General features: G+C 32.5%; 5 protein-coding genes and 1 long non-coding RNA gene across 6 annotated transcripts in view; 1 reads left to right on the top strand and 5 right to left on the bottom strand.

Moving 5' to 3' along the window:
- Positions 1 to 1,325, bottom strand: part of LOC136981298 (patched domain-containing protein 3-like) — a 4,693-nt gene extending 3,368 nt beyond the window's left edge. The window contains exons 1-2 of the mRNA XM_067277599.1: positions 310 to 1,325; positions 1 to 231 (exon numbers count right to left, since the gene is read on the bottom strand). The exon at positions 1 to 231 is cut by the window's left edge and continues 81 nt beyond it. Of these exons, the coding sequence (XP_067133700.1) occupies positions 1 to 231; positions 310 to 1,312 (1,234 nt within the window). The 5' untranslated portion in view covers positions 1,313 to 1,325. The remainder of the gene's footprint in view (positions 232 to 309) is intronic.
- Positions 1,326 to 8,044: 6,719 nt separating this feature from the next.
- On the bottom strand, positions 8,045 to 12,506 carry LOC136981297 (patched domain-containing protein 3-like). Its single transcript, XM_067277598.1, has 3 exons — positions 11,834 to 12,506; positions 11,441 to 11,755; positions 8,045 to 9,264 (listed from the first exon to the last, which is right to left on the bottom strand). Exons 1-3 carry the CDS (start codon positions 12,369 to 12,371, stop codon positions 8,045 to 8,047), a joined length of 2,073 nt encoding a protein of 690 aa, XP_067133699.1. The 5' UTR covers positions 12,372 to 12,506.
- A 6,338-nt stretch (positions 12,507 to 18,844) lies between these two features.
- On the bottom strand, positions 18,845 to 19,440 carry LOC136981296 (uncharacterized). The gene is made up of 2 exons (XR_010881675.1): positions 19,345 to 19,440; positions 18,845 to 19,175 (listed from the first exon to the last, which is right to left on the bottom strand). It is a non-coding gene; the product is annotated as an uncharacterized lncRNA (long non-coding RNA).
- Positions 19,441 to 22,475: 3,035 nt separating this feature from the next.
- Positions 22,476 to 28,501, bottom strand: LOC136981295 (constitutive coactivator of peroxisome proliferator-activated receptor gamma-like). The gene is made up of 5 exons (XM_067277596.1): positions 28,411 to 28,501; positions 23,394 to 24,658; positions 23,071 to 23,321; positions 22,796 to 22,996; positions 22,476 to 22,725 (listed from the first exon to the last, which is right to left on the bottom strand). The coding sequence occupies exons 2-5, from the start codon at positions 24,619 to 24,621 to the stop codon at positions 22,651 to 22,653; spliced, it is 1,755 nt and encodes a 584-aa protein (XP_067133697.1). The 5' UTR covers positions 24,622 to 24,658; positions 28,411 to 28,501; the 3' UTR covers positions 22,476 to 22,650.
- Positions 28,502 to 32,992: 4,491 nt separating this feature from the next.
- On the top strand, positions 32,993 to 47,802 carry LOC136981301 (glutaminyl-peptide cyclotransferase-like). Its single transcript, XM_067277601.1, has 7 exons — positions 32,993 to 33,185; positions 36,668 to 36,811; positions 36,880 to 37,140; positions 41,123 to 41,287; positions 44,195 to 44,294; positions 44,377 to 44,499; positions 47,063 to 47,802. Exons 1-7 carry the CDS (start codon positions 33,111 to 33,113, stop codon positions 47,221 to 47,223), a joined length of 1,029 nt encoding a protein of 342 aa, XP_067133702.1. The 5' UTR covers positions 32,993 to 33,110; the 3' UTR covers positions 47,224 to 47,802.
- Positions 47,803 to 55,348: 7,546 nt separating this feature from the next.
- LOC136981294 (small ribosomal subunit protein uS10m-like) lies at positions 55,349 to 70,835 on the bottom strand. The gene is made up of 6 exons (XM_067277595.1): positions 70,719 to 70,835; positions 69,391 to 69,417; positions 69,173 to 69,312; positions 66,076 to 66,184; positions 61,684 to 61,773; positions 55,349 to 55,519 (listed from the first exon to the last, which is right to left on the bottom strand). The coding sequence occupies exons 1-6, from the start codon at positions 70,776 to 70,778 to the stop codon at positions 55,415 to 55,417; spliced, it is 531 nt and encodes a 176-aa protein (XP_067133696.1). The 5' UTR covers positions 70,779 to 70,835; the 3' UTR covers positions 55,349 to 55,414.
- Positions 70,836 to 72,089: the final 1,254 nt, after the last annotated feature.

The raw sequence follows: 72,089 nt of genomic DNA, 5'->3' as shown, positions 1-72,089 counted from the left end.
GATACAGAAAAGTGAATACGATGCAAGTGGCTGTGTAATAACAGAATACTCTAACAAAAGGAAACGGACCCATCATTCCGATGCAATAAGAAATGAAGTTGGTGAGTGAAGTCAACGTGATCGAAATTCCAGCTTCACAATACGTCACTTCCATGCGCTTTTCGACTTTCTCCTTGGGGTTGGTGACTCTCCAGCATCCTACCAGTACGAATGCATCATCTATCTCGGTCACTGAACAATAAATAAATAACCAAGCAGTTATTAGCATTATTACCAAAGAAATGAAAGTCAATTTAGGAAACAACTTACCAAGCACTAGATATGGAATGGTGGCATTCCACGAAATGTTTTCTATACCTAAAGCCGACATTAATCCGAAAGCAGAGACAACTGCTAATCCAGCCGATACGACGCTGGCTGCACCAAGAACGGGTTTACTTCTCACCCAACTATTGCTCATGCAGAACAATATTGAAAATATAATCATAAACGCTACTAAACCTCCTATTTTAGGCTGTATCTTACGAAATTCTTTCCTAAATTCTTTCTCTACAAATAGAGGCGAATCGGGATAAGTGTTAACGTAAGTAAAATCATATTTCTGAATTGTGTCGTAAACAAAAGTGGACCATTGTTCAAACGTTTTTTTCTTCTCTTTATTCTTATCGTCTGTTGAATAATATAACATCATTGCATTGACTTCATCTATAAAGTTATTGTCATCCAGAACCACACCTCCCAAATTCGCGAAGTAAGCCTTATAGGCGAAAGACAATAAATCTATATCAATGGGATATTTTAACTTTTTTCTTTTCTGCAGAATGGAGTTTATTCCCACTTCTGACATCACCTCGATAATCGGGTTTTGGAAACATTTATTGTTGTTCAAGGCGCAAATATCCAGATAATGAACTTTCTTCCCATTACTATCAAATGTCACGTTTTGTATGACTTCATCGATTAATCTTACATCCGAAAGAACATTTTTATCGAACATACTTCCACCGTCTCTTCTCAAGAGGTACATGAAGAGGGCATTGGGTACATCAGGGAATCTTATTTGGTCAGAAAACTCTGCCGAATTATACGTAAAGGTATTTTTTACGAATTTCTTAGTTTCGAAGATTTTCCCATTGTCAGCAAGTACCATATCATAAAAATCTTCCTTGGTTTCTAAGCTTATAATGAATGGAGACAGAGCAATAGAGAGAATTACAGGTAAAATGATGAAATAGTATGGATGTCTTCCAACTGTACTTCCGATCCTCTTGTAAATGAAACAAAGGAATTTTCTAATACAGTCGATTTTCATATTGTTGTCTTCAATTCAGAAATGTTGATAAAGCGTTTGCCTGAAAGAATTGATATTCATGATGAAATTTAATTTAAAACTATCATTGAAGTATTCCGGTGTAAATCAAACAAGAACAAACATAATTTAAAAAATGAAAACCACATTAAAGGTTTGCATACTGCAGCTTGCCATTGTTTCATATATTACAAAGGATGTGAGAATGTTAATTTGAAGAGAGTGAGCTTTCCAGGCGGTATGATAACCTACATTTACCGTAGGTTCCTATGGAATAAGTACAAAAAGTTTGATGCGGATTGATCAGAGAATATAAAAATTATACATGAGCGAAATCACAAATATTCTGGTGTATTTATTGTGGAGACCAATAAAATACCCCTGTACCCTTAGTCGAAAATTTCTAATTTTTCAGAGAGATTTGTGTATTAAGGGGATTGACACTATTAAATTTTGGTAGTTAAAGGTCGACGGAGCGTGGAGATAAAAAAGGTCGTATGTCATAGGGTTGGACTTAACGGCGATTTTACTCTTCATTACTATTTACAATATTTCATAAAAACCATCCCTACCCTAAAATTAAGCCTTTTGCCATTTTATAATAATTAAAAATATAAAACGTTTTTAAATAAACACGCAGTTTTAAATATTGCCGGAAAAGTTAAGCAACTCGTTGCTGGATTTTTTTGATATTCCTCACTAATTTATTGAATTAGTTACCATAATTGAAACAGTATATATTTATTTATTTACAACTTTATTTATTTATTCAATACAGTAATTATATCTTTTCTGCTTTAACTAATTCTGCCGATCTTGAAGTCGTAATCTACTAATGAAAGATTTCATTTATTCGCTAGTTAATTATAAAACAAAGCAATATAAAATCTAAAAACCAAGTTAAAGTGTTGCTTTTAAGTGTATTCAGAATATTTCTGAGGAAATTGCTTAATTTTTAATATTCTAAACATGTATTTGTGTCTAGTTTTTAAGCTGGTAATCTTTCATTGTAATTCACTGCACGATCCTGCTGTATAATCTACCTGAGTTTAATGGCACATTAGCGATATATTAACATAATAAAAAGATAAAAAGTGATACTCGGTGAATACTAAGATCAAAGATGAGAATATTTCAACCTAGAAAAATTAAGTTTATTTTAACTTGATGTATGCATTTTGAATGGATTTTTTTTTCCACCTCCTTGTTCGGGTGTTACAAATTACGGTTAATGTTACCCTTGGTGCCAAGATGGCGGTTCGTCTCTGATTCTAGCAAGGAAACAGTGGGACGCACGTTCTAACCTAACCTAACCTATTCTAATAAATTACCATAATTATTAGCAACCAAATTACTAGAATAGGTTAGGTTAGAACGTGAGTCCCACTGTTTCCTTGCTGGAATCAGAGACCAGCCGCCATTTTGGCACCAAGGGTAACATTAACTCAAATTACATATTCCTTTCAGAAATTTACAGTTTTTTTCGGTAATAATGGGTTGTTTTTATAAGCAATTACATAGGAAGATAAAATTGTATATCATGAAACTATTCTTAAATTTGCCAAGTGCCCTATCTGAAAATTTTAAACGTCAAACTGTTAAATTTGTCGATATTATGAATTCTTAACATTGCAATTCAGGCCGTGTCTCTCTGTAATTATTAAGGATTAGTAAATAATATGTAAGAATGAATTCACAATTTTTATTCAGTTTAAGAAAAAAAAAAAGGTATATTGTCAGGTTGTTTTTATAAGGAACAGAACTGAGGAAGTAACTTCAGGCAAATAATTTCCTCATTCCAAATCGTATACAGTAACGTTACTAAAACTGATATTATGGATGTGAAATTATGATACATATGGAATCCTACATTCACTTTCGTAACGGCCCACCAGTGGCCCAGCGGTTCCGTTCCCTGAACAGTGGAAGTTCGGTTGTGGGTTCACGCTTCGCCAGGATCGGTGGCTACGTGGAGTTTTCCGGGTTTTCTCTACGTCTATAACGCTTAAATAGTGGCCAGTTACCTGTTAAAAGACCTCCCGGAAGGTACCCCCTAGGCAGATCGTTCAAGTTTTCCGTTGCCGTAAATTAAGGAACAAACACTCTTGTAATACAGTGCATGTAGCCCAAAATACTGTGGATGTAGAGTAACTGGAACCTTCGGTTATGCTAAGATTTTTTAAATCAAGATTAATGATTCGTCCTGTGATAAATTTTGAATTCCCTACAAAATGACATGAATATATTTACAAAACGATACTTAAAATTCAAGAAAACGTTAAGGAAGTTTCTAAAACATAAATTATGACAGTGAAGCTGTATGATAAAGTATTTGTCGGTTTAAGTATCTCTTTAAGAGATGGTAAAACGTCAACAGAATATTATCTATTATAAATTTTCTTCTTTTATCAATCTTTTAAGTGTTTTTGTAAAGAAATAAATGAAATTTCAAGTGATTATTATCACGTAACAGCTAAACTTACCTTCTTACACCTGTAGGAAACGTGGAAACTTTTCATACTTTCTTGTTTGATACTTTAGCAGTTCTACTTGTAAATATGTTAGAACTTGTCTAATGCGGACTTGCAAAACAAATAAATCTAGTAATTGTTCAGAATAACCTTTATAAGCCAGAATCGTGTCTGAAGTAGAAGAGTGGAAACAATTGTATAACATAACTTGAGTAAATCGGAATATTTAGGCATAATTGTATCTAAATTCTGGGTTTGGTTGATGGCAACACGTGAACGATTTGCAAAGGGGATGCCTACCTTTATACGGAAAATTCGCTCCTAATTAGATGTTAGACAAGTGAAGGAAACCCGAAAAATTCTGTGATCAGTCTATTGATAAAGCACAAACCCGTGACTAATTGCAAGTGTTCGAGGTAAATTCTAATGCTATAATATTCTGGATTTACTTCTCGATGATGATAGTTGCAGTCTATCAGCTTTTACTTTCATTTTTACTGTGTAGCTCCACAATACAATACAGCTGTTTCGCTGAAACTGTCTAGAACAATTAATTAATGAAATGAAAACATAAATGTCTATTAAACGATGCCCTCGCTTCCCATCTTAGGTTTTAGTGTAAATATCACCTAAATGCTTAAAAATATTTTAGAAAAAAGTTTGTCGACTGGTTGTTCTCATTCTGTGGGCTTGTCCAAACCCATTAATGGTGTGATTAAATCTTTCTTAGAAGGAAAGAGACAAAAAATTGTAGATTTTAGATCAGCACCGCAACATAAATTAAGAGGTTTGTGCATATTTTTTCAGACGGAAAGACGTTATTAGATGGCGAAATCAACCTGAAGAATTAGGCAATTCAGGCAGGTCACTTTACGGTTTCATGTATGATTTAAATGAAATGTACAGTACGTGAAAGTAATTCTTACAACATGTAATCAAAAATATCACTTCTGCATTAACAAGGATTTTTGAAGGGGCACAATCTTCATAAAAATTTCATAATGGAGCCAACCTTTCGAAAAAAAAGGTCGTTGAGTAGGTCAAAATTTACGATTTTTTCTGTGTTCTCGTCAAAAGTCTTTTTTGAGAAGATAATAAATATTAATGTACTGTAAGACACGCTATCCATATTTAACAGCGATTTCTTTCAAAAATGTTTCATTTTTTACGTCGGTATAAAACATTACTTAATTTAGAATTGATATTATATATTCAAATGCTTTCACGTATGACATATTTAGTAAATAGAGACGTTTAACACCGTCGAAATACGAAATATTTTTAAACAGGATCGTTTCCATAATAATGTTGCATACCGCGTAGAATCTAGAGAGTTATTACACTCTTAAAAGAGATTTTTTTTCAAAAATACATGTTTATATTTAATTTTGACCTACTCTATAACATTGTTCGGTTGCTATATGAAATTTTTATGAGGTTTTTAGGAGTTCGTGAGAATGACCGACCTCGTAAAGTATGGATGAAGATATTTCTTGACTATTCAATGCTAAAAATCCGTTATACTGATATTCTGAGCTACCAACAGGCTGGTCACTTTGGATTTTCTAGGTTTACTTCTCGTGTCTGATACCTAAACAGATGTCAGAGTCCCACAGAGACACTTCGTGGAAGCCACTTCCTGTGGTAAATCACTCATGTGTTACGTTATCTTATTCCGCAAATCAAACCAAAACTCTCTCAGCCCTGTTGGCAATAAGAGGACATTTTTTTTCCATTCTCACCGATGCTCCTGTCAGACTCAGTTGGTGGTTGAGGTACGGGGCCCAACACATTGCTCGAGAGAGATTGCTCCCCTGTATTTAATCCTGGATCCTCCAGTAAAGACACTTAATTTTGCCTCTTAATTTTGATATTCTCTATGAATCATACTTCTAGAATTTCTGTTGATCAGCAAGTCGGAGATTTCATCAGAATAAAACCTACTCCAGAATAGTTAATTACGTTCATTATCAGGGCTGCAAGTGCAGATATACATCCGATAACAATACATTGATAAATATGCGTACCGCGAGGACGGCGAAATTCTCGAAATTATCGAGAGTACAACTCATTGCTAACATCTACATATTATAATTAGCTCCCTAATCCCAATTCAAAAGATAATTGTAAAAATTATAATATATTTTAATTATTCTCGAGCGCTTACAATACTTTTAGATTTCGAGTTCGGAAAATTGTTACATACCTGTAGAAGGAGAGAAATACGAAATGAACACTAGAAACACAACTAGCTAGGATAGGAGAGAGTAACAACCTCTCTTCATTCGTCATTCTCTATGATTTCGTTTCCTTTTCATCCAATGAAAAATTCGACTGGATAAAGCCGTTGAACACTGTTCATGGGTTCGTTCCTCTTCAACAGACTTGCTTAGTAGAATATTTTCGTTATCTGCGCGTGTATAATACATAAATAGTGGCTATTTTCACAGAAAGGTTTTTCTTTGTGGCACACCTTTAGCAGATTGACCACGTGTTGCGTTACCTTATTACATTGATCCAATTCAAAATTTCGAGGCAGAAATCCCAAATGCGTACATATTTGTCAATTTTTACAATTTATTGGTTACTGTCCCCTGAAAAGGGTTGGCTCAATGTTCGGATACGACATTGTTCAAGTTCTTTTTACATTACGTTACGTCTGGCCAGTCAACGAAGGAATTTTTTAAAACATAAAACAAAGAATGTCATCTTTGATCGGTCATACGTGACGTCTTGTCTGATCTTCTTCTTCTCTTCTTCTTCCTCACGTTTATATAGGAGATATTAGCCGTGGGTGGAGAGAATTGTGGGAGCGACTTATAAGTATAATAAAAACGAGTTTCAAAAACGATTCTTAGATGTGCTAGCTTTGATTTTGAGGAAATGTACACAGTCGTATGCGATTGTAAAGCAATTCTCGAAAACAGATATCTTACATCATGTCTGCCGATCCAGATTTAAAGTTTGTGACATCGTACTTTTTATCAATGAGGAAAAGAGAAGATTAGTGTAACCTTTCAGTCGAACAATCAAATTATCCGACTAAAAGACACCACTAATCTTCTCAGTCTGGTGCAGATAATACAAGTAGTTTAGCTATTTTTAAAATTAAATCCCAGCGCGAAGAGAAAAACAAAGCTCTTCAGTCTCTCTATCAATTAGAAATTTTTCAAATCAACAGGTTCCAGGAACCAAACCGGTTGAAAATTTATAAACAGAAAAAGAAGGTTTCCGAAAACCGATGTTTTCAAATTTTTGTAGGAGGATAAAACAATACGACAGACTGTAAAATGTGGCAGCTTTGATGGGCTAGCACTTAAAATTTAAACACCAGAAACATATTTTCTCATATAGTATTTATAAAGACATACGTTATTGTTGAAGATTTTTTTAACTCTTTCCGCCCTGTAGGCACTAGCATGGCCTGTTTTAGATTCCGACATGTCCGGACAGACCATCATCTAAAAATTTCCTCGGGTTTTTCTTCATCCGGTTCCCCAGAGCGGTAGGCTGCCATCTTGACAGATTGGTCATCCCGCCTACTATTGAATACTGTGAGCTGACTTAAACAGTCACGTCAACTTAGGTGACAGGATATCGCAAATCTTGACTGTTTGGACGATTTATCCTGTGTTATGACAACCAGTTTCAAATTTAAAAATTTTGTTGGGGTTCTAATTGAGAACGTTTAAAAGAGAACACATAAAAAAGATAGTAAATACAACAATGTGCTATACATTCCATTTAAATTGAATACAGTATATTTAATAAATTTATAAATTTATTACAAAGGTTTTGTATAATATATAATTAGCATAAAAATATACAATTATTGTTAATAATACATAAGAGAAATACAATACTTTTGCTAAACTCTGTGTTTTTCAGAACTTCCGAACTGTCATTGTTTAAAACTAGAGATCGTTTCCACTAGTGGCCGAGTACATAAAAGCACTAAACACTGATGTTTGGTCATGGGTTCGCGTCTATCCAATGATCTGGCCGCGGGAAATTTTCCGAGTTTTCTCGTCATGTTACTAACTCTTAAATAGGGCGAGTTTCCGTTAGAAGAACTCCTTGGAAGCATTCCCCCCTCGGCATATCATTCACGTGTCGCTTTGTCGTAACCAAATAAAACTAACCTAAACCTCAAACTACTGTGCTACAACATTCTGATTAAATATAACGGTTGTGTCACTTCGGATAATAAGAATTTTGGTAAACCTAAAAATATAACAGAAGTTACGTGGTTGATTGAAAAAGTTTAAATACTTTGTCTCTTCTGGAACACGGAAAAAATCGTAGACAGTACGACAGGTATGAAAATCAACGCATGAAACGCGGTTTCTATTGCAATAAGCACTACAATCTTCACAAATGTCGACAGAAAATATACATCAGAATGCAAAATCAATATTCCTAGTCCCGTAGACAGAGAACCTTGTATTACAGAAAACCCAATACGATACAAAGAATCACTCATTTTCTCATTCGCACTTTTCTTGGATGACGTTATATAAGCATAAGACATGTGACAAGGGTAATTCACGGTGAATCCAACACACAGAATAAGGTTCATCATAGAGAATATATCCACATTAACACCCCATAATGACATGTAACCCAATGTTTCTATTATCGAAGAAACAACAGAAATGGCCACAATAAGGGCAACTAACAAATTCGGTACGATTAGGAAGAAGATTATAGTTATTAAAACAGCCGTAATCCAAAACAATTGGTAAATTGTATGTTCTATGGTTATACCTTGGTTAATCATACTCGATTTTATGCAATGTACCAATACAGGAATTTCAGATTTTTCGGCAATTTCCCATAATTCTTTTAACGTGTCTCTCTCTGTTTGTGAAGAGTTCAAATTTTTCCCCATAACGAAGAATCTGCTGTATAAGATGTCGGTTCCATCGCTATTAAAGACGACGTCATTAGACAGTGACTTGGCTGCGTGCAGTTTGAAAAAGACGTTACGTAGACCATCGATGAAATCTTGTTTGTTCGACATGTTATAACCTCCTAACGAGAATTTCGCAACAGGATTATTCTGAAATTCTTTATAAAACTTTAACCATGATACAGTATATTGCTCTTCGGCCACATGGGGATGTTGCTCGAATCTTTTTAAGAGATTTTCTATGGATTCTTGGACTTTTATATCTGAGTAATCCAAGGTTTTGTTAATGATTATGTGAAAAGGAAAAGCGTAATCAGTGAAATATGTGAATCTAATACGAGAGCTTTCTCGAAGTACAGAGCCTTTGGAAAATAAATGTTCAAACTTGATGCCATGCGTAATGGAATGAGCACCCCAAATTCCAACAGATAAATTAATGACATAGATAAACAAAACAATTATTTTCACTATTGGATGTGAAAGTATTTTTGCTAATACATCACCGAAAAATGCCATCAATGCTTCTTTTTCTTCTATTTCTTTATTGTTCGGTCTGTTTTCTTCGAATTCTTCTGTAATAAAAAAATCAGGTGCGTAAATACTTAAAACAAAATTGTTCAACAACTAAAAATGATTAATGATTAAACCAATTATATGGTAAGATCTTTAGTAATGAAAACAATTTTAAAATTAGCAACCTGATTAAATTCTTGGTCAGGAGAGAACTCTACCTTAAACGTAATATTTTCAATATACCTGTCCATGTACAAGGATATTTTCCTGCATCCAGTCGTTTCTTTGTACATCGATAGGATGCAGCAATATAAACTAAAGTTTTTAATTTTACTGACTGAAATAATAGGGATGGAAGGAGTGACAAAACAGACATGCAGCTCACTAACAGTAATTTAGTATAGTTAAAATAAAAGACGAAGAATTTAATGTCAAATTCAGTCCGGTACGTAGTAATATTTCCCATCATTATTGAAACAAAGTGATGCGAGTGTAATGTTGAATAGCAGAAACTATAGTTTTACCAGAACTCGAGGACTGTGGAAAAATTGATGCATCGGGATGAAAGGGTTGAAATTTCAGAATTTCTGAATATTTCATCAATTCTAAAATGGCGCTGAAAAGTTTTAAAGAATCCATTCAAAAGTTCAACAATAACAATAGATGGTACAGTACGTTAGACAATAGATACAGACAAAAATCTATATCGTATTTGTGGAAAAAGTACATTTCAATACACAGTACAGCCTCCTTTGGCCTTTAAATCTTTCTTAATGCGATCAGACTTAGAATTAATAATATTTCTCAATCGTGCAATGTTATTTTTTTCCACTCGTCCTGTACACGTTTCTATAACTGATGGCTGCTTTCGGGCGGAGCTGCATAGTCAGACAAGCGATGTTTAAGAAGCAACCTGATGTGTTCAATCGGGTTGAAATCAGGCGATTGAATGCAATATTAAATTGTCTGAAAATATGTTCGATTTTCTGCATAAACGCAAAAAAACGCATCTAAAATAGTACAATAAAGCCGAGTTATTTAAGATAATCATTAAATAATAGGAGTTTCCTATTAATAAAGGAAGATTTTCGCCCTCGCATTATTTGAAAGTGTTGAGCAATGGTGAAGTCGTTGAGAGAAGTTGCTTGATTTACTCTGTTACAAACGATGCTGTTTTTTGCTATTGTTGTATTTTATTTGATAAGTCGTCTGCTATTATTGACTGGAAAAAAAGGCTATTCTGACTGGAAAAATCTTCCGAGAGCCCTCACAATGCTCAAAAAGTCTGTAAATCACAGAAATGCTTTCAGAGCATGAAAAGAATTGGACATTAGATTAAAACAGAAAAAAAACTATTACGCTGAATATCAACGAATTATGGATATAGAAAATCAGCATTGGAAAGGAGTTCTAAAAAGATTTATGTCAATAATTAGACTCTTGGCCTGACAATGCTTAGCTTTTAGTGGAACAACTTAACATTTGTTTCAGCCTAATAATAGAAACTTGCTAAAATTGGTAGAATTGCTTTCTGAGTTTGATCCAGTTATGGAAGAACATATCAGGAAATCCATAGCAAAAATTTTCAGTTTTTATATGACATTTTAAACCTTAAGGCTAGACAATTATTGTACTAGTCTCCAGTCAATATTTTGGGTCGAAAATGAATCAGATATAAATGCAAATAATCTTGAAGAAGAATTGCGTGATGTATCCGGAACGATACCATATTCTATGAAACCTTAAGATATTTTAAATAATTTGTGCCAAAATAACTTAATTACTTAGTATCCGAATACAGTTGTAGCTCTGAGAATTTAATTAACACTCCCTGTCTTTGTAGCTAGTGGAGAAAGAAGTTTTTCCAAATTGAGATTAATAAAACACTATTTAAGAAATTCAATAAGCTAAACAAAACTTAGAAATCTATCATTAATTTCTATTGAATTTACATTGGCTGCCACTCTAAACTACACATCTCTAATTAACGAATTTGCTAAAGTTAATGTTAGAAGAGTAAAACTGTAGTTGATAGCTGATATCAATGTTTTATAGTAGTTTATATTTTCAAAATAAAAATTGTATTCGTACATTTTGTGCAGTTAAAAAAAATCACAAACGAAGGTTATTTTAAAGAAAGTGTTCGCAGACTAGCACCAGTTACAGAAATAATGTTTCCATTTATATTAAAATTTGAAAAATTAATATTACCGATAAATATGAATTCTGACTCACCTCCCATAAAACATGCCACAGAACGAGTATTACGCACTTCTCTGTATCCACTTAACGCCAGGCAACCCCCGAAAAACATCAACTGATACAGAAAAGTGAATACGACGCAAGTGGCTGTATAATAACAGAATATTCTAACAACCGGAAAAGGACTCATCATTCCGATGCAATAAGAAATGAAGTTGGTGAGTGAAGTCAACGTGATCGAAATTCCAGCTTCACAATACGTCACTTCCATGCGTTTCTCGACTTTCTGCTTGAGATTGGTGACTCTCCAGCATCCTATCAGTACGAATGCATCATCTATCTCGGTCACTGAACAATAAATAAATAACCAAGCAGTTATTAGCATTATTACCAAAGAAATGAAAGTCAATTTAGGAAACAACTTACCAAGCACTAGATATGGAATGGTGGCATTCCACGAAATGTTTTCTATACCTAAAGCCGACATTAATCCGAAAGCAGAGACAACTGCTAATCCAGCCGATACGACGCTGGCTGCACCAAGAACGGGTTTACTTCTCACCCAACTATTGCTCATGCAGAACAATATTGAAAATATAATCATGAACGCTACTAAACCTCCTATTTTAGGCTTTGTTCCGTTTAGTTGATTCCCAAACTCTTTCTTAATAAAAAACGGCGAATTTGGAAAAACTTTTACGTAGGTAAAATTGCATTTTTGAATCCAATCGTAAACTACAAACGACCATTTATCAAACAATTCCTTGTTTTTTTCATTTTTTTCGTCTGTTGAATAATATAACATCACGGCATGAAAATTTTCTATGAAATTATCATTATCCACAATTACTCCACCCAAATTTACAAAGTAAACCTTATAGGTGAAAGACAATAAATCTATATCAATGGGATATTTCAACTTCTTTTTCTTCTGAAGTAAAGAGTTTACACCCACTTCTGACATCACCTCGATGATCGGGTTTTGGAAACATTTATTATTGTTTAAAGCGCAAATATCAAGATAATGAGTTTGCTTCCCGTTGCTGTCAAGTGTTACGTTTTGTATGACTTCATCGATTAATCTTACATCCGAAAGAACATTTTTATCGAACATATTTCCTCCGTCTTTTCTCATTATGTATATTAAAAGTGGAAAGTTAACATTAGGTGTTCTAATTTGATCAGAAAATTCTTCTGAATTATAGGAAAATGTATTTTCTACGAATATCTTAGTATCAAAAATCTTTCCCCTATCTGCAACTATGACGTCATAATAATCTTCGCTAGTCGATATCCTTGAAAGGAATGGAGAGAGACATGCGGAGAGAAGTAAAGGTATACTTATAAAACAATATGGATGCCGTCCAATTACATTTCCTAGTCTCTTGTAAACGAAACAAAGGTTTCCTCTAATACAGTCGATATTCATTTTATTGCTTACAATGGAGAGATGTTGTTAACTTGTTTACCTGAAAGAATTAATGCGTTTTAATTAACTCTAATTCGACTTTATTCAATTCACTTGGCGTTATCCGAGCGAAAATAAATATAATAGACATTAAAATGAAAACCGAAGTAAAAGTTACATTACTGTAACCTTACGTGTCCGTTGTTACTCTTATTGTGAAGGGAAATGAAACTAGAAGGTATAGTAGAGCATCGATTATCCGACTTAATTGGGGACTAAGGTTGGTCGGATAACCGAAAAGTATGAAAAAATACATTATTAGTATAGTGTATTAGGCCTGGTTTAAATACTAGTTTTTCTTTCATGGTCGAGCCGGTGCTGCCAGCTAAAACATGCAAAAATTTAACAAAAATAATACTAAAGTAGCAAGACATAACCAAATATTGTAGCGCCACATCACTAGCGGACATTTGAATTTGCCGACTAGAACGCGGTCGGTTAACCGATAAGTCGGTTAATCAGGGATCGGATAATCGATATTCTACTGTATTTAGGTTTTACAGTTATTTACATTTACTGCGAGATCGTATATATCGGATTGTTTTATGCGATTACCCCCAGTAATTCGGAAAAGAGTAGTTTTAATGCATTTACAGTATAAGATAACAATGAAAAGTATATGAGAACAGACGGTCATTATCTGTTTTCTTATCGTGTTCATACAGCTTCTATAAATCAATTTTCATGAATGACAATGATCCATTTCGTCTCATAAAACAATTAATTTTTACTTTATGTTTATGATCAAGCGTCATAAGTAAGATGTGTCTCAAATAATAGGTCTTTTGTTTTGAATAATATAAATGACGTACAATAATTAACACGAAAATATGCTAATAAAAATGAAGCAATCATTTTTATTACAGTTGTCTTACAATAGAAACTTAAACAAATTTAATTTATATTCAATTAGTCATTTCTCATGTTGTAAGATGTAGAATTGTTTATTACATAAATTACTTGTTAAACAAGTGAAATAAATTATAATTCGTTGATGGTGTTTTTTTAATTTTAATTTATTCATTAGAGCAGATGCAAAATCTACCAGCTGACATTGAGAATTCTGGATGTAATCCAATTCTCGTTGAAGCTAGACCTAACGACATTTAATATTATAATGATTTCTTCAAGGCTTTAAATAAAGGCTTTTTAAAGATCCCATTTAATTCTCATAAAAATAAAGTAATCGAATAAATAAAAACGTAATTAGGCTTGTTGCTTTTATAAAGTTTACAGTGGAAGTTCGTTAACCTTTTATTATTTCTGCAGATTAGACACCCGCTGTATTCGGCCTGACAAATATCAAATTTTCTAATAAACCTGAAAAAAATCTGCTATCCGGAAAGAAATACGTCAGACCAATTCAACTCCACGACACCCGAAAAATTTACTAAGTTTTCAATAATTGTCAATGCGTTGTTTTTAATATGTTTGCGAGTGTTTAAAGATTACACTTTCTCGTAAAAAAACAAAAAATCAGTGCTCACAACGGATAAAATTAAGCAGGTTACTCGCAGTTAGAAATTTGATACCTCGTATTACCATAATTTAAATATTAACCCTCTGCCTTTCGATTGTGGTTCTAACCCACACAATTAATTAAAAAGGCCTTATTACACAGAGAGAGCCAGACATACTTACAAGTTTCGTTGTGTTTAGGACCCACTTCTCAAGCGTTTCCGAAAAATGGGCTTCTGAAAAATTGAGTGTTTACCTTATAAGTGTTCAATGTAACGGCAATAGCCGATTAAATAAAATTTTTATTTCTTCGTGTTAAGTTTTAAATCCGTGGTATTGTCATTTAAAATGTGAGAAACACGAGCGAACGAGGATATTGTCCATAACATAATTAAAAACGCCCCGCGACTATGCTACCCTATTTTCATATCAAACTCATATATAGGCTGTATATAATCATTTATTTTCATTTAATAGTGTTTATTGGCGCAGCAGCTATGAGAAAATACCAATAAAGAGTTCACCAATCAATCGGATAAATCTGTATAATTAAATGTTCAGTTAATGAAAAACACCTAAAGATATCAATTGCTAGTAATTAAAATACAGTAGATATAAAAATTGAAATAAAAATTAATTTTACAATCGAATTTTCTTACCTGCATTAGTTTATAATCAGATATTTCCAAATAATTAAACATTCGTTTTGCAGTTGTAATCATAATTCCCAGAACTAACCAATCAGATTCAAGCGATGTTTTTTGTTGAATACGTTTTACTTGTTCATTTCACCCAATGAGTTGTATTTATTGAAGGAATTCGGCAAACAACAGTCGTACGAAGGCCATTATATTTTAATAAATGATCAATTACTTTATTTATAGCTTTCTTGAAACGTACGAGTAAAATTTTACCGTGATTCGTTCAGGACCGTTCAGAAATTGATGGGAAGTAAGGGCCGAAAAGAGTAGCCATCTTTTCTTTATTTCTAGATAAACAGTTTTAAAGATTTTAGTTTTTCTTTATAAAAATGACACTAATAAGAGTACGATCCAATAAAGACTCCTAATTATTAATTTACATAAAAAGTTGAGAGGTTTTCAAGAGCGGGTGCGGGGGGAATCATACACCCCGCATACTTTCATCAATAGTCAATTGATAAATTGCCAAATCGTATTTTTAAAATTAACGCTAATGGAACGAAACATTAAAATAACTTAAACTGGAAAATACAGCTGTAGGCTTGTATAAAACTGGTTTCGCTGTAAAATCATTCAAATTTGAAACATTTATTTCTTAATTTGCGTGCTATTCAGTTTGAGAGATACACACTACTGTCCCGACAATACGGCTATTTTTTGCAGAGATTAGCGAGAGTGCCACATTATTGATAGCATATAACTGAAAATTCCGTTTAAATCAGGTGACTCATCGCCCTTAGGTACTGATTCTGTTTAAAGATAGAAGGAAAGATAATACCACGTGCTTTCACGCCATAATTTAAACACAAACGAGACACGTGTAAAGAGGAAAACAGGACGTGTGACGTGACTTTCGTGGACCCTTTCTATAATTAACATTTTATTGTCTAAGAATTTATGTCGAATTTTTCGAAAATTGAATTTACTTTAATTCGTAATAAGAGCTTACAATTCCAATTTAAAACATGTGTTTATAATAAAGGTTGTCGAAAAGGCAAGGGGCAACTTTAGTTAGGTCAGCGGATTGTTTTATACAGTTATGGAGCTACTACGGATCTACACGATGCAATTGCAAAGAAGTTTGGTTAACGGACCCTCCTGACGTTAAAAAAAGTGACAAATAATTTAACGAACAATTTCGTATGCCATCAATACCACCGAAAAAGCCTACATAGACAATGTTTACAATGTTTCGAATCCCTCCCTCCTCATCCTGTGCAATGATGTACTTTAAGGAAGCAGCTTCCCTCCTTCAAAATCTACACGTAATTAATTCTTTATTTGTTCTAATTCTTTACAAGAACAAATAAAAAAAAATAATTTTAAATATTATAGGTTTGTTGCTTAGGGCACTGCTTAATCACATTATTATTATAATTAAAGAAATAATACAGTTTTTCTTCTGTAACTTCAGCAGCTTGTTTGACAAGTTTTTTCTGACTGCTGCTCGAGGGTACAATTGTCGTGACAACATCAGATGTATTTTTTTCCTTTGTAGAGAAAATTAAATAGAGTATTAGATGAAATTTTATAATGGATGAATTACCGGTTTGTAGTTTATATTTATAATAATATAAAATAATTAAAACGACTTTAATTAAGAACGGCTAACCTCAACGAAATCGTTTACATGAATGAAAGTAACATGTTTAGTACTTTGGGGGTCGATCTGTTAAGCCAACATCATTAATAATAGGAAAAGCTGTACGCGTTATTCTTTGTAAACATTAGGCAGTGTGTTATTGTTAGGAAATTTCCCCATCGACAGAAATTCGGCTCATGTTAAGATTAGTGCCGGTATTAAGTAATTGGTGAATATGTGCGGATATTTCCTGAAATAAAGGGAAAACTGATTTATTAACAACGTTATAAACTTCGATTCTTGGATACTTGTGCGCCAAATTATTATTATTATAAGACTTTCTTCCGTATAAATTTGTATTATATATATTAAAGCAATAAAATAAATTTTTATTTATATGATCCATTAAAAAGTCTTACTTGTGTCAGGTTCCAGAACGGGACGAAACAAAAATTTAATTTCATATTAATTGGAAGCGAAAGGCTATTGTCGAGTCGGTCAAAAGTTATGCTAGTTATGTAAGAGGGAGAAAAGAAAAAGAAACTGTAGTTGTTAAAACGAACACGTAGACGACTGACGTAACGGATCAGGTAAAGCCCCCCACCTATTCCACGGACTTTTAACCGCTAGTGTCCCGGAGCTACTTCGAACAACGCTCTAACATTACGTTCGACGTCGGGAACCTCCCCAACACCTGTCGTTCTAGAACTGTATTTTAATACTATGTAAGCTGTTTTAAGTCAAAATAAACGGTTTTCGTTAGACATTTGTCGTATTTGCCTCCAGCATTACCACCCAAATACGATCAGTCCCTAGGCTTTTCCCGACGCGCAATTAACTGATTGCCCCTAAAAGTCGGTTTCTTACACTTAAAAATAACGAGGTGTTATAAACAGTATTTATAACACCTCGTTATAAACAGGTGTTAATGTTATAAATACTGTTTATGTCGAGGAAAATATAATTTTATTAAATTGCAGATTATATATAGGTTCAGCTAGAATTGAATTGCTTCCAAAGTATTCGATACAAACTGATATATTTTACAATTTTTCTGATTGTATATTATTACGTTTGTTGTATGTTTACGTGTTTTAGTTCCCTGGCTGTTATAACAGAAGGAAGGTATGGTAATCCAGCTCTTTTTCTGGTTTAAAATCGGAAATTTTTCTCTAAATCAACTAAATTCTCATGAATTTAGTTGACTTTAGAGAAAAATTTTGTTCGTTTTAAACAGCAGGAAAAAACATGTTTCTAGTCAGACACAATTTTGTTTATGATAAAATGCTACGCAGAGTCGTAAATCTTAGAAGGAATGTTGTCTTATGATCGTTGGGAGATCGAATTCAGCTTCGCGGTTAAGAGGACCATCCACTCAGAAAGGCGCGGATGAGGGAGATCAATCAATCGGAATGGCCGATCGAAACACGGAGATTGATCCCTTCAAGAGCAAAATAACTTTCTGCAACCTGTGCACCTGCGCTCGGTTAGTCAAGACTCTCAGTCAGTCAACGCGCTAAGTGCAGATCCTCTGGAATTTATCTATCTATCTGGATCTTGTGCCGCTGGGTGAACAAAAGCGATACGGACATCCCTAGTCTTCGACTGCACCACCCTCTCCCGCGTAACGACTCTCGATTGTGAATTCCAGAGAAACACTTGCCTGTCACCTTCACGAATACTGCCCCGGGACTGTCGTCATCATCCATTCTCCTCGTTCTAAGGAGAAGACCACCATCTCCAACTGGACATTGCACCATTTGGATTATCAGCAGAATATTTAGACTATCTTCTGAAGAAATTCTTCGGTAGGATATGTAAGCATTCTTTTTGCCTTGTACACAAACCTTTTTGCCTAATACGCAAACCTCCCTACAAATTTAATTTGCAGGTAGGTTTGTGTAATTAAGGGGATTGATGCTATTTAATTTTGGTGATTAATGATCAAGGGGTGGGAAGGTAATAGGGGTCGTGTGTCATATCTCGAGTAGCATCGGATTTAATGACAATTTTACTAGTTATTAGGATTTATAATGTTTTATAAAAGTCGTCTCTACCCTCAGAATTAATCTTTTTGCCGTTTTATACGAAAAGTTTTTAATAAACTATCATAACAGATGGCGCCACGCGCAGTTTTAAATTTTGCCGGGAAGTTTAAACAATTCATTGCTGGATTTTTCTAATGGCTAATAATTAAAAGTCAACAATCAAGCTAAATCTTTCTGGTCTCTCATGCATAATTAACAATATTTATTAAGCATACACGTAAATTACATTGCATATCTCACAAATATAACATAAATATAACCTATCGTGAATTCCATACATGATTGAATAGCTTTTAAATTGTCAGATACTTATTTTAAACTAATAGATTACAGAGAATTAAAGAAAATAAAATAAATCAATTTTAACGTTAGTTATTCAATCGAATAGATTACTTTTCTTCATTACCTCCCTTCTTCTTCCCTTTTTTATGATGGCATTTCTTGCCTTTTTCTCCTCCACCCTCCTGAGCTTCACCTCCACCTCCTGCACCTTCTGATCCTTCTTCTGTTTCTGTTGAATAATCAACAACTTAATTTTCAGGTTAAACAAAAAAAAAATATTATTTAGTTATTAAAGAAAAAGCCGATTATTTCATGGCTCACATCGTCACTTCCATTTAAGGTAGTGATATTTTGATATTGCTCAGAACTTTCGTAAACTACTTAATTAATTAACTAACCTTTATCTCCTTCACAAGATACGAACAGCAGCATTGCAGCTAAAAGTAAGATAATGATTTGATACTTCATGATGTCTCTCGTTACTTCGTTGAGAGTCACCTTCTCTATCTTTTTATACTCTTTATACTTTACACAGATACCGGAATTACGTGCAACAAAATTTGTTCAGCTTTGCAGGTACAAAAGAAACTCTGCACCTGTATATCTGAAGAGAAAATTTTCCTTGTTACTAATTTAACGTTACACAGTTTCTTCTAAAGTGTTTTAATTCGTATTAATTTGAAAATTCTCTTCCTTCATTCTATTTAATTACACGTCGTTGAGAATACTAAGTAAGTGTTTAAAATTATTTATAAATTCAGATCTGACATTTTCTTTTCAATTTATATATATATTTTGTAATGTAATGTCAAATTATATATATTAATTATGTATAGAGTATTTTTATACACAAATACAATACTAGTCCTTATGTATGTACCATACCACGTGACTCCCTCAGCTCTCTCTCAAACCACTCAAAGTACTATTGCTCACACTTATGGATACAACACAATATATGAAAACCTTTAAACACCTTTTTTTCTCGTGAATACTTAAGGGTTACATCAAGTGACTTTACCATGGTAACCAATGCTTAAGAGCTGCCATGCTTGAGCTTTCATGATTGCCAATTTTTAAGAGTTGCATCAAGTGACTGGGAGTGTAGTAGTGATACAGTACACTGTATATTAAGATATATTTTGTTCTCAAATGAATTAATATATTGAAATTCAAATGAAAATTTTTAAGTATTTCACGCAAAGGATTTAAATAATTTAAAGTTAATTGCAAGTTGAACTTTTCTGTAGATCTTCATCTCTACATTGAAAGTTCCTTTCAAGCACCTCTGAAAGCTCAAGTTTATCTGGTCTGGAGGATGCAAAATCGAATGTATGTCCCATATACATCAGGCCTTGTCTATCATCACAGACTACCCCCAGTATAATATTGGTCGAACCCATGATATTTATGAAAAAGTTTCTGTTAATGCCCACAGGATGAATTTCAGCGAAACATCGTAATGTAAGAAATACATAATTGTAAAGAAAATAGTAAAGTCGTTATTACAGTTTATATTATATTTCAATTTGCATGACCCAATTTATTACTGAATATTTGACATGTCGATCGACTTTGGCTACACAATGTAAAAAAGTACAAAGACCGTAGGAATTTTTCTGTATCTCATAGATGTAATAACACTACATTTCTATTTGTACGATGTTAATATCTCATAATAGAAGCACATTTTAATAAAAATTTGAATTGTAATGTAAAACATTGTTAATTTGGGACTCAGTAATCCAAAAATTGCTTTATAAATTAGCGTATCGTCTGGTAATAATCCGACATTCTAATGTTATAATTAAGCAGCTTTCTTCCAAGGGCTCTAGCAGGTAAAGTGTTCAGTGTGTTGTAGAATCCAGATGGCACTTTAGAGTGCCATCTGGATTCTACAACACACTGAACACTATCTCTCGACTAAGGATGCAACGATGAGCGAAATGGCCGATTACCGATCAATCGGCCACACATTATGATCGATACCGATTAGTGTTAATAGTTATTGTGTTATATGAATCAGCAACTACAAACAATTCTCCTTTTTTAAGTGTAACAGCCCACTGGTTGAAGGATGATTTTCAACAAGAAAGAGCTCTTTTACGAATTGTTCTCTTTAAAAGTTTCCACGCAGCTACACGAATTAGTGAACAGAAAAACATTGTCTTGAACAGTGTAAGTTGACAAGTGATAAGTTATTCTTAGTACTGATTCTGGAGCAAATATGGTAGCTGGATCAGGAATTGTAACTTAGAGGCATTATCACGCTTCGTACATACACTGCGGCTGACACTAAACGAATGTATATTTTCTCAACATAATGTGAAAACTATAATCACAGTTAATGGAAATATTGTCACACATTTTAATATTCTGCTTAGCTGTCAGCAAATTGGAATGTTTGCCAGACAATTTAGATTTGCAGAAACACAAATTAATTCAAGATTTTTCTACTCGCTGGAATTCTACACACTACATGTTGCAAAGAAACTTGAAACAGCACGAAACCCTTGTCACATATGCTATAAATAATAAAATTTCTACCATAAGCACATATCAGTGGCCTCTGGTTGAAAAAATTGTTCTACTTTTAAAACCATTCGAAGAAATTCCGTGGAAGCCAGCAAACGAGAGACCACCTCATCTTCCATTCGACCAACCAGCATCTTCCATTGAAAGTAAAAGAATTTTCAGCACTGGAAGTAACATTTATGAACCGGCAAGAAATGGGCTATGCCCTGAAAATGGTGAAATTCTCATGTTTTTGCATTACAATTTAACGGTTTTAAAGTTTGAATATTAAATTTTGGTTTGTTTTATATATTTACAGTTTAAACTTTAAATAAAAGAGATTGTTTTGAATAGGTTGTATTATACCTTATAATATGTATTGATAAATGGAATAATTTGAGTTGAAAAACCGATTAATGGGGCATCCTTACTCTTCACATTGCGATGTAGTAGGTATCATATTATTGAACTATTTTATATTATAGAAACAAATTTGAGAACGTAAACGTCATCGTTTCCCATGATTGACCGAAGGGATAACACCACTAAACCCTGAAAATTTGGTCGTGGGTGTGTGCCTGATCGAAGAGATAACCGCGAGAATTTTTCCGTATTTTCCTCACATGTCGAACACCTAGATAGGAGACTTAAATAGCACTCATAATTTACAAATTAAATAAGGAATACTTATTTACGAAAAAAATATATTAAGACATATTTAAGAATTTCTGCAACCTACCATAAATGAAGAAAACCGAAAAAACTCTGTATGGCCAGCTTGTTGGCAGGGCGCGAACCCGCGATCAACTGCCAGTATCTAATGGTTTTATTCATTCGGCTACTGTTGGACAGCCGGGTCAGACCACCCGACTCTTGAAATGCTCTTGTAGGTTCGATATCGAGCCCCCAAAGTGATAGACGGTCATCCAGTTGTCATTACGTGACATTGATATTATCTTCTCGTTAATGACAATCTTAATGAATTTCTAGAGGTTATCATGTTAATAATATTTTTATTATATCCCACTGAATCATTAAGATACATTCTTGTATATTTATCAAAAAATCGCAATTACAATGTTACAAGTATTTAAACAATCAAAAAAACTTTCAATTTTCATGCAAAGTATTCAATTAACATTTCCTTTAACTTAAAAGGCAAAATAACATGCTTCATAGAAAAAATTCCTTCAACTTTCTTCATAATCTTCAATGTTTAAGTGAACAATTTCAAGCATTTCGTTAAAAGTCTTCAAAAGTTCTTTCTAAAACATCATAATTACAGCATTTTTAATATGCAAAAATAAATTTATCATTTAATTAATCAAAACTTACATTATAATTGAAAATTTCTTCTGTTCTCTCATTAAGAAATCGATTGTATAACCATGCGAAGATTTTTTTGTTGAAAGATCTCCAGGGCAATGCATTCACTAAAGGGTATGGATATCCACATGCTGTTATGACATACATCAAATTGTACATGCCCTTCTGCAATAACTCGCTTAAATGTATGATTCTAGGAGTGTATCTTATCTAGAAAAATGTATTTCTTAAATTACTTTAACTTTTACTTATAATATTGTAGTCAATAGGTATAGGCTACTTACCAAGAATTCATTTTTGTGATTGAAATCAACTAAAGCTTGAGCAACGAATGCTTTCATTTCCCAATGGTGTAACTTCGTTCCTTGTTTCAATAGATAATGCAAAATGAAGCATAAACTAAGAAGGGAGGGGCTCATGTTTTGTAGTTTCTCACAAGGCATATTTGTTCCTAAGCAGAATTGAAGTAAATCCCATCGAATTCTTTTCATTTCTTCATCTTCAGATATGAGATCTTCAAGGGATGGAATGTCATCTATAAAAATTCTTCGTTTTAATATAAAATAACTAATATTTAAAAAAATATTTAAATATTCAAAGAGTTTACCATCAAAAACGTCTTTGTGCACTTCCACTTCATCCGGTTCATCTAGATTCGCTCCTTTATAGTAACACCATTCCTTAACGGTTACATCTTTAGAGAAAAGAATTCGATACATTTTCTGTCGCATTTCTCTGTAAACAAGAGCACAGGACGGAAGCGAATCATCATCATAATCTTCAAAATTAGCTTTATCTACAAAGATCCTGTCCCTGAGGAGCGTGTAGAATCCTGGAGGAATTTCACAAGCATTCCATTTTTCTCGTATAATATCGATATTAGTCCATAGTTGTGATTGATCATCAACGTATTTCTCAGAATTCGATCCAATTTCATAGAAACTCATACTTCTTCGCAATTCCTTTTCATCGATACCAGCGGATTTCGCAATTTCACCAAATTGTAAATGATCTCCAGACCATTCTTTCTCTTTAATCACCTTCGCTACTGTATTTAACAGAAGCGAATCTCTCTCTCTTTCGTGTACGTATCCTATTTTTTCATGAAAATGCTTTAGATCATTCAAGGGAATAGTATCATTTCCTACCAAACAGCATAGCAACTTCATTTGCTGAAGATCCAAATTAATTACTTTCGCAAAATCGTGATGCAAATACATTTCGGTCGCCATTCTGTAGAATGAAAGTTTCTTCATGGAAAATAAGGGTTTGGTATCAAAAATAATGTAGTCAACATTCATGGACAGAATCCCTAGGCAGTTTTCATGATTCTTAGCAATATTCGCTAACTCTGCATAATGATTATCAGTAGTGTTGTAAACCTCGGAATTGCACTCATATTTAATAACGTAGCGTAAGTAACTTTGGCCAGGAGGTACGAACTGCTTGGAAGAGCAACTCCTCAACATTCGAATATCTGAAGATTCGTTCTTCAAAGAATCGAATACTTTACGAATACTTTGATTGTTTGCATCGATCCAATATTTCCAGTTTGCTTCCTTGAACTCTTTCTCTTGAAAATAAAAAATGGGCCTGATGGCTATATCAGATAGGTATGCTACGAATTTCTTGAATTGTCGAATCACTGTATGCCATTCCCATCCGTAACGAGAGTCAGGATTTAAGAACTTTACAAACTGTATACGTGAGCAATCAACGAGTAATATTGGCTTCTCTGAACTAGTTTTCTTGTGATATTCTACTAAATCATGGAAGTATATCTCATGGCATAAATCTCTGCTCTTTAGATATTTAAATCCTCCTGTGATTACCATTTCTTTCGAATTGAACTCCGAAGCAAATTGTTATGCTCTGTAACAAAAGGAAGTTTGTAGTAAATAACCAGCAATTATTTATTGTGACATGGTCACAATGCCGAGCTGCAATTTTTAATTATATTTTTAATTTGTTTAACTTAAAATATACGCTCTCCATCTCAAAACGGCCAGCAGTGGAAATTCATAGCTCTACAATGTTTTCAAATTGCAGCCCAATAAAAATAATTAAAATTCGTGTACATCAAACTAGCGATATTTCACTATAATGATCTGATTTGCTGACGCGATACATCAGTTGTGGATTATCAGATGAATGATTCTTAAATATACCCATCACAAAGCAGTCTAATCTGAATTAGTATGTCTGATCTGATATAATCTGATACAACAGGATGGCCGTAGTAGTGAAGGATTTACGATTGATGGAACAAGAGTTCTGAGGTTCTACCCGTATGTTGAGTTGCCTTGTTAACGTGTTGAGAATTTTATACGGAAAACTGGTCCCTATTTAGTTGTTAGACACGTGAAGAACTCCATGTTGACAGCCCGTTGTTCAGAGCAGTCAACAGTGCCACGAACTGTCAGCACTGTTGTGGAGAAAATAATAGCTCAGGGTGATTTTTGGATAAAATTTCCAACAACGGATCATTCTGTGCAAAACAGCTATGGCATAATAAAATACTGCTTTCCGACTGCAATGGGTGTGAATGATTGTACACACACAGGAATAGAAAAACCTAGAATTCATGGTGACGAGTACATTTTAATCGAAAAGGAAAACCTACATTAAACATATAAGCTAATTGCATTTCCAGATGCATGTTCACTAGCGTTGACACTAGTGAACATGCATCCTGCAAGGCAATTAACACTAATTAGTACTAATTAACAAAGGCCAACACGCTTGTGATTAATATGAATTGAATACAGCTAATAAAATAGAACATAGGTACGAGATTAAACGTGTCATAATCTGCACGTGGAGAAGCTTTTACTCTTTCACCAAAAACATTTGCTCGGAAATATAAGGTAATCATTACACTCAAACCTGTTTTTATGCGGTCTTTTTTGTGCGATTTTTTTATACGTGCAATGTGTTTTGTGCAATTATTTTTGTGCGGTATACCAATTTGATTGAAATTCATATACCGCACACAAAAAATCACACAAAACAAATCTCACAAATAAAATATCGCACGAAAATAGACCGCATAAAAACAGGTTTGAGTGTATTCATATCAAACAGAGGAAATGCTTTTACTTCTACCTTATGCTTATTAGCATTTCCTTCCTTTTTAATTCATACGGGCTAATATCTATCAAATAAGGGTATACTCTTCATCCACATCGCTAGTGTGAATGATCCATCTATAGAGGTAAAGGGCAAATGCAAATTCACACGTTCTAATTCTGGCCACCTCTAATATCGGTTCTTGTTACATTACAGGTGTACCTCGAGTTACGTCGTTTGTCAAAAAAGTAGATGGAAAAATAAAAATCAAGTTTAAGTCATTTTATTGGACTTTACATCCGTCCGCCACAAATATTTAAGTCGTAATATCACTAGAAAAGCGTTAAAAGCACATAAAATCATATTAAAATATGTACATTTACAGTAAATGTTAATATAATCATCATAAATCCTAGAGAACGAAACACGAAAGCATCTGTGTTTCTGTGTTGTCCTCTTATTTAGCGGTCTTTAAGCGCTCATTATTGGCGTTTTCCACCGTAGTTTCGACTTACGTCGTAACTACACAAGTAAATTCGACTTATGTCACCTCTCCTGGAACCAATTACCGACGTAAGGCGAGCTACACCTGTACTAGTTCAGTGATTTTATTCGCTCGTTCACCAAATGAACATTTTGGAAGTGTGGGCATAAATATAAGTATAGGAAAAATCTATGTTTAATATGATTTTGTGAGGGCTTTTTGTTTCTTATTTCGTTTCCAATTTCCTAAAATAAATTAGAAAAAATAGGTAAGGACAGAGAATTAAACAAATCTGAATGTAAGCCATAACTGCATATAAAACCAGAATGAAAAATTAAATTAATATATATCGAAATTGTATTCTTCGTATGATTCAACTTAATGCCTTTAGAATGTGTCATTATTGAACAGTTCAAGTTATTTAAATCTGTGCTGCCTTCCTTATTTATGACGTAAAAATGCCTTCATCCTGTTGCTCTGCGAGACCACCTCTTAGAAATTTTATGGACATTTGGTTCTGATTTACCAAATCTGTACCGTTTGCCATCCATTATGGACTTTGCCAAATCTATAATGGGCATGGAAAAAACTCCTTAGGGAAGGAGTGTAAAACATTCCTTCCCTAAGGAGTTTTTTCCATTCCACCCTTTATGCTCGCGCCGAGCGGTCGCGTTTAAGGGAACATGGAGAGTAAGCGGATGGAGGAGGGATGAGAGACGTAATACTCGAAATACTTTACTACGAAGTTAATAGTAAAATAACAAAGATTTATTTTAAGCAAGAGCAAACTGTACATTATAAACAGTGGAACTACATCTAATAGGGATTTCTATACGATCTGGCGTAACCTACCCGCGCCTAATTCCAGGAGAGTCTACAAACTGATTGAGTGTCGGTAATTACCTCTGAACAATAGGGTTCCCCGTTCCTTTTCGGAATAGAAGAATACAGGAATTTAAGTTCGTGACAATTAAAGTCTTAGGATATTAATCTTTGGAGAAGCGTTAACAACAATTCCACTTGGAAAGCTGAGCGACTGAGGCGGTGGGGTCTTCCTAAGGACTTTTGGTACACGTGCAATAGATCTTTACTGTCTTACGCAGATCTTAATATGAAAATATCAGATACATTCTAGAAAACGTTATTAAACAGTTTTAATAGCTTTAATAAACCCATAAACAGTTTTAGTAGCTTCACCCTCTCCCAGATTCAAGTTGCCAAAACCAAAATATTCATCTTTTCAGACCTCTTAAACATAAGCAAATAGGCTACTAATTAAAGGAATCTGAATGCAATGAATGCATTTAAAAGATCACCAAGAAAATATGGGAAACTAAACTGAGAAATAATGCAAGAAACAAAAGAATAGCAATAAAATATTTTAGGTGAAAGGCTCGGGGAGATATCCATATGTTACGTAACACAGATACGCATACGCATATGCAGATAATTGTTGCGATGCGTTCAAGGAGATACGGGTGTTTACAAAAACGTTACGTGAAGCTAAGGTTCAACCTTTGAGTAACAATGACTCATTTTTGCTTCCGAAATGTCGTATAGCGAATCATACTGTTTATGTCACCAACCTTGTGGGGTCGGAGTCAGACTTTTTGCTTACCGACCGTACGTTACACACGTAATTAATAAAATAATGTAACGTTCTCTATCCTGTGTCGTGTATCACTTTTAAGTACAATTATGGTTGATCGAGTCGTTACGTAATTTTCTAGTGAGTATGTGCAACAGTGTTACGTAGAGGTGGAATAATAATCGTTACGTAATTTATGACGATCCCAAAGTTTAAGAGACTAACTACTCCATAAAAGCAAACAGAAGGAAAAAAAATGTTAAATTAAGAGTAGGTACTGTATACTTAATCCCTTCCAACCCAACCCTTTGGACTTGAAAGGGATTAATAAAGATGATTGCATAATTAGAAGGGGACCTTATTGCCGACATGTATACTTAAAAATAAAGGTTTCTGTCAAGCTTACTCGCTATAATACACGGACAATATCTGTAAAGTTAGTATTAATATTCAATTAAATCAATTATTTAGAGATTAACTTACAATCGCTCCTTAAACCACTTTTCGAATGACTGAAAACGAAATTTGCATTTTGGTATTTAACGTTTATTAGCGGAAGCCAAACCACATTTACATTTATCGGTTTCGATTTTAGCTACTCATCTTTTATCAGTTAAGAAACTTAATCATTGGAGAATAAAGTTTCGAATGATATTTCTTATTAAACGTGACTCAATTTTAAGTATTTTTTAACGAAACTACAAAAAATTTGCCACGTTCGTATATGAAAATTAGCCGCTTACTTACTTAATGTCTTTTACTGTGTGACGGAACTATTTTAGCTATGACGTGCCAAAGTCTAATTGTTTATTTATAGCGTTATCTTTTTCTACATTACTGATTTTATTATCTGTTACTGTTGTTAGTTTCGTAAACGTCTTTTTTTTTATTTAGAAAAATTATTTGATTGTCTTCCTAAAGTTATTTTGTACACAAGAATGCCATGTATTCTGGTGTCGGCCCCTAGGCCCTCAGCTTTTGAGTATGTAGGTTTGCTCATTCAAATTTAGCCTTACATTAGTTCTAGTTACGTTCTTCTATTAGAAAAACGTAACTAGAACTAATAACGTAACGTAAAAGCGTTTTAGGTTTTAAGCCCCTTATATTTAAACTCGAATTTTAAACCAAAACCAAACCTTTTCTATTTTTTAATTCACTTCCGGACTTATAAATAGTTAAGTTGCTGAAGTCATTAGCGAGGTTGAGGCCGAAGTTTTAAACGCGAAAACGTGTACGTCAAACATTCGGCGCTGCTTTCCTGTAAGCCTAAAAGTTTGACAATGGTGTTTGGATAGTCAGTAGAATCGTGCTCGACATTCCAAACGCCATTGTCGAACTTCTAGGCTTACGGGAAAGCGGCGCCGAATGTCTGACGTACACGCTTTGGCGTTTAAAACTTCGGCCTCAACCTCGCTATTAACAGAGTTGGTAATCGGGGAATACCCAGGCCTACAGCCTTACGCACACAATGTGAAACAGTGATATGATCAGATGAATCAATAATCTTTGTGTAATAGTAGGCCTATATAGATCACTTGATTCACTTTTCATTTCTGTAATATTAATATTGAATCCCTCTAGTATAGAACGTCCTTGATACATAATTGTATTTCAGATAACACCGTGTAATATAGTACAGTAACAGTAGAATAGTATTTACTATTCATGCTGTAATACAATATCTTCAGTTTACGTATAATAAAGTTCAGTTCTATAAATCAAATTCCATCAAATAATAAGATATATACACATTTATTCGCCTAAATATCTTATAAATTAACGTAAAGTGTGGCCCAAAAGCCACACTATACGTTCTTGCCACAAATTACACGAGATTAGTGACTAATTTGAATATCTACGAGCGTTCTGAATGTCGAGTAGGCACGCAAGTTAAGTAAAGATTTGCCCGAATCGATTATTGATTCGTCTGTGCTGTGTGTTTGTACGTGCGCTATAGAAAAAATATATTTAAATTTGGCATAATTTATAATGAGAAAAATCAGTATTACAGTCTTAAATGATAATTTTAATTATATTAAGTTTAAAAATATAATAACACTTTTCAAGACTTTATGAAAATTATGTGAAAACATTTTAAATCTTACATGAAACATTTATTTTGTTAAATTGTTTAATATAATATCACAATATAATCAATATAATATGTGAAGTACGCCATTGGGAACTGAACCCATTTCTCTTCATGGCGGATTCGAATATTACTTTAGCTCTGCTCTAACTTGATCTCACTCCTCTTTATAGAAGGAGTGAATCAAAATGAAACTTTAGCCCTACTTAGAACCGAACCATTGACCGATTGGACTCTAATGAGATGGTAGCTCTACGTCTACACAATACAAACTGCGCTTATTCCTTGGATTGAGAGGAGTGGGTTCGGTTCCTTTGTAGATTAACAAACTCGTTACGTTCCGCAGTATATTATTTAGAGAGAATTTATATATTCTTAACATATTAAAGTACATTAATCTTACATTTTAAATCAATTGTAATCTATCAGATGTATTAAACTGCACATATCGTGTGGCGATGTAGTCACACTTCTGCATCGTGTCGCAAGTCGTGGGTTCGTTTCCATTAGACTACACCATATCCATGTAATTATAATTGTAAACAAGAATAAAATGATGTTATTACAGCAATAATTATTATAATTAACAGCTATAATAGTAAATAAAACATAATTAATGGATACAATTCATAAAAATTCGTTAATTTTATTTAAATGCCAGTAAAAATTTTAAAAATATAAACCATTTTACCAGGTTCAAAGCACGCTTTCCTTTCGAAAAATTGCGTAGTAATTAATGAAAACGTAATCAAAAATCAAAAATTATGTTAAATCCTAGCGTAAAGATAAGAAAAATGTGATGATCGAGTCAATTTTCTTGCCCGATCAGCGTGATTTGATAACGCGGAGGCGAGAAAATTGTCATAATTTCCCCATCCTTCCAGGAAAACTGTAAATTCGACAGTTAAAAAACACGATTTTATGCTTAATAAATGGCAAATTGTTACTGAAATATTGTAAAATGAGTTAGTAGATTAATTTCCTACAAGTTCCAGGTATAAATCAATCACAAAGGACAAATCAATTAAGATTTTCTCCCCCTTCCAACAGTGAAGTACACAGCATTTTCTAAAAGAAGTGTGCAGTAAAATTAATTTTAGTAAAGAATATTTTAGTAAAAGAGCGAACGATAAGTTTAATTCAATAAAATAAACATTAAAAAAAAAAAAAAAAAAAAAAAAAAAAGAGACGTTATCGCGATTTACAAAATTAAACTACTTCCAGGAACACATGAACTGCTGGTAAAAATCGATTGTCTCCACTAGAGGGCCAGGCGTGGGCGTTTGATAAATGACGCGTGCAGGCATCCACCCACGAACCATTCATGAGTGAAATTTACAAAAGTAATTATTAAAAAGATCAATTCTTATTGTTAGCAACTCCATTCTCTTATCCGTGGATCGAGTTTTGTATATTCTCTTCTGTTCTTTAATAAATAGGAGTACTGTATTTTTAGTTTACGTTCTCACTGAGAGGAAAACAAAAAATAAATTTCGAGTCGAGGAACAAACTAATAAATAAAACAAGTAAAAACTCAGTTGAGTAGCATAAAAGTAATGAAAACTTCCAGCTAGATGGCACGGGAATAAGGAAAATTCGTCTGAAAGGCGCATAAAATGGAGTAAAATAAGGCGCATAGAAATAAATAACAATTTTTTCAGAACAAACCAAAACTAAATATTCAAAAATATATGATGATAAAATGAAATATCTACAAAAATTCACGCGAGAGTAATGAATATATTCAGAAAATAAAACTAGATTAAATGTAATTTATAATTGTATATCGTGGAGGACAGCTTCTCACCTGAAATCCAATTTGAATTCCATTAGCAGCTGTTTTATCGTTATTACAGCATTTAATCTCTACTAAAGTAGAGAATATTAAAAGTAATAACAATAAAATTTAAGTTAATACAAAACTGAAAGTACTGCATAAATTTGAGTTAGAAGATTAGAATGCATGAAAAATTTGAGAGAAAATTGGGAATAAATATAGATTAGTTTGAGGGAATAAGGCAACGCAACACAGAAAATCTGCATTCTGGGTGGATTTTCTATAGAAAACTGTCCCTATACGAGCGTTAGACATGTGAACAAAACTCCCTCCAGCCCGTTGTTGAGGCGCGAACCCGTACCAAGTGTTCAGTGGTTTTATCCACTCTGCCACTAGAATGAGTTAACTGAGAAGTCAAAAATTATGAGGCCGAGTGGATAAAACCATTAAACACTAGTCGCGGGTTCGTGAGAACAACGGGCTGTAACGTGGAGTTTCCCGTGTTTTCTTCACTCCCCATTAGCAGATCTCTCGTGTTGCATTGCCTTTTTCCATTAAACTAACAAATCAAAAATATCTTACACCGGAAACCGGAGAAAAAAGTAACCGGAAATTTGAAAAAAATGGAGTGCTCAAAAATTGGGATAAAAATGTTCAAAAAGTGGATTAAAATGTTCAAAAATTGAAATTAAAAGTGCTCAAAAATTGAGATATAAACTGCCAAAAAATTCTCTAAAAATGATTAAAAGTAGGGAAAAAAATCAAACAATAAACTCGAAGGTATTAAAAGAAAACACGAAAACAGTTATTTTTATACCTCGTCACCCTATTTATCTAACATAATTTACGAGGAGATCAGCAGTAACAGCGTGTATACAATTATAAATTGGTTTACACGTGACGACATACAAGTGCACTGTTCAATAATTCATTCAGTAGTCCTCCTGAATGAATTATCGATTGGCTCCACTTTGGCATCATCGATTCCTCCCACGCATTTTTTACACTAAATTTTTGGTATATAAAAAAACTCGCACACAATCGCAGTGTTATCAACTGTATAAAGGTGCCGTGTGACGTATCCTACAATTAAAAATTACCTAAATTACGTTTCGAGTTTCTATTGGGAGATTTCCTTTTTGAGTGAAATTCGGGGGTGGGTAGCGAGTTAAGTATCCCACCTTATGACGGTTGCGATTGGTCGATATTTTCCACCAATCGTGCTGCAGTTTTGTTTGTAGAAGCGTGAGAAGCGGAAGGTGGAAAGACGAGATTTGTTACGTTTAACTTCAACTAAACAATACTTTTTTTAACGTGATGATGAGGATATTTACCATTATTTTAATTATATTCTATGGTACGGAATGTGTTAAAAAAGACTCCAAAAAATGGGTAATTACCATTATTTATGATTATTTTTTTTAAATTATAATTAATTTATAATGAAGCTGTGTGTTTTCAAAAGACGGACTTTTGATGTATGAAATTACTAAATATTTATACTAATTGGGTACATTTTTAAAATTTTTTGAGTTATTTTTATTGTTTTTTTAACCAAAAGATACATGCTATAATCGATATCTTAGTAAAACGTACGTTATTACGCACTGGAAAGGGTCCGAACACCCACCAAATGACGTTCGATTCTAATGATTCTATGTATAGAAACCATTAAGTATTTATGTTAGCGTGATAGACATTCGTTTATTAACTCCACCCTGTGATCATTAAATAAAAGGCGTGAGTTCGTACCCACCTAAGTTCACAATTTAATTTTTATTTCTGTAGGTAGACTTTATTTCACGAATATACACCAGTATCCTTACTTGGGGGCACTCTTTAAGTAAATGTAACACAAAACTAATCCCGTAACAAGTTTAACTCATTCAGTTTGTTACGAAAGGGTGTAGGTTCGGTTTCGGTGATGATGTCCCGGTTAATTAGGAATATATTTTCACGTTTCTTGTAATATTTCCTGTCGTTTTAAATGCTTTACAACGAAAATATACGTGCCATAATCATTATCTCTGTTAAAACGTACGTCCGACAGAAGGTCCGAACCCGCGACTTTCAAATTCCGTATTGAAACTATTAAGGGCTCATGTCAGGATGATAGGAATTCTACGTTAACTGTTCAATAGAATTAAATAAATAACATAAAGAACGTGGGTTCGGTTCCCATGCAAGTTAAGTCAAATCTACCAAAGATTTTTTATTATTCTATAGCTTAAATTACACAGAGAAAGTGAAAAATATATATATATATGATACTGTAACTACATTAAAACATTCAGTACGGGTGTGGGTTCGGTTTCTGTCCTTCACCATTTACGTATGTTACTTTCTTCTAAATGAATATAAACATTACTTTAGTTGTACCCACTCCCTTAACCTAATTTTTGAGATTTTTATACGTTGTTACACCTTTAAAACTCCGTAATAATATGCTAAATTTGCTGTTTAACGTGCCAAGGTGGCTGAAGGATTAAATCCGTCTGTCTGTCTGTAGGCCTACATGAATTTAACCCGCGTTCTAAGATTTATCAGAGGGAAAAAAAAAAGGAATCAGCCATCTTAAAAACAGAACACTCACTAGATACTAGAAAACTGAAAAGAACTACTTCAATTTTCTTCATTGGAAGAGTACAAAATCGAATTTTAGTTTGTGGCACGATCAATATTTCCAATTATAGAAAAAAAGTAAACAAGATATTTTTATATATATGGAGTGGGCCAAAAACCAGTTAATTAACTAAATTGTTTACTAATCTGATTACCTGTCTTTTGGCCTACCCTTCGAGCAATTTCTAAATTTTCGAACTATAAAAACGAGCGAACAGAGTATTATTATTATTATTATTTACACAGAGAGCCCGAAATTCTGATAACCGGCTCGACAGGCTTTCTCAAAACACAGCTAATTAACAATTGAGGCGCCCTTATATTCGATTTGTTTACGCCAGATTTCCCTGAAACTTTTTCCAACCGCTAAACGCATTTTTAATTAATTAATTAACGAATTTTTAACACTTAATTTCCTCCCTTTGCAGTCTTCGGGAGTTTGGCACCCCCCCCAAAGATTAAATTCCACGTAATCTAATTGAAACCGAGGATTTAACTAATTAAATTTTTGTATAAATTATGAAGTCAATTTACTTTGAAAGATTTTAATTACGGTGAGTAACCCGTCACCTCTCGTCAATACGATAATCGCTATGGTAACAGCCTTCTATATATAGAAGTATTCATTAAACGAATCAATGAGCGGGATGTAACTTTTACTTTATCTTCGTAATCTAATAAATTTCCTGTGAATTTACACACCTCGGTGAACGTCTCGTGTTGCTGTCTGTAATTTTTTTCGTCTTCTAGAAGAGGGCTTAAATTACTTATTCACAAGTTAAAGACGAGGAAAAGAATTTAATACTCGAGGAAGAGTGCGAAAGAAATGGTTTACTGTGTTACGTACACTGTGTATTGATTGCTGGTTACGCAGTTAGATGGCCTGTAGTAATTGTAAAATTGGCATAATTCAATTAGTCTAGTGAGACTGTACCGTTACCGTGTTACCCTGATTACGTATGTTGTGCAGTCTCTAGCCGTATACTGATTTTACTGTCTCCGGAAAGACTTTTGATTTACCCCTATACAACTTTATTTAGTGTGTTAATATTATAGAGTAACTAAGATCCTGGTATTCCTCTTGTTCTGGAGGTTTGTGCCATTGCTAGTCCACCTCATACGCACGTATCATGCGCCTGGGAAGCATGAAAACGGGTAACTGATACATCAGACATGCTACATGTAAATAGTTACGCTTTATTTGCTTCTTTGATCAATAAACTTGGATGTTACTTTTAAATTGTTACATTATATACTGTAATGAATATTAGAGGATCATCTGTGATATAAAAGATTTTTTTAGAAGCAGTTCATTGGCTTATAATTTTAAAAACTTTCAAATAAAAGCTTTTAACCAATCACCATTGAGCTAATTCATGATCACTGAAAGTTTAAAGATTGACATCTTAATTGATTTTGCAGAAGACTGCCTATGTTGATTTTCTACAATTACCTCCTAAAGCTAGTGGTTTTTTTTTTTTTTTTTAATTTTTTTTAATTTTTTCAAAAGTTTTTACTAATTTTAATTAGGTTTTTGCTAAAAACATTTTCTTAAAATTCACAAATTTTAATGGAATTTACCGTATTTTTTTACTCCTCATAAAGTAGGTCATCTGCTGTTTCAACATCTTTGTGCATCAAGTGAATTACTGTGGAGTATGGCTGACTAAACAAACAAGTTAAATGTATTCTGACACAATTTTCTATAAAGATAAATATATATAGATCTAAATCTAATTTTAATATTTATTATATATATATATACTAAATACTAAAAACATTTTTATGTAAACTTTTACTAATATTTATCCTGTTAAGGTATGAACCTTTGATTACGTTTTATTTGCCACTTATAAATCTTTTCAGTTCCTTGTATAAATTATCAATAATAAGATTGTAGGATTTGATGGGATAAGGAAATATATGGACAATCTGACAAAGAGAGGTGATTCCTGGGAAGACTTTCTCTTGGAAACTGATTCCTATTTAGGTGTTACACACATGAAGAAAACTGAAAAGTCTAGTGGCCATCCCATTGGTGAGGTGTGATCCATGACTGACTACCTGCGTTTGGTGGTTTATGAATAAAAGCATCTAAAATACTATAATTTGTTTCCTTTATGATCATTAATTTTATATTTTTTATTATATTCTCCAAAATAGCATTAAATATAGTGTTAAACTATATTTTACCAGGGCAACTTTGTTTTAAGTCTAACACGTTTTTGTACATTTTTATATTCTTCTTCTAGCAAAGGGCCATTGATGAGTGGACAAATGTTATTTTAACCATCACGGCAATGGATAACACAGATTACGAATTCTTCAATAGCACCCTCGACAACATACTTCAACCAAGAGTGCCTGGAACCATAGGAAATGAACGAGTCAGGAAGGTTCGTAGTATCCTCAACATCCTACAACCAAACTACATATTAGGTTTACTTATTGTCAATTGTTTCAGTTCATCACCAATACGATGAAGGATTTGGAATGGGATGTGCAACATGATTCTTTTGACAGCAAAACACCTAACGGAATTCGTACCTTCACCAATATTGTTGCCACACTAAATCCTAATTCATGTAGGAGATTGGTCCTGGCTTGCCACTATGATTCTAAAGATATACCAGGATTTGTAGGTGCCATAGATTCCGCAGTACCGTGTTCCATCATTATATATTTGGCATGGGCGTTGAATGATCAGTTGAAGTATTTTAATCAGGTAAGTGTAGAAACACCTGAATGCAATAAGTACTTTCACTAACAATTCACAAAAGTTTAACTCTCCTGCTTACCAACAATGAATAAAGAAGCCAGAATAGCAAAGAAGTTGCCTGGCAAGTAAACTACTTTATTCAAATGATTGATCAATAATTTTACAAAATTCAGGGAAAGTAGAACACAAATATGAAAATCCTATCATAATTTTGCCAGTTAAATATTAAATGCCTTGTCCATTTGCTCATACTAAATCATGTATTAGCACAGTGTAAGCTGGGTGTTTATTTGGCCAGATATATCATATCGCCATTCAATCCAGCAGTTCCATGTGTAATTAAATTAATTTTATGTGAGATTATTAAAAATATATAATTTGATGTAAATAAAATTTTTTACAAATTCAAAACATGTCTATTAAGAACTCAGTTGCAAAGGTATCCGGCATTCTTATTAGAACTTGTTGACATTTGTCTCAGTGACTATTGTTCTGTAGCTATGAGGATGATGGAATGAATATACAGACTATTCTTATGTACTGGTACTTCTTTTTTAAAATTCCCTTAAGTTCTGAAGAATCACTGATGATTTGCATATTTGTATGCAGTGAGCAACGATGGGAACATTGTAGGCATTTAGTCCTTTACTGCCAGAAAATTTCCTGTGACAGGATTGGCAGACAGCACTGGCTCAATCACTAGCAACAATGCAAAAAGGAAGACTAAGGAGAACAATGTTCCCGGTAACAATATAATGTAAAAATTTAATAAAGAATAGCAAAAAACATATTGTATCTGTACATTATGTATTATAATGACACAGATGGCCATTAGCACCCATTGCAATATTGCTGCAAGGCTATGCAACAAATGCAATCTTGCTGCAAGATGTGAAAGAAATAGACCAGCAACTTTATGAACACACAAACTATTTCAGTATTCTGAAAAATACTTATGTAAAAACAAAACTAGAATCCATTTTATGCAACACAGTAACATCTATAAGCTTTTTGATAGTTTGGCCTGACCTACAAAAGGTAGACCTGCTAAATAAGACATTTTGTATTATGAAAATGATGAAATCAAGATTTACAATTGCTTGTGTACAGAAAATCAGGAAGATAAACACAAGAAATCTCTTGTTATCTATCTGTTCAGCCAATATTTTCTGTAGACACTTAATCAGGCTATACAAAAGATGAATGATCAGCCATCCAGATTCTCAACTTTGCTTCTTGTTGTCAACTATTGCTCAATTTTTCCTATTAGCAAAGCCTCTTCTGAAATGGGTTCAGTTGTTACAGAATGCCAGAGTTACATTCAGACCAAACTTTGCAGGATTAAATGACAATTGCAGTGAATGGAGAATCCTTGAAAAATTCCAACTATGCTCCAGCAATTGACACATGGTAGTTCAGCATCTGGATCATTCGCTAGAATTTGATCAATGATTTTGGCTATCATTACCAAACTTTCACTAAGGAAATCTGTACAGAAATTCTCTGAGTTCTTTGTTTTCAGAATCACTATTTTCCAGTTGCACATGAATTCCTTGTTCTGCCAGTTCTTGAATGTTGTTGTTGGTAAGGCTCTCACCAGAAACATGCGGTAACTCCTCAATATCTAGCTCGTCTACATTTCCTAGTCCTCTGCTGTATCAATTGGGTTGACAATTTGGTCAACCTAACAATATAGAGATGGGCTCTTCTCGTTGAGAATTCTTCTATACCTTCAGCCATAACTTCTTTCACACTTCATTCATGCATTTATCAGTTAATTCTTGCCAAGCCAAGTCGATATTTCCTATGGCATCCATGATGTTTTATTTTCTCCAAAATCGCACATAACAAACACAGATTTTAGGAAAATACAGTGCTATGACAAATTTCCACCTTTCGCTGATTGGTTCGTGTTTGTAAATAATTGTATTATATACAATTATTATATATAAATCAATGAAATGCCATGATAATTTGAATCAGGTAAACTTTGATTTTTTTTTTTAAGGCTTTGAGTAGACCGCATTATATTGAATCAGTGTAATCGAGACAGCGTTAAGTGGGGTCTTACTGTATGTGTATATATATATGGTATGTGTTACACATTAGTACATTTATATCAGCTCCTAGATATATCATGTTCTACAGTGCTCTAAGTAACATGCCAATGTGTTTTCGTACATAAATATAGCTCATACTGGCTGGTCTTTATAGAGTATATATAAATGAACATGATCGTGATTACGAACATTTACACAAGTACGTAAACACTACTGAGGTGTTCTTGCATGAATTAAGCTGCTTTTTATTATGTACAGAATATTATACTTATATTCATAAAATTCTATATATGTTAAAAAAGAAATTTTTATAATAAAACTTATCAAATAATAAAAAGAAAAAATCTATAATTGTAAAGAAAGAAAAACAATAGCAATTATATTTTATAAAACTAATTATTGAAAAAGTAAAAATAATCAAGAAAATAATGATGAGTAATGAGAAAATGATGTAATTAGTTATTACAGTATAATAAAAGCATTACAATAACCAAAAATAGAAACTATAATTAGTTTTCTTGGAATCTTAATTAAAATAATTAAGATTCCAAGAATCTATTATTTCAGAATTAAAATAATTCTGAAATAATAGATTCTAACAGTTTTGAGAATAAAAAAAAATTACTGTAAGAACTATGAAAAAAAATTGCATTTAAACATCTAATTTTTCAGAAAGTTACCATTTAAAAATAAAACATTTATCTAAACACATATAAAATCACAATTTTTGAATTTCAAATTCAAACTAGAATCCAGATATCAACATAAACAATTACAAGTTAGTGTAAAAAATCTATTTTCCTATCACTTTTGGATTCTAAAGCTCCACTCATACAAATTACTATGAATGAATGAAACAAACAGTGACCAAAACAAAAGCCTCATAGTATTAGTTAAGAAGATTTCAAACACTATTTATGAAAAATTGATTGGTTGAAGGAACTGAAGTTTGGCAAAAGTTAAGATATTCTCAAATCCTAACAAACTGGCTCAACACATGCTGAAATTGATAAACTGGTAGTTCATATCCACTTTGTAGCAGTTCATATGCCAAAGTGAACTTAGCTTAACGTCCATCTTCGGGGTTATCTAACTAAGTGCAACATCAGAGACCAAAAGTTCTAAGATGAAATTTTTACTATAATTTTTGAATATTCGTGCATATATTGAGTCTCAATAAAGCCGTTTTAAGCTGTAGTTATAACTGAGGAAAGCTATTTTTTATTCTTCTGTTTATTAATTTTGTTTCTTTAATGCGTTTTTTAAAACCAGAATGACTGTGTAGAAATGAAAGCTGAATTTTTAGTTTTGTTAGTGATCGTAATGCTTTTTTTTCTTTTAATTTAAAGAATTTCTTTTTTTTCTTAGCTTCTTAATTGAAAATTAGCTGTCTTTTTTAAAATTAATTATGAAAACATTAAAAGAGTGAAAGAAAGTGCAATTTCAAGATCGGTATAAATCAGCAATTTTTAAAAAGCTATACAAGAAATCTAATACATCCAAATTACAAATTTCAGAATGCTTTGAGAATTATGGATTCCCTGACAAATTTTGATGTACGAAAATTCCACCGTGAACCCTAATATCACGGCTCTTCCCGAGATGCTATGTTCCCTTTTTCCGTCTTCCTATGGACGATTGCCTTGATGGATAGATTGATAGGATAAGGCAATATGTGGTGATCTATCAAGGGTTGCCTTCCAGGAGGATTTTCTACAGGAAACTAGTCCCTATTTAGGTATTATGCATGTGAAGATTATTCAGTAAACTCCACAAGGCAACATAGCGTTGAAATGTGAACCATAACCAGTGAACAAATGTCAGTGTATTAGTCAATAGGTGCAACAACAATAATACTAATTGTAAAATATAATTTGTACACTGATCTGTATGTCTGTTGTTAGTATATTTTATATTTAATATTACAGAATGATGGATTAACCATTCAATTAATCTTCTTTGATGGAGAAGAGGCCTTCAAGAAGTGGAGAGAAAATGACAGTCTATATGGTTCTCGACATTTGGCAGGGAAATGGTCCATACAAACTGACACCAGAGCATGCCCTGATGAACAAACAGAAATTAAAAAAATTGTAAGTAAATTATGTATTTAATAAATTGTGCATTATTTACTGAACCATAATCAAAAAATCCTGAAATTTTCACATTTATCCAGTCTCATCATCATAACATGGTTACTAAATTTCAATATAAAAATACTAAACTTGTAAAGAGTCAATTCCAATGTTATCTTTGTTTGGAGATTATTTTTAGTTTGTTGTTCTGTTTAATTTGGGGAATTTTATTTCATTAAGGATAGACTACCACACCTCATCTGGACAAAACTCTAAAACTAAAATTCATCTTACTACATCAACTGCTGGCAGCAACCAATTACATCATCAAACCTGGAAAGGACATCTTGGGAGAGACTTCCACAGGAAGTTAAAAGGATGATCTCCTGCCCCAAATTGTCATAAAAAGGCAACAAAAAATTATATAACATTAGCTGTATGTTTCTTGGAACCTAGCATAAAATTGCTATTGAGAACCTGTCACACAGGAACACTCCTGTTGACGAAATAAGTGGAGTTTTATAAGCTCGATAAATGTACAATGAAAGTCTTTTCACCTTGTTTTATTCCCTCTATTGGTCAATTTTATCTACATTTTAACCAAAAAAAGTTTTTTGTAGTTTTACTTGTTCTATCTCATGTTTTTAACAATTAGTTATTCCAATAGTCACTATAATTATATTTTTAGTTTTACAATTATACCTAATAAGGATTGAAGATGGGCATAAGACCTGAAATGTATATCCTTTGTAAATTATAGAAAACAAAAATTCGCTTTATCCATCAAGAGGCATGTTCCTCTGTGATATGTTCTCAACTGCAATTTTATGCTAGGTTCTGAGGACATACAACCAATTGAGAGAACAGCAAACAATCAAGTACTATAAAAGATTAAACGTAAGAGCGATGACACGACTGAAAGAAAGATTGCTAGAATTAAACAAACGTTAGCCACTTAAGTATGTAAATAGGGTCGAGTGGGCGTAATCACGTAACAACACCAAAATCGTACTATAAGAAGGAGGTGAAGCTCGAGATCGAACGAGGTGATGCTAAAGATTGAGTGAAATCAAAGCAAGGCCTTCAAGTTCCATTGACGACATAGACATTTCTTGGTCACAGTTAGGCAAAGTTAATTTATAAGGTGTCTTTCTGAATTTTCAATAGGTTTCAATTTCATACTTTTGCTTGTCAGTTTTGCAGAGATAATTCTAAGATATAAATTAAATTATAACTAAGTCCCCAAGTATTGGGAAAAGTTCTTGTACACGTATATAGATATATTGGTTTTATGGATTTGATAAAATATCCTTTTAGTATATTTTGAATTTTTGCTAACTTTATTTTGTTACTGTATATATTCAGGCTTAGAAGAATAAATAGACTTTTCATTATTACTTATAGTAATTATTTCAAATTTTTGATACATTAAAAATTTTTCGATACTTATTACTCGTGTAAACTCCAGGCCTGGTATTCTTGAACCCTTGTTTATGTAATGCACTGTTAGGAAGCTATCTGCAGTGGCATAGCGAGGGGGGTGCCACTCACAGAGGGGTGCCCAAATGGTCTCCAAGACAAACTGTGTGTGTTTCTGGAGTGGAGAGGGGATGCCAATAAAGTGTCGTGCCCCGGGCGCCAGTTAAGTTTGCTACGCCACTGACTATCTGGGCTGTCAATAGAAATAGTTAAGGCATTACCAACTGATTCAGCAACAGATGTATTTATTATTCTACGCAAAAACCTTATGTTCACTCAAAATTTATTATAAGACAAATTAGGAGAGAAATTTTCAAATTTCCTGCACTGAATTTGAGAATGGGATTTATTTATTTTTGGAAGAGCACAAAGCCTAATAAGCATTCAGTCAGTAATAGAAAACAGAGTTTGTAATACAGCAATATCTTAGCAGTAAACATTACAAACTCCATGTTTCATAAATGGATTAAGTTCAAATGTCTTTAATAAAATATAAATTATTTTTTTTTATATGACTTTGTTGGCACACAAACTTGATATGTTTTGGCCTTTAACTTCATTAGTAATGGATGGGCTTACAATTAGCATTACAATGAGACACACCAGTTCCAGATTTAGGTATGCAATATACAAAGTAGTTATGTTAACCTTTGCTTATTATTTTACAGGTAAAGTATGTTACTGAAATAAGAAGAAATAAATTCAAATTATTTTGGTGATGCAAACTCACAGTCAGCATGAAGTTGCTGAAAAGTTTACACAGGCTACATTCAGACTTCCACCAATCACTTACAGTGATCTAGGTGCACCCTGTTACTCTTCAGCAACTTCTTACTCACTGCAAGTCCTCACCATCAATATAACTTGAATTTTTCCTCCTTACTTAGTGCCATGCTTTACATGGAATCTCAGAAACTTTTGGGTCATCAACTAGATTCAAAGTCCATCAATGGTAAAGTTCTGTCAAGATTATTTGAGTTACTTTATTGCCTTTTGAGATACCTATATCATTGTTTAGTTGTTTACTATAATAGTAAGTGTATTTTTGATATCTTTTTTCTTGTGAAGTAAAGAAACTATACGTAGATAATGATGGTGCTAGAATTTTCATTCTGAGAGGGTGGAGATAGGCAGAACACTATTTTAGTGGAATGGGTGTTATCTGCACATTTTATCATCAAACAAATTAATTTTTTAAATATAGCAATTGATTTTTTTAGACATGTGAGTACAAAGTTTAATGAGAATCTATGGACTTGGATAAATTACTTTGGGCTGAGCAGATAGGTTGCGAGGAGATTTTAGGGTAGGCTGGCATCCATCCTCACATCATCCATGTCTGTGAAAATGTCTGAATTTTTGTTATTTTCTCTCAAATTTCTCTCTTTATTAATTTTTAATATGTATTATAAATTATTCAAACTTATATTTTCTTTATTTTTTAAGGATTTATTTATTTTATTGGATCTAATTGGGTCAAAACAGATGGAATTTTGCAGCATGTTTTGGAACACACACAACATTTATCTGCAATTAGTTTCCATTGGTAAGTAATAGCAAACATATACCATCATTTTTTAATTTAATCTTATCAAATACTGCTATAAATAATGGTTTCCTATTTACAGAAAAGCAATTAAACCGACTAAATGTTTTAGAGAAAGATGATCCAAATGAGTATACAAAATATTTTGGAAAAGAGTGCTTTTTAAGTGTAATACAAGATGACCATTTGCCTTTTCTTCAAAAAGGTCAGTTATTGAATTTAATTTACAGGTTTGGTTTATTCATATACAGCAATGCAACACACGGGCAATCAGCCGAGGGGAATGCTTCCTGGGATGACTTTCTTTGGGAACTCACTATTTAGATGATACTAATATGAATAAAACCCAGAAAACTCCATGTGGCCAGCCATTGTTGAAGTGCAAACCCACAACTAACTACCAGCATTCAGTGGTTTATCCACTCAATCACTGATGGAAACCTTTTGTTTACAGGCAAACACCACTTAATGTTGGAGGTCCTATAACATTAATAGAGCAGGAAAATTTGCAGCTGCCTGTATCTTTTTCTATGTTTAGATATATAATTATGTATCTAAACATATCATTGTGTTACATGTAGCCCATGCAGGGTATATATATATCCTTCAGTACCTACCTAACTGACAAATGCAGATAGCTATAATTATGTATGCTTATAGTAAGGCGACTTCAAAATACACAACAGGAGACAGTTTGCAGTATTCTGTGGTAAAATTTGGAAGTTAATGCCGCTATGTCAGAAATAATGCGCAATACTGAAAAAAGTCAGTTATAAACTTGTAGAGCATGACTGATTTTGTACAAAAGAACACCTTGTATACATGAATAGAAAGCATGAAATGCTAATTAGCTGGTATTCTATTCCCATCAATGCCATGTTGCTAATCTCATCACAAAGCATGGGAAGTGAAACTATCCATTAGACTTAGACATAAAAAATGCTGTCCTGGATACAAATGTATATTTCTTATTGTCCCTATTTCTCATGATTTTCTGTTTTGTAACACATTAGTGACATAGCATTTAACAGCAATCAAATACCATCAAATTAGCATTTTACACTTTCTATTCACACTATTTTATATGTAAAATGTGCTTTCATACTAAGTCAATCATGCTGTACAACTTCATAATTGAGTTTTTTATATCATGCATCATTTTCAAGATAGAAGTGCAATCTTCCAAATTTTACCAGTAGAAGTGCTGCAAGTGGTCTTGTCTTGTAGTTCATAATCAATTTACTATAACTGTAGCTATCTGTGTTCATCAATTATGTGGGTGTATAATGACTTTACTATGGATTAGCCATGGATAAATAGATAAAATTATATAGTATAGCTTATTATGTACACTATGATGTTTGCTTAATGACAAAAATCACTTAATGACATATTCTTGAAACATATCTGATCATTAAACAGCACTTTTTTGTACAAGTGGATTAATTGTTATTAAAAACTTTTATCATCCAGCAATTCTATCATCATCATGGTAAATACCAATACTACACCTAACTGTAATGAACAAGAAATGCTTTCAACTTAAGATTTAAATGAAGGAAAACAATCACTACTAAACCTGTAATAAATTTATATTTTCTAAAACAAGGAATTCTGTTGTAATTTATGACCTATTGTTTCACTCTGTTGAATGCTCATTTGACAGGAAGCTTTACTATATGAAAATATTTGGTTTCCCAAAGCAAGTATCAGGTTGTTGTATATGGAATAGCTGACTTAACAAAGTATATTTAATCACATGCAAAATGGTTTACCGCTTTAATCCATAGAATCACTGACAGCACCTGTGAATATTCTTGAAACTGATAATTTGTTCTTAACAACTAACAAGAGTATGGATGCCTTTTTGATAAAACTTGGTTGTGTGCAAAATTGTATGATTTCTGAAATTTACTATTTACCATTAAATCATGGCCTTCCTATCTTTATAACGTGCGCAAGAAATCCAGTAAGAAGGATGGGCTCGAATGCAGGAATATGAAGAAAAAGGCACTTGGTGTCAAATATTGGCTTTACCAAAGTCTGGTCAGTTTACATACATGTTCAACTTCAAAGCCTTATTTGCTTACTTCTCACAAGACACTTATGAAACTAGTGTGACATATATAGACCAGATCACCACTATCTGTTTTCGGACATATCATACAAGACAATCAGACTGTTTCATTGTGTGCAACAGCCAGTTTTACAGTTGGGAGATATAAACCTATTTCATATACAAAAACCTGATAGTTTGGGTTGGGTGTCAAAATACATGTCTTTCAGCATCAGACTTTAATGTAGTTGAATTGTTCTATTAAGCATTGATCAAACTGACTCTTATAAATCTGTCACAGGATCATACCAAATACACCAACAAATGCATCATAGCCCCAGTGCCGTAACTAGGGCGGTGCCAATGGCGCCCAGGCACAGGGCGTAGAAATGACCTGGACCAAGTTTTATATCATAGTTTTGGGGCATAGTCACAGAAGCTCGCACCGGGCGCATAAAAGACTAGTTACGACGCTGCCTAGGACCACATACTTTCATGTAATCCTAGATACATCCATTCCTTAGCTACACAGGACAATATTTTGGACAACAATAATGGGTAAAAATTAAGCCTGGAAAATAATCCATAGCATATCAATTAATAACAAAACTCTTATAGAAAAAATGAAGTAGAATTATAGTAACTTAATCATTAATTTCTTCAATATTTTAATCATAATACATTTTCTTAAAAACAGGTTTATTCCTTTCAGGAGTTCCAGTGTTGCATCTCATTCCACCTAATTTCCCTCTGGTTTGGCACAAGACTTCCGACGACAGAAGTCACCTTCACCACCAAACCATCAGCAATTTAAATAAAATTTTGAAATTGTTTATCTTTAATTACTTACTGAAAAATGAAGATGCATCTTAGTATTAAGAATTTCCAATTTAAATGAATGAAATAGAAAAAAATAATCTTGTAAGAGATTCTTCTACTAAAAATATGATGATAAATGAATATAGACCATATAAAACTAAGGAATTATATACATATTATATTGTTCACAAGCCCCTGAATCTATAAATTTGTGGTTCTTCCAAGCAGAAATTGGTTTTATGGCATTACTTGTATAGTACAGTACATTTTGACAATTTCCATATCCAGTAAAGGATTGTAAGCCTGTTTATGTATCACATGAAACTGTGTGTGAAAGAAAGTATTGTTTTTGATCTGTAAACATGCACGAAGTTTCACATGGCCGTAGTTATAAAGAAGCTGGCATATTATTCTGATATTCTGTGATATAAATCTATCAATTAGATTAATATGAAATCTTACAACTTATGTCGTACGTGCAAAATGTACTTACGGTACATTAGAATTAAATGATTGAAGTCACAGTAGACAGTGTATAATTTAAGTATGGAGTAGCATATAATAAATATTAGTGAGATTTTTCATGTAACTTTTATTAATAAAAAGAATGAGTACTAATGCATAGTTAATGTATATGATGCTATTATTTTATTATAGAATCTTTGTAATGAAGAAAATGAGAATTAAAAGAGAATATTCTAAAGTTTCCTCCAAATAATAAAATCTGACATCATTCTAGTTCAATTTTATTGCAAGTTAAGCATAAGATTCTCAATACATATATGAAAATAATGAATTTAACACTTTATAATCATTGTCAAACTTAATTATAGAATTTATTCTTCCATATATCTTATAGAGTATCTAGCTATACAGAACATTATATAGATATATATAGAAATATCTTTATATAGATATTTACAATTGTAGAAGGAAGTTATCAGGTATCATGTAAGAGCATTGCTTTAATTCTAAAAAAATCTGGAATTAGAAGAGCAAAGATTCTATGTAAAAGTGGAGTATATAGAATTTGTATTTATATGACATGAGTATGCACGAACTACAGAAAGAAAATTCAGAGGATTTTACGGCACAGACTAGACATTCGAGAGCAACGGTGCACCCAGAAGGTAACCAAGGGGTCTTGGGATCCCCAAAGGAGAAGGAAAAGAAATGCTAGTAAATTTTCCAAAAATATTTTCTTAATTAAGATTCTTTTTTATTTATTTTGTGTTGTGTGTTCTATTTCAATATTACTTATGAATTAGCAGTCACATAAGGTGGAAATTTTATTGCGTTTGCATTAAAAATTTTATTCATTCAACTTGGATCCCCAAGATTAAATCTTGAGTAAGCCACTGTTCAAGAGGAAGGATTAATAGCAAACTTGAAGAGTGCTTCAAAATAAAGATATAACCTAGAGAAAGCCAGAGATAATGTTAAAATAGCGGAGTCTGAATTTATGCAAGAATATGTAACAAAGTTTTATAATTACCTACTTAGATTTTCTTCTTCCAATTCTTATACAAAGATTATAAATCCATTTTTATTTTCTCTAATAATATCCATCAGTTAGTGTGTGTATAAACTTGTTCAGTAGAGTCTCAGTTTATGCAGTATTCGTACTTTTGAAGATGGTGATTAGTTGGGTTAATCCATAGATTTACACTTGCGTGCATCTGATTAATAATGCTCATAATCCTATTCTTAAATCAGCAAACTGGGCTGCTTCTTCCGAACAAAGAAGTAACGAATGCTAATCACTAATGTAATTACCCTGGTTTGCATGTACTTAATACAGTATAATGAAATTATGTTCTGTATATCAAGCATCAGACTAAAATGATATTCATTACAATAAAAACATTTTTCTGTTAATTGTAAATGATTGCATAAGGCTTGAATTATATGGAGTGGAGCACAAATTTACATTTTGTGAGTACTACCTGATATGCAAACCTTCATATAAAACAAGATTGTACAGTATTTACTTGTAACTTTGATTGTTATATGCAGTTATGTAGCAATCAATCAATTTAAGCTAAACTCTGCCTAATTTGTGATATACTCTTCTGATGTATCCATTTCATTTTCTAGATGAACAGAGACTAAGAACAAACAGAAAATTACTTGCAGTTTCTTAAAATCAAATGTATTAATTCGTTCAACTGTGAGTTTCAGATAAAGCAAATCAATTTATAAATATTTAAATTAAATAAAACTTTAACTGTCCAGTTCTGCTTAATCATAGAAAACTGCAGTGTATCTTTAACTTTAGCATTAGAATTTCTCAAGGATGTAATGTAATACTATAAAATGTACTATAACTGTTAGTTTAATTCTGTAAAATCTATAAATAATCATTTCTAAAATAATAAAAGTCATTGAAAACATAAAGTTTACATAAATTTAAATAATATACCATTTACTCTATAGACTAGATTGTATGGGAGAGAAGTCACCCAACACCAAACGCAAGAGGCCCAATGTGCCAAGATCAACCAAAAGCCAAGAAGATGCAAGGAACAACGTATCAGATATCCTACAGGGTCGGAGAGTCGGAATCGATTTTAAAAATACCAACTCGGGAGTAGTGTATTTTTCTGCCGACTTCCCATCCGAAGTTCCACAAGGCAGTCACAGTCCACGTACAACATAATACGAAGGGAGTCGAGCCATCTCGTTCTCAATTGAAAGTCCCGCACTTTTATCTCGGATTACCAACCATTTCTTTCTGCTCTCCTTTAAAAATCCACTTGGAATACTCGAAAGAGTCGGTTTTAACGGTGCAAGAACCTTAACAGATTACGCCACACCAAACACAAGGTGCTAAATTATATGAAAGACGTCTTTTAATTGCAGACACTGCATCCGGCAAGACAATAAAATGCTATATTTACTACGAAGAAATTTGTAAAATTCTCTCCAATCTCTGAGATCTCTCCATCAAGTTTTCATTCTGTTAAAGTTTATTTTGATAAGAACAAAGATATCAATAACGAACGGGTTAATGTGTACCTAGGTAGTCCAAGATGGCGGCTCGTCTCCGATTCCAACAATCAGAAGACAGGGAACAGTGGGGACGCACGTTCTAACCTAACCTGACTATTCTAATAAATTACCGTAATTATTAGCAACCAAATTATTAGAATACGTCAGGTTAGGTTAGAACGTGCGTCCCCACTGTTCCCTGTCTTCTGATTGTTGGAATCGGAGACGAGCCGCCATCTTGGACTACCTAGGTACACATTAACCAGCAGAACTATAACAGCTTATTATGATATTTACAACGTTTGAAAACGAACAATTTACGTATTTTAAAATTTGACGTATTAAAACATAAAATAAATTAAAAAATAAAGTAAATTAGAAGAGATGGGTTAAAACGCCGTACCGTATCTGTAAAGATCCAAACTATTTTACCGTGTACCGGTACCAAACTGACCGCCAAGCATGCGCACTCTCAACGTAAATCGGAAATATCGCCGTTTTTTTTCAAATTATTTATTCATTTATCTTCATTATGGCCAAATTAACTCTTACTTTGAATTTTATATTGTTTTGTCTATATTAACGAGACACATTTGCCACCGACACTGCCCATCCTTCCGATTTGTTAATACAATTCTAATTTTATTTCGTTTAATCACAAGCGAAATATCAACTGTTAACTTTTATAAATCTTCTAATATAATATTTTAACACTCTAAATTTATTTATTTATAACTTTTGCATTTCTCGTCAATCATCAGAAATATCTATTTTCAACTCACATACTTTACACAAATGACAAGGGCCTGGCAAAGATCTGCTGCCTCATTAAGGCCGCCGCTGCTCCCGACAATTTACAAAAACGATTCAAACGACCTAGATAAAATACTTATGTTTGTACTATACATACAAGAGGGTAAGCATCCGGTAAAAAAATGCCAATACACGGTTTGAAGTATCTGGCATATAGGACGACCTAGGAATTTGAAGCTGTGATAAATGAATAAAAACCTCGTCTTATATGCCAGTTAATACGGTATTATCATCATCAACTCATCTCGATTATATATATATATAAGGTAGAAATGGGTTGATGATAATAATAAGCGCGCAGTTATTATTATTATTCAGGTTTACCCCGAAAAACTGTACTATTTTAGATGAGGTTTTCTTGCGTTTTTGTGGGGAAATCGAACATATTTTTAAACCTATCTAAAAATTCTCTAATTAACTTCGGAAGATGGAGGACTTAATTCTTGCACTCGATGAAAACGAGTAAGATCGGCTATAATCTAATAATCTTAATCTTCGCTATGGTTACTTTTTACCCCAGCAACACAGGCTCATCTGGTAGTTATATTAAAAAACTGATTCAATATCATTAGTGCAGTCTCACAGCAGAGAGATCTTGCGGCTGACAGACATTTTGTGTTTTACTTCTTTTTTCAAATTTAACAATCAAAAATATCGCCAGTACAGGGGGATTCTAATGAGACACTTCCTGTACCTGAATATCATTTTTTATGAAGGATAAGTAGTTACGCAGGTTTATCGAAGACCAAGCAACCTTTCCTCTTTCATCTCTCCCAATTCTAGTGATCAGCCTTCCTACGAAATAGCGGTATTTAAAACACTGGCGCAAAGGGCATACACTGCTCTATTATTTTAGACACGGAGAAGGAGAGAACAGATTGAAAAATTAGAGCTAGCTCATGAATATAGCAAAAATCAGATTGTTAGGTTAGCTAAAAACATACAAAACTAAGCAGAGTTGGGAAACCTCCACATCGGAAATTTATAGCGGTGGACTATGAGCCGAGGTTTACGGCTACATATAAAATACTAGTAAAACAGAATAGCTAAGTCATCTATACCTAAGGTACTAGCTAATGGTAAAGGTTTGATAGATCGGAACTTTGCTCCAGGAATATATACGATACCGTCGTGTGGGATAACAGATTTAGTTAACAGTTAAAATACACAGGTGCCACTAAAAGATCGTTAACTGAAAGGCTCAAGAAACATAAATACAACTAGTCTATAAACAGTGCTTGTTCAATTTGCGAGCCAGCGTGTTGGAATCAGACTAACTTATTGAAAAGGTATATGACGTCCACAAATTAAGATCAATGGAAGCCTTTGAAATTTTTCGAAGCTGACAGAAAGGACGAATGCATTAATTTCGAAGAGGAGGACACATTATCTAAAGCTTTGCAGTCTCTACTTGATATCCCAATGAGGGAAAACAACTTGGGCTAGACTTAATTTTGATTAATAACATGTGTAATTTATTTTATTTTTTAATTTATGTTACTTTGTTTTAATATGGCAAATTTTAAAATATTTAAATCGCTTGTTTCCGAATGTTGTAAATTTAAAATAAGCTGTTATACAAAAAATATAATTATAATTAAAATTATAATTAAAACATGCCAGGACAGAATTCATACTTTAAATATTAAAATTCACAGAAGCAATCACAAAACCTTGTGTCTTCTTTTAACGTCCTTTTCGCACTCGGGAAACAACTGTCTTTACGGCGGAGTCGACCTTCTTTTGTAGGCTACTCTTCCGCCTCAATATGTAAAACACGGTTAAAAATATCCCCAAGGCTAGCCTACAAAAGAAGGTCGACTCCGCCGTAAAGACAGTTGTTTCCCGAGTGCGAAAAGGACGTTAAAAGAAGACACAAGGTTTTGTGATTGCTTCTGTGAATTTTAATATTTAAAGTATGAATTCTGTCCTGGCATGTTTTAATTATAATTTTAATTATAATTATATATTTTTTGTAAATTAAATTTAATGATTGTGCCGAAAGCCTTGGGGATATTTTTAACCGTGTTTTACATATTGAGGCGGAAGAGTAGCCTACAAAAGAAGGTCGACTCCGCCGTAAAGACAGTTGTTTCCCGAGTGCGAAAAGGACGTTAAAAGAAGACACAAGGTTTTGTGATTGCTTCTGTCCGAATGTTGTAAATTTAAAATAAGCTGTTATAGTTCTGCCATTAGAATTCGGTTCTTTTAATTAATTTTGTAATATATGTGTTTTCTAACCCTAGGCATACCTCTAAATGGGATCGAAACCGTTTATTTTTGATTAAAGCATTGCTGGAAAAGTATAGAAGGTGTAGAGTTATTGATATCTTGGTTTATGTGTTTCCATGTGTATGTCTTGTCTGTAAAGGCATTTATATATATATAATATTATGATATAAACTTATATATATAAGTTCATATCATTTATCACTTCCATCTTAGGCACTCTAAAAGATATAAGCATCAAAAAAAGTCTAGAATGATAGAAAAAACCTAATTTATTTCTTGAATGAGCTCTAAGATGTCCAACTGAATGCTCAGTTTTTCTCCACACATCAATTAAGAGTTTATTTCGACAGAATTCACAATCTAGAGCATCTGTAAAAGCAAAATGCTATGAACTGTCAAGATGTGTTCAACGCTTTCTGAAATACAAAGAAACATAGTATTTTGTTTTCAAAAACACTCAACGATTGATGAGGGATCTTAGGAAAGAGTATTTGGAATTGTAATAAATTTGTTTTCAAACTTTTAAGATTCCTTGTACAGTGGAATCTTGCTCGACGAGCATCTCGCAGAACAAGTATTTCACTTAACGAGCAAAACAAATTGTAAAATAATGATTTCTTTAACAAGAAATGTTTTGCATAATGAGTGACAAGGAGAGGGGAAGTCTGACATATCTGTGGTTTTTTTTGTTTTCTGCAAATCGAATTCGCATTTCAGGTTGGTTCATTCCGCATTAGACGAAATGATGATGATTCAAGCTACTTAACAATGTATATTGTATAATTTTCTTTGAATAAACGTTATACATAAAATATTTGAGTACTTTTTTGGCATTACAAGTAAGATTCTGGAACGAATTATGCTCGTCAAGCGAGGTTCCACTGTATAGTTAAATTGCTACACAACTATATCGGCTGCTGTAAGAGGAGTGAGGCCGAAACTCCACTAGCGTAAAAACGGGCATAAAACTCCTCGCCGTAAAACTTTTAATCACGTGACCTATTTGCATTTGCGCTCGGATTGCGATGGAAGTCCGGCTAGTGAAATTTTTACAGAGATGGTGCTGTTGAAGTTAAGCCTGTATGGTTGTATATGTGATATATCGATATAAAGACAATTATATTATATTTTATATTCTACGAGTGTTTTCTGTACTATAATTACAAATGTAGTAAGTATAATATCTTTACGTTCATATATTAACTTTTATTATCATATTATTAAGATAATATACAGCCCTTATAAACTTAGCTTTTTTATAATATACTCCTCTAAATTGAAGGATTTTCCTTTGGCTGTCCATATCGCGTGTTTTAGGCATTCATTATTATAATCGGGATACCTCTTGTCGTAGATACATGAATACTTTTGAATGTTTTCGATAAATCTTTCCAGATCTATTCTACAGTTGCCAAGAGAGAACATACACAAAAACTCATTTTCCACCATTTTCGCACTGTGTCACAATGACCTAGATTTCACTGACTTCTGGTTGGTGGATGGTACCGTTTTACGGCCATATTTGCATCGAAAGTTAAACACTGCTCAACTCGCTTTTATGACCAGCTCAAGCATAAAATATCATGGTCACACGATTAAAGGCTTTTACGGTGAGGGGTTCTATGCCCATTTTTATGCTAGTGGAGTCTCAGCCTGAGAGTAGATATGCCATAGCGAGCATAGAAAAAATTTGAGTATTGGTCGGACATGTGTCGTGTAATGCAAGAAACATGCATTGAGAAATTGTAATGAGTAAATCTGAAACTTTGACAGTTTTTCAATGTTTTAATGTATGTTACAATGCTCTTGGATAATAATTAACGTAATTATTATAATACATTCCTGAGGAGGGCGTCTGAAAGACGACAGAAAACATTGGAGCATTAAAGTTACTTGTTCATTTACTGCTGGAATTAGCATTTAAGTGTGAATTTTATTTGTTTAATTATAATAATTTGGAATAGAAGCATTCCTTTTGGAAGAACCTGTATTGAATTTTATTCACAAACACATACACACATATTTTATGTTGAAAAATTAAATGTTGTTCCACTTATAATTTTACAAATGTTCATTGAATGTTATTGAGTAACAGATATTAGTTTTCCTGTCACAGATTTTTCAGAAAAAAATAAAAAAGGAATAAATTTTAAAAATGAATTTATTTTGTTTTTATATCTACATGAAATCAAACTTAATATTTTTAAGTTTAGTTACTTGACAACTGTTCTCTTTCTTTCAAATTATCTTCTATTGTAGATGATATTTCTTGTACAGGAGGCTTAATATGATCAGGAATTCTTTCAATGGCATGCTGCAAAATAATAGAACAATGACAAGACTAATCCAAAAATACTTGATATATATTAATTTATATACTAAATATTTAGAACAATCCAGAATAAGCAACAGAAACAAAGCCTAGAAAGAGTTTACAAAAATTTTAAACTTGAAATGTAAAACCTGTCCTTGACCTGAAGTAAAGAGCTCCAAAATCTATTATTTCAAATCTAATCGGTGATTTAACTCAATTTGCATATTCTACAAAGAATTGTGTTACAATGATTATTATTATTTTTTAAATTTCTAACCTAAATCTTTCGACATGTGATGGAAAGCTTACAATATGTTGCATGTTTTAAATAGTACATATGCCGAAAACTTTAAAAAATAATGCAAATATTACAAAGAACTTTTGATAATTCAAAATAATTAAGTGCAAATAAGTCTTTCCTTGTGGGCACTAAGAAGGCCCTCGGAGCAGTATGCCTCCATCTTAACCATTTAGTCATATTGCCAATTATTAATACAAATGTTAATACTTAGTAAAATTTATAAAGTACAACAAATCTATAAAAACATCACCACAAATTGACTATGTTCATTCATGGAAAATGGTGACGATTGAATTACTGAAACAATTTTAACAAAAATAAAAGTTCTTGATACATCAAAAAAAGAAAAGAAAAACACACATTTACATTATTAAATCTAATTTATCACAAAGTTTGCAATATGAAATTGTTTGTGAAAACCTGAACAATGTGAAGTTAAATATCAAGATTGATCAGTAAAACCAAAATAGTCTAATACCTAATATGTAACAAAACATAAACATTTAACTTGCTAATAGTATTCATTATCATATATCATATATCAAAACTATACCTATATTGATCTATTGTACGATAATATGGAAGTTTCAATTTGTAGTGGTCCTTAGGGCAGTAGCAAACTATGCAATATTGGCAAGACCCAGTTGCTTGAGATGTCCACGAAGAAATAGTTTGTCTGCAGTACGTCCTCATGATGGAAATCGTCTGCACTACATAAATGGAACAGGGCAAATGACAAGAGATTTCTGGAACAGCCAAGATGCCACAGACATGCATTATTAAATTTACCACAAAGAGTTTTGGGTAAACATGTGATAGGAACAAAAACATGACTGAAGCTGCTTACAATAGAGAAAAATGAGTTTAGATAATGATAAGTTTCCTAATGCATATATTTGAGTAGTTCTTCCACTAAAGTGTTCATACTTCCTCACTTCTCTCAGTACTGAATCTATTTTCAAACCAAACCTGTTCATCTTCTATGTGCAGATTTGTTTTTGACTGCACAAACATTTGTAACTGCAACTAACAAATGTTCATCATTGCTAGATTCAATTATCTCTGCCATATTCACCAACAACTTGAAGGAGATGAACCATATGCTACTCAATAAAAGCAGGTCATAGATTCTAATTAGTTAAATATACAGTATCACAGAAATTAATTTATACACATCTCTAAAAATCAGACTTTCTGCATATTTAAGATATATACTGAAAACACAAGGTAAGCCTGTGATATCATGTTGTCAGTAACTAAGTTGTTTCGTGCTACCAACTTTAGACATAACAACAACATGAAATTGTATGTCAAATTTACTTGTAATTACCATAGAATTTAATTTACTTTCCAGACAACTAAGAAAGCTTAGTCAAAACATGAATATCTCCAAATTTTAAACAAATATTCAATTAGAACTCATTCAAAGCTACAAATACCTATCCAAAATGTGAGAGACTACACAATCTGATATTATACAACATACAAATTACAGTTGACCATAATGATATAGAGAGTTAACATCAATACAACCAACATATATGAAATAAAACAAAAATAACAAATCTATAATATCAGAATTTGAAAAAAAATCAAGATTAATATAGAAATTAGATTTTTATAAACATCATACAATCATTTTAACTGATATTTGCTAAATAATTTAGATTTATGACATTCCCAAAGTATATATTTATCATTTGAGAAATCATGTTCAGATGTAATAACAATACAAATTGTACTGTAAATAAAACCTAATGAAATAATGCATAATACTATCATACACAAATACTGGGTGTCTGAAAAGTATTGTGCAGTGGAAAAAGTTTAAGTTTTAATAAAGGTGAAGTTTTAAATACAATATTGTGGTTTCTCTTACAGCAAATGCTGGAAATATCAGCCAGAGACCCAAAATCCAGAGGCAGTCTGCAGACTCAGCAGGCCAGATTCCGCGGGAGGTTTGTCAGCAAAAAGTCTTATGAAAAGTATACAACAAAGACTGAAATCTCTATGAGAAAGCAGTGATGCTATCTATTATGAAATGGAAACACAGAACATATGACTTATGGATCTCACAATCAATGTCATAAGTATAACTTTAATGTCATTACAAATTTCTCACTGCTGACTGCTAAGTAACTTTTCAGCTAAAACAAAATATTTTGTTTTGACTAAGATCCTCTTTGCTAACCAGAAACTACACCATTATAATAAGTCCTATTAATAAACAAGGTCTAAGTAGACGATATAAAGAATTAATACATCATCCTACGTTGTGTCAATACCTGCTGCATTTTCCTTTGATGCCTCAACTTCTGCTTATTCCATATTTAAAAAAAAAATATCTAAAGTGGAATTAAAAGTAATTAAAAATAACAATTTTCTGCTCCCAATCTAAACAATATAGTCAATTTAAAAAGTAAATAATTAGCTATATATAATTGAATTTTGTCTCTTTCTTTTTAACTTTCTAGCAATAATTGAATGCTATCGGCTTCATAGCTATAAATATTGACTATAATAGTTTGCAATACTTGTTTAGAGCTACATTCTAACTGAAGAGGTCAAACAAACAATTTGGAACATAACAGCTAAGAGCCTCACATCTGTAATAAGACAGAACTTCAGAAATATGATATAAATGTTCCAGCTTACAAATAATAAATATAATAGTGACAAGGAAATAGGTTTCTCTAACATCACATTTTCCTACATCCAGAGAAAAGAAGATCGATCAACATTGAACTGTTTCTAATTTACCTTGTTCATTTGTTGTTACTAGAAATATTTCTGTTAATTTCATTTATTTGCTTAACCCTTTTATTACAAACCAAAGGTGGCCAAACCCTGTTGTGACAGAAGCCACATATTGCTTACCTTCTGAAGGCAAACTATTGAAATGGTATTTAATATTATATACAGTTGACCTGGCACTCTCTATATTGATATTGCCCGTGGAGGACCTGGCTTCCTTCTGCAAGTAAGAAGCCTACATTTTCTTCTTCAGACTCCTCATCATATCATTTCAGAATTGTTTCATCACGTTCCATGATACTGCATATACACAATATAATTTTGCAATTAGAATCATACTACTTTGAATTAAAAAAAACACATGATTGCTCTTAAATGAGCTCCATGCTAACTTCAACATGACTAAAACAAATGTGGCACTGAGAACATTAGCATAATTTCCAATTCTGGTATCTTGTCAAAGGGGATACTTAGGAAGAAATGGTAGATGAGAGTTTGGCCACAAAACTTCCAAAAGCCCAAATTACAAGTGTTTTAAAATGAAAGTGAGTGCAGTGCTCACCCTTGAGTAACAGCAGATTAAAATAATGTAATTATCACTGTTCTATAATAAATGGGAGATGTAGTAATAGTCTGAAAGAGCCACAGTTTAGCCATCATGGTTATAAACTTTCAATAAATTCATTGTTGTTTCTGACCAGATGATAATTATCTCCTAAAACCGAAGTAACTTTTCACATAGAGTTACTGTTAGAAGAACCATTTCTTGACAAATCTTAAAAACTGAGTGTCAAGTGTCAAATCTTCTCTTTTAGTATACTAAAGCTTATAGGGCAGATTCATCAATTCTAAGAAATTTTTTCAAAACAATTTTATCATACATGAATTCTCATGTCCTATAATTCAAGGCAACTCTATAATTTCAATTAAAAACCATAACTGTAATTTAGAAACATTTTTATAATTCACAGATCTCACATTAAAAAAGAAATCATTATTACATACAAAGATTATTAGCTTCAATTGCAAAATATTTTAAAGTACAATAAACTAAGGGTCAGTTCCTACCTTATGCTGTGAAATGAAGCAGTTAAATCCATGACATAACTGCAGCAGAAAATTCATCTAGTAATTCCTGTTAAGTCCATTCTTATTTCTTACCATTTTTCTAGAAGTTTTCTAGTGCATTGTTGTAAAAATGGAAAATAAATTCCACAAAACATTAGCTGTTTATTGTGTTGTGTTAGCAGCTGCACTAACATACAAAAATTATTAACTCAAAGATTTTTATTGCAATGGAAAAGATAAGACAAGGTGGACTCATTTCTTAGCAGTGAAATGTGGAATGATGTTGAAACCATTCTGTGAATATTTTCAGTGTATTTTCAGTTTGTCACCAGTGGGAGCAAGCCTTAATCATTAAGTTAAATGTAGTGATTATTTCACAAGTATTCAAATTAAAGATGATAAAGACTGATAAATAATGTATTTTCAACAGATAGCTCAATGGCCAAAGCAAGAGAGCCATCAGTTGCTGTTCTGGAAAATCAGGTTTAAGTTACTTGGTTCAAAAATGTTTGCTAGAAGAGTGATCTAGCTACATTATATATCTTACATCCTACCTGGGCAATCCCCAGTGTGGGCTTAGCCAAATCCACAATAGACAATGGAAATGGCCCTCTTAGTACCTACATAACAAAAAAAATTATTTATTAAATTAATTTTTTCATATTTTGAAGAATACATATGCGAGAAAGATAACCAAAATAAATTAATTTCAAATAAAAATCATGAATTGTCTGAATTTTGTCTTTAACCATAAAATTAATACCACACACATACACATAAGAAAGACATTGGCCATACACAAAGTGTTTAGCCGGCAGAAAAGAGGGTAAGGGAAAGAGGAGGAGATAGACAATAGAGAAAGGTAGGATCCCTCTGAACAGCATACATATGGCTACAGTACTCTCTATGTTTGATGTTGGTATGCAGTTCTTATGCTGCAAGGCCATAGTCCCACAAAGGGTCTAAAAAAAAACCTGAGTGTAGCAAACACCAATAATTGAGTACTGCCACAAATAACTAAATGTAGAAGTTAGTGCCAAGTGGCTGTTAGTAGGAAGACATATCTACTTAATACTAATAAAACTGAATGCAATTGCAAATCTTACTACTACTTAACAGCTAGACAGACAGTGCGAAAAGGAAACGAACACAATGACAAACTAGACAAGACGAACGGACCGACAGAGACATATGGGCAAGACCCCTATTTTTTCTTTATTTACTTTTTTGAACATTAACTTACTCACTAACTAAACTAACCTACCATAACCTAGGACAAACCTAACCAGACAACTAAAGATAACAAACCCTAATCTAATTGAACCTAACCCATCATATCCTAATTGGAAACAGAGCTAAGAGTCCCAATCTAACTTACAATTAGGACTACCTGAATTTAGACTGAAAAAGAAGACAGAAAAAAAAAATTAAAATACAAAGTTAAAAGGCCGCTAAATGCTGACAGTTGAAACAGAGCAAGGAAAAGCTAATTGCCATCCAAGCCCCTGGAGTGAGTGTTCTCAAGAGCCCCACTAAGGGATATAAATGTGAGTAGATGATGGAGCATTGTACGTGTGTGAATGAGTTGGTGCAGACTGCAAGGCCAGTTGTACCCTTCAAGAATAGCAGCTCTTATTAAACAATCCCTAATGTGATTGTACCTATTGCAGTGAAAAACTAAGTGAAGTGGTGTTTGGTCCTCCTGAATACCATGATTGCATTGTGGATTGTCCCCAAGGTTAAATCTATGCAAGTATTACTTAAAGTTGCCGTGTCCTCTAAGTAGCTGAGTCAGGGTGTAACTAGGGTAAAAGTAGCGAAGAATTGCAGTAGGTTGGGGATGAAAGTGTAGGTGAGCCTACCAGTGGTGTCATGGTCCAGCTGTCTTGCCAGAGAATGAAGATTTGCTTCTTACCACACACAGCAATTTAAATTTAAATTAAATAAAATTTAAGCCTACTTAGTACTTTTAAAGCATCAAAATCAATGGTGAATTAAATAGCACAGAATTATAAAAGTGTTCATAATGAATTATTCTCACCTTAGTTACTTTCATAGCAACTCCCTCCGGAAGATTTCGTTGAATATATTCCAGATAAGTATCGGCAGTAGAACCCGTCAAATGTTTTAACTAGAAATTTTTTAATATATCATTTAAATGAGTTAAATTTTGCAATGTTATTTTATATAATCTACAACAAGTAACAATTAATTATATCTCAGATTAAATAAAACAATACATAAAAGTTGTGTGCTTGGTACATGCATATTAGGAGCTGTATGGTCTTTTATGTCATCACAATGTAACTTAACCAGTGCATGCAAAGGAAGAAATATGTGCTCCTTGCCAAATTATCCAAATACAATTGAATTTAAACTCAGATTTTTACAATAGAGAGATGTCCGATTGTTAGCCTGTCTGATTCAGTTACGACAACAGCTAACTGGTCAAAATCACTTATGAATTAAGTATAAAGAAAATGTGCATAATTAAAATCTTCAGGAGGAGAAAATTGTGTTAAATTTTTTCTACCTTCTTTTGGAGGCTTTAATTCCCTTTTGGAGTAGAAACTTGAAGAAAACTCTGGTGGCACATCAAGAATGAGCAAGAGAAATTCTTTCATTGACTTTTGATGAAGAGAATATCACCTGAAAATGCTGAAGTTTTGTTACATTTTCAGTCCAAAAAACTGAATTGGATTTATTTTGAAGGCACTTCCTTCATAAGGAAGCAGTCTGTAAATAATGAACTCAACAACAATTTCTTGAATTAATAACAAAAAATCTGCTTAATTGGAGCTCTAGTGCTTTTATATTACCTGACAATGATCTTAATTGTCCAAAATTACTTCAGAAACTGTTACTCAATGCAAGCAAGCTCTATTGAAGGTGTATGATTTGACGATGATCCAGGAGCATATATCCAGCAGTTCGGCGCATAAACCTCATTTCGGCTGCCTGTAATCTTTTGATATCTTTCTTCTTTAGAACCCAGATTTCACTACTGTACAGGAGAATCGGAACAGCCAGTTTTATATAATTTCAGTCTAAAGTGTTTTTGTACAAGGGGTGGTTTTAGAGTATTATTTATTATTCCTAATATTTGTAGAAATTTTGTGAGCTTATTATTTATGTCATTCTCACTTTCATAAGAAGTATCCTAGATAAAGAAAATTATTAACTTGCTCTAAAGTTGTATTATCAATTACGATTTTGCTGCTTATTGGCTCTGTGCCTCTAAATGCCATTACTTTGGTTTTAGCAGTTGAAATTTTATTTAAGGTAAATAAACCTTCTTGTAAATTATCTTCATAATTAGCAATAACCACCTGATCATCAGCAAATAGCATGGTATTGAATTTTATGTTGTTTAGAAGCTGAATTCGTAATGTATATTCTTCCTGCCATTGATGTATTATGTCATCTATATAGATGTAAAAAGTGTTGGTGACAATGGACATCCTTGTCTTACTCCTTGATTTATTGTTCTATATTCTAAAGTGGCATTGTTGAACTTAAGTTGTATAGTATTATTTTCATAAATATTGCATATATTTTGAAGTAAAATATTTGGTATGTTTCTGTTTTGTAAGATGTCAAAAACTTTGGTACAATCTATGAAAGCTAAATGTTTATTCAGATTAAATTCTCTTCGTTTCTCTAGTAATAATTTAATGGAGAAAGCCGAGTCTATACAAGATCTGCCTTCTCGGAATCCGTTTTCACATTCCGAAAGAAATTTTTCACCTTCTTGTTTTAATTGTTCATTTAGAATTCTAGTGTAGATTTCATAACGGGTATTAAATAGGCTAACGCCTCTGTAGTTATCTAATTTTCGTTTATCTCCTTTTTTGTGAATAGGCAGTATAATACTCTTCTTCCATTCAAGTGGTATACAGGCTTGTTCATATATATTATTGAAGAATGTTAACAATCTCTTGTGGAATTTATCACCAGCATATTTGTATAACTCTCCATTTACGCCATCATCTCCTGTTACTTTTCCATTTTTTGTTTTGGTTAAACTTTCAAACAGTTCTTTTTTTGATAATTCATTACTATTTTGATCGTTGCTTTCAAAAATCTTGTTAGTCTGTCCAAAGTGTTTGATAATAATGAAGAAACTGGTTGTTTGTCACACCACAATTAATCTTTGTGTTCTTTAATTTCTTGATTCATAAATTTTAATATTTTGAAGGCATTTGGTCTTATTTTGTAAAGATCTGATTCTAGTTGTGAAATAAATTCTGTCCGTGATTCTCGTTGTCTTTTCCTTATTTCTCTGTGGCGTTTGTATACTTTTGCACCTTCAGCTTTTTTTGTACTTGCTGTATTTTTCTGTAACATTAGTTGTTTGATTTTATTGTCCCATATTTTCAATTTCTTTCTTCTACAGGAATTGACTTTTACTGTGCCCAGAGACTCGTCGGCTGCTGCTTTTATTATTGTTTTGATATTTTCCCATTCATATTCTATATCTTTGTCTTCTGGGATTTTCTCCATATGTTGTTCAATTCTCCTAGTATATAAACATTTGATACTATCATCGTATAATAATTTTACTTTAAATTTTCGTTCAAGTTTATGTCTAACATTCAGTTTCTTTTTTAGCCATCTAGGTGGGATTCTTAATTTTGCTTGGGTTAGGAAGTGATCAGAGCCTAATTCAAATCCTCTGTATGATCTGACATCTAGGAATAATTTTGACATTTTTTCATTAGCAATAAAATAATCAATAATTGATTTGGACTGCTGTCATTGCCAAGTATATTTATGTATATTTTTATGGTTAAAAAACATGTTCATTATTTTAAGATTATTATAAATAACAAAATCAATGAGTCTAATGCCATTTCTGTTATGAGTATTCTCTCCGAAGGTTCCAATATTTTTATTTACTGGAGTGTTTCCCATTGCATTCAGATCTCCTGCTATTATGGTGTAATCGTTCTTGTTAACTTTATTAAGAATTTCTTGCAACTTTATATAAAAATCTTTGTTTTCTTCTTCTCGGCCTTCTTCGGGAGTGTATGTGCCAATAATGGTTAAATTGCATCTGTTAATTTTTAATTGGATTTCTGATTCTATCTGTAAAATATGTGTAATGAAGGATATTTTTTTTAAGTGATTTATGTATCCAGATCATTAGGGCATGAGTTTTCTTAGTTACTCCATTATAAATAAGTGTATAATTTTTAGTTTCTTTTGTTCCTTTTAGTTTCTTCTTTGTTTCTGAAGTGACAGTATGTCAATTTTTCCATTCTGAAATATAGAGTCTAATTCTTCTTCTTTCGCATTAATGCCTCGAACATTCCAAGTAACATATCTGACAATGTTATCTTTCTTCCAATTGTGATTATTCGTTGTTCTCTGCTGTATGTCATCATCCGTATTATCCGTCTGCTCCCTGTTTCATTGAGACTTGTAAGTAATATTAAAGTTCCTCATGTCTGGTTATTAGCCATACAATGAGTGGTCCAGTAGTAGGATAAATCAAGATCTTAATTCAATTTATAGAATAAATCAAACCTGTAGTCACATGTTAAAGGATCCAAACTGTAAGACAGGTGCTACAGAATTTCCCATTTGAAAATCTCAAACTTGTCACAAGTCACATTGGCAGTCAGTGCCGTAACTAGCCATTCCTGTGCCCTGTGCAAGAATTTGCATTTAGGCCCCTTAATTAATTAGATTTGGGAAAATAATAAAACAAAATACATGCTTTTTCGGCCCCCCTTTCATGTGGGCCCTGTGCGGATGCACCTGTTGCACCTGCCTAGTTACGGCACTGTTGACACTGTGCAGTCTCGTATTGTCGTGCAAGAAGATTACATCATCTGAAAACAAGTCTCTGCATTTATTCTTTGCATTGCAGGGTTTCACCTTAAAGTCTAGATCTTTCACCATGTGAATTTCACATGTTTGGTGAATTATTGAAGCAGCACAGTTACATCTTCGATGCTGAGGTGCAGGAGGTGGTCATAAACTTCTTGAAGCAGAAACTAAAGGATTTACATGAGCATGGAATCACCAGGCTCATTAACCAGTGAGAATACTGGTGGTTATTACTTTTATCTTACAGGTAAGTTTGCAAATAAATTACATTGGATCACTTTCATTAGACTCATAGTAATATAATTAATATCACATGCCCTTAAATTTCACAATTAATGTTTAAAAAATTGGGTTAATTTAAATTTATTTTAGTATAAATTTGGATAATTCAAAGCTAAGTATATTTCATATTCTGAAAACAACATAAAAAACGGAAAGTACAACTGGTCAATTGATTTATAGAATGTATACTTTACAAGAATTTCCAGAAATGTTATAAACTCTTGGAATTCTAACAATGCAGACTTGCTTTATGGGCCTTTAAAAATATAAAATTACCATGTAATAACAAACATTTAAATATCTAAAATACACTTACCTCTATTACCCTAAAATATGTTCTCATCTCATATGCCACTCTGTGTTTACCATAAATGTGAACACATTTTAATAATTGTCTTTTCTCGATATATTTTGGTGGTTCCCATCTGAAAATTGAGAACAGAATGCAATTATCGTTTCAAATGATACATCTAATAAACTTTCAAGAATTATGCAAATAAATAGTTAAATATTGAAATGGAAAGACCAAAAATGTTCGTCCATTTCTACAAACACAATATATTGGAATTATACAAGGTTTCTCAGGTGTATAATGATTTAGTTGTCATCTTGCGCTTCAATATTGTTCTGCACTATTCTCTACAATAAATTGATTTTATGGTTAGACGATAATGGTATAATACATGAGAATCAGCCTGGTTTTCAGGCAAGTTATTCAACATTAGATAACGTTTTTGTTTTTTATGTGCAATTATTCAAAACTTTTAAGGAAGCATAGAAAGGTGTACACATTCTTCGTTGATTTATCTTCTGCACTTGATAGTGTTTGTAGGAACTTCTTGTGATCAAAATTTAACATTATGGTTTAAATTATAAGTTTATGTTTTTACTTGCTTCTTTGTACGAAACTTCTTCGCTTATAGTAAGAGACGGAGAATGTTTTCTAAGTAAGGAAGTGCCTGTTCATTATCTTATAATCGGTATTCTAACAATATTGAAGATAACATAGCTTCTTAACCATATTTCTTTAGAAGTATTAAAGTTCTGTATACACTTACTGTCTTATCCACTGTTGTTAAGTAGGATTGTATTTTATAATAAATTCTCTTTAATATCATCTTCAATGATCTTATTGATGTTATTAACTCCTCGGGTGATGGTATATAAATAGGTGGTTTTCAAATTAAAATGCTTATATTAACAATATTGTAATTTTATCTGATTTTGTGGTTAGGCTACAAATATTAAATGAATCGTTAACTACTTACATAGATGAAAATATTATCAAATTAAATTTGAATAAATCTAAGGTTGTTGTTTACCATAGGAGGCAAAAAATTCAAAAGTGAATAAATAGTGGTTTAAAAGATTCCCAATATTCAGGTCACTTTTTATTACAAATATTTAAGAATCATCTTTTTGGCTAACAGTTCATTTCCAATGCGTTACTCTAATAAGAAGATGCTAGACTATTGACATATAAAATTATTCAATTGGGAAAAGCTGCTGGATTACAAAACTTAAATGATTACTTACACTTATTGAAAACTATGGTTTTGCCCTCTTAGTTATGCACTTCAGAAATCTAAGATTTTATTTAATAAATGATAAGGGTATACAGATTGAATTTATTAAAAAGTTATTTTGTTCACCTCATTGTGCACCAAGTCTTTTAATTATGATAGAATGTTCTATGACTCCTATAAAACTTTTAATTTTTAGATTAGGGAATTCGTTTATTGGGACTTCTAACCCTGATGATTCTAATTTAAATAAGGTAAATTTGAAGTTTTTACTTGGCAAGGATTATATCAACTAGACTCATTCTTTCATTAGTACATATAAAGGATATGGTATTAATTTTATAAGTAGAAATATAAAACTGATAAAACTGATCTCTCCTCCTTGCTAACATTTTTGTTAACTTTTTGTGGTATTAATGGAAAAATATTAATAAATTTAAGTATATATAATAGTTGGTACAAAGAACTGGATGCTAATTTTATGATAACTCGTTATGTAATCAGGATATGTTTCTTATTTTGCCTTATTATTCTTGTTTTGTCTTTTTTTATCTACATGCAAGGTGTAACTCATTGTATTTCTGGAATAATTATTCAGAGAAGTGGTTTTTGTGAGAAAGAAGAGATTTTGGATACTCAATATATCTAACTGCAGGCATTTTAAATTGCTGCAACAAAAAATTTTTGGTTATACTGTTCCTTCCATTTCTTTTTTTCATAAAATTCTTTCTGGTTCTTGTTTCTGATTTAAGGCATTTTGTTCTTTAAGAAAGTTTATTAATCTTTTGTCTTAGGGAGCATGATTCCTCCACTTTAAGTTGGTTCAACTGCTAATGAAGTTTGGGAGAATGTCTGTTTGTTACTAATAATTTGTCTCTTGTAGGTAAGAAATACATAATAATAACACTATTATTATTATTATTATTATTTTATTTTATCTGATTTTGTTCTAATTTTGTAAATCTGTGTTGAATGTATTGTAGTTGAATCAAATTGCTTATCTAGTGGATATATTTACACAATTGAATGATGCTTCTCTTTCCCTTCAAGGAAAAAATGTAAATATTTTTAACACAAAAGATATATTATGACCACTATTATGAAAGTTACAATACTGGTTCATGACTGTAAAACAAAAAAAAAACAAAAAATGTGGATCCATTTCAAAGTTTAAATGGCTTTTTAAAGGAACAAAACTGTAAAATTTGCAAGGAAATTCAAAAAGAAATTATTTCTCATCTGCAAACGATAACTGTGACGTTAAATAAATGCTTTTCCCGTACTAAACGATGACAATAACTATTGGGTTTTCAATCCTTTCAATCTGAAAGAAAAATCAGAGGATCTATTTAATTCAGAATATGAAAATAACATTGATCCGACATAAACAGCTAAATAAAAGTTGAATTTAATGAAGTTTCATTCGACAAGTTTTAGTATAACTTAAAAGAAAAAAATTCAAATTTATTTGAAAAGGCAATTCGTTGTTTGTTGCCATTCAGTATCAAATATTTGTGTAAAGGAAGATTTTCACTCTACAACTACAACAAGCTGGATGCTGCTCTTTTTATCAAAATTCAACTGTCCACAATTAAACCAAGTTTCCAGAAATTATTCAAAAGAAAATTTAATTACTTGCATTAATTAAAAGTGTAAGTTTTTTCCATTAATAATCTATTAGTTTTTTGTTTTTTGCATATTCAATAAATTATTTTTTATTTGTTGTTTTACCTTTAATCAATAAAAGTTGTCAGTGTTCCAAAATTTTGGTGAAAAAGATTCTGCAATTAAAATAACTTGGAAGCTGCTACCTTAGATAAATTCATTATAACAATAAATAAACTGTTTAATTACAATAAGTAAACTATAATATTAAACATAATTACTTACACTCTTCCAATTTTTATTCCAAGTTCATTAGCAGCGAAAGTAGCAAACCATTGGTAACTGTTAAGTACTGCTGGTTCGTGACCTCTAACTTCAACTTCTATAGTCTTGTATAATGCGTCAGGTTTCGGCTCATTTTTTGGCTTTACATTTAAAAAAATTATATTAATATAGCTCCAAAAGATTAAAAAATGTATAAATTTAGAATTTCTAATGCATACCTTTTCATTCGCACTTATTGAATAGGGCTAAAAAAAAAAAACAAATTTATTCAAATTAATCTCTCGTTTTTGTATAGTTTATAATATACAATATACTTTAGAATAGTTTGTATAGTAACAGAATATAGTAGACTAAAGTCAGACTGAGCAGATACAAAATAAATCAGTTATACACAATATACAGTTTTATTAATTAACATTGACAATTCAAATGTTACTAAAGAGAGAAGTTAAACCCCAAGAACTTGTGTGCACGACTTTGAAGATGGATGCTATCATAATGGGAGTCATTGTGAATTAATTATATTTACAAGTTTTTAAATGTTTGTTTGTATACTCAAACAAAAATGAATTCCATAGGGACTAGAGGAACCCTCCTCGTTGACACAAAAAAGAATTAAATTAAAATTCATTTGTTTGAACTTTTTAAAAACACTTTATGATAGTAAATAAAGTTTATTGGACCATCTGCAATATAACCGTGTTGCATAAATTAATAAAAGGTACTTATAATTATTTAAATATTTTTGAGTTAGGCTCCCATTGGGTTCTTCCGAATCTGCCATTGCGCTCAACTTCTTGCTTGCTGTTGTAGCAAAAATCAAACCCATTTTTCTATTGTAAAATGATAATACATTGAAGACATATTATGTCATGTTATCATCGCTTGCTGTAGTAGAATCTGTGATATTTTTAACCAGTCTTAAATCTGATAAGTTGTGTTTCCCACCGAGAGGACACGATCAAGTGGCTAGAAGTTCTATACGAATAAAAGATTGGTCTGGTTCAGAACAGAGAAACTGTTGCATTCTAAGGGTAATTGTTTGGTACAAAAGCAGCTCTGAATGAGACAATAGGGAGTTTATCACAGCTGTAGACCATACCTGTATAAGTAAAAAAGTCAAAGGAATCCCATTTTTGAAGACACTTTTGAGTGTCTTCAAAAATGGGATTCCTTTTACTTATACAGGTAATGGGGTAAAATTTGAAAGGGAAAAAATCTGGAACTATTTCTCATGACAATGCTAAAAATCAACTGTTTTCCACTTTTCTAGAGACAGCTAAAAGCTGAAAACATGAGAAATGATGTTGCACCCAGTATTTTTGCAGCATGATCAGAGCACGTGCTCCTTAATTAAACCCAATGAATATTTAATTAACAAGCATCCAAATCACTTTGGAAGCAAATATATTAGCAAGGGTCACAATTAAAGATCTGGTTCCTTTGACTTTATGGTCACTTCTACGTCTTTTTATAAAGAAAATAAATAAACTAACTTAAAACTACATACGATTCTTACATTATTATTTTATCATTAAAAACATACCAAAGTGCGAATCCAATTACTTTTATTCGTAAATAAAGTGCGAAGAATTGAAGAATTCATTTCCAATTTCAGTTGTATTACCCTTATACAAAACAAGTTAAAAGACGGAGGCTGCCATCTTCTACACGACAAAATCCACCTGGTGCTAAGAAATGATAAAATTATAATTAAAACATTTTCTTTTATAGTTCTTTCTTCGTGTGTAATTTTTAATTTGTATTATCTTATATAAAATATTTTTTATACAATTTCAAAGTACGCCCATTTTGTTTTCCATTTATTTATATTTTTCGGTGAGTGGTCTGTCCGGATATGTCAGTTCCCGTCCCTCACCCCATTGTGGGCATGGCCGAACCCATAATGGGCATGCTAAAAGAGGCCGTCTTAGTGCCCCGTTAGAAAGTTTTTTTTAACTGTTTTTTAAGATACAAATCAAATTAACACAGTGCAAACCTAAATTTAGGTGACTTATCTACTATATAAGATCTCTCCATACCTTTCAACTTTCACACTTGTATTGAGTAGCGAGAGAGGAAAAATGGCTGACAAATGAGAAAAAAACCACCTCATAATAGAATTTTATTGTGTTATTACATGCCTCCGACATCAAGCTCTTTACCCAGAGCTTTAGTCCCTGATGGTACCTACTGTCAGATCCTGTCAGAATGCAATATCAAGTTAATGCATATTTGGCTAAATTATTTCAATTTTCTGAGAGATATATTAGAAAACTAGACATTTGATCCAGGTGGCTGCGAGGTAAAACAACAGACTGCCTGCCCAAGATTTCTTCAAGTAACACGAGAAAAAAAACATTATTAAATTAATGTATTGTGACATCACCTCTTGCATGGAAATTTCCATTGACACAAGATTAATGAAAATAACTTTAGTTATTCATGAATTAATGAGGCACCAGCACATTAAATCTTTACCGAAGGGCAGTTTTGTCCAATTTAAGTAAGAGATCAGTAATGGGCTCTCACATTTACCTAACCCATTTAATTTTATTTATCATCATGTGAGGCTCATTCTGAATTTGTGCAGAATTTATTAATCAACTGCATTAAGATTATGGATCTTTGATTGATTACACTTTCAAATTTTAATAATCCATAAACTGCATCTAGCGATTCTTAAATTATAATATTTAATTTACATTAAAAACAAATTATTTTGAAATATATACAATTCTTTTATTTTTAACAAAATAATTTCTACAATACAAAAAATATTTACATGGAATTCTATACAATTAATATTCAGTTCAACACACATGTATGAAATGAAATGTTTAATAAATTAAACAAGAATAAACTTCAATATATTAAAAATTGAGATGGAAAGCAAAAGACTAGTTTAAAAAATAAA

The sequence above is a fragment of the Centruroides vittatus genome, unplaced genomic scaffold (assembly GCF_030686945.1).
Source record: "Centruroides vittatus isolate TY-2023 unplaced genomic scaffold, ASM3068694v2 contig_750, whole genome shotgun sequence".
In the NCBI taxonomy this organism is placed as follows: domain Eukaryota; kingdom Metazoa; phylum Arthropoda; class Arachnida; order Scorpiones; family Buthidae; genus Centruroides; species Centruroides vittatus.
Note: the sequence above shows the minus strand (reverse complement) of the source record. Positions and strands in the feature narration are given on the sequence as shown.

Bases quoted from the DNA above. Each gene is read 5' to 3' on its own strand.
- LOC136981297 (XM_067277598.1), bottom strand. From the start codon at position 12,371: ATGTCAGAAGTGGGTGTAAACTCTTTACTTCAGAAGAAAAAGAAGTTG. The intron at 11,756-11,833 runs GTAAGTTGTTTC...TTTATTGTTCAG, and splicing joins CATTCCATATCTAGTGCTTG to TGACCGAGATAGATGATGCA. The intron at 9,265-11,440 runs GTGAGTCAGAAT...TTTTTATTACAG, and splicing joins TGTGGCATGTTTTATGGGAG to AAGAATTCGAAGAAAACAGA.
- LOC136981294 (XM_067277595.1), bottom strand. From the start codon at position 70,778: ATGAATTCTTCAATTCTTCGCACTTTATTTACGAATAAAAGTAATTGG. The intron at 69,313-69,390 runs GTATGCATTAGA...TTAAATGTAAAG, and splicing joins CAATAAGTGCGAATGAAAAG to CCAAAAAATGAGCCGAAACC. The intron at 61,774-66,075 runs GTAAGTGTATTT...AAAAATTTCTAG, and splicing joins CATATTTTAGGGTAATAGAG to TTAAAACATTTGACGGGTTC.
- LOC136981301 (XM_067277601.1), top strand. From the start codon at position 33,111: ATGATGAGGATATTTACCATTATTTTAATTATATTCTATGGTACGGAA. The intron at 37,141-41,122 runs GTAAGTGTAGAA...TTAATATTACAG, and splicing joins AGTTGAAGTATTTTAATCAG to AATGATGGATTAACCATTCA. The intron at 44,295-44,376 runs GTAAGTAATAGC...TCCTATTTACAG, and splicing joins TCTGCAATTAGTTTCCATTG to AAAAGCAATTAAACCGACTA.
- LOC136981295 (XM_067277596.1), bottom strand. From the start codon at position 24,621: ATGGTAATCACAGGAGGATTTAAATATCTAAAGAGCAGAGATTTATGC. The intron at 22,997-23,070 runs GTAAGTAGCCTA...ACATTTTTCTAG, and splicing joins ATCACAAAAATGAATTCTTG to ATAAGATACACTCCTAGAAT. The intron at 22,726-22,795 runs GTAAGTTTTGAT...ATGATGTTTTAG, and splicing joins AAGAAATTTTCAATTATAAT to AAAGAACTTTTGAAGACTTT.